Raw genomic sequence first — 55,000 nt, 5'->3', positions numbered from 1 at the left:
GAGAGAGAGAGAGAGAGAGAGAGAGAGAGAGAGAGAGAGAGAGAGAGAGGAGTGGCTGCATTAACTGTTGAGCAAGTCGTGAGTGAGTGATTGAATGACACATGCGCACCTCTTTGAATAACACTCGCTTGTATCATTGTGCCTGCGGCGGCTGAAGATCAAGGAACTGCAGTTAAAGCCCTATGTGTGTGTGTGTGTATGTGTGTGTGTGTGTGTGTGTGTGTATGTATGAACTGTAACTGAGAGGCAACGCGTGCTGCGGCGCCCAGCGTTTTGTTTACGAAGGGTTCTGCTTGACGTACCATCTCGCAATAGGTACGGTTCGGTCAGCCAGGCTCCTGCTGCTCCCCTATCTGCTTGCTGCCTCGCCTTACACCACAGCACGCTCCGAAGCGCTATTTTGTGGCTTCAGTAAACGCAATTCTCTACTCTTCTTGTTGGAATAGCTTAATCTGATTATGTACGTATATCGTGGCGTAGTACGGTAAAAAACAAATTAGGCCAGTCAGGTACCAAGCAGAGGTTTGATCCATACTGTAATACATTATCTATCTTGCCATCTCCCAACACAGTAAAGACGATCAAATCTAATTTAATTTTCGCTATTGTTTAAAATGAGATGTGCATACGAATGAAAGCAGAAAGAGGAAGACAGACAGACAGACTGACAGACAAACATGGAAGAAGGGAGGGAGGCAGATCATTATTCAGTTATCATCATGAAGTTATATATGTACTGAAAATACAAAATGTTGATGGAAGTTTACATTACTGTATGTGTGCGTGTGTGTGTGTGTGTGTGTGTGTGTGTGTGTGTTCAAAACACCCTCGCGGTGTCCTCAGGCCTTAACTCAGCAACTTCGCGGCCTGGACCTCGTGCGTACGGGGCGCGGCCGGTGCACTACGCAGAATGTGTTAGCGCCGGTATTCCTCGGCCAGAAGCAGACCCACATTGTACTAAAATGGAGATGCATGCTAGGAATGCCACGTACAGCACCGCCGCTGCCATCCTGGGTACCGGGGTGTGGGAGGAGGAGGAGGAGGAGGGGACGCTACTGGGGCTTCGGTCTCCCAGGCGCGGCACCTCCCTATACCTACCCCACTACACGCCTTCCTTTTCTCTCTCTCTCTCTCTCTCTCTCTCTCTCTCTCTCTCTCTCTCTCTCTCTCTCTCTCTCTCTCCTTCGGGCGGCAGTTAACGTTATCTCCTTTACTGTGTTGATATAAAAGCACAGCATTTTCTCCGCGGTGGGACACGGCGAGGGAGACAGGCGGAGGTATCTGGCATCTGAAAAAGACTCCACAAGCCAAGAATTCAGCCAACACACCAGTCCCTCTCAACACCACATACACACACACACACATACACACATACATACACACACACACACACACACACACACACACACACACATGTAAAACAATGCACATCATTTTTTTTTTTATTTGTTCGCTTGTTTGGTTGTTCCACTTAACACATTTTCATTTTTTTTCGTCCTCATTAATGAAGCTATTAGTTCGTGGCACGGTGTAAGGTTGGGCCAAGGAGGGTGGAGAGGGGCTGTGGGGAGGGGAGGGAGGGGAGAGGGAGGCTGGCATAGTTTGGGGTTCATTACGAGGCACACACAACTTACTGAGGCCATGGTGAAAATGACTGATCACCGAATGTACCTTTTCCATACGTCTCTCTCTCTCTCTCTCTCTCTCTCTCTCTCTCTCTCTCTCTCTCTCTCTCTCTCTCTCTCTCTCTATCTATCTATCTATATGTCTATCTATCTCACGGGCACCATATGACCGCGTTGTTGCAGCGCCAAAATTTTTCAATCAATCAATCAATCATTCAGCTATCTCTCTCTCTCTCTCTCTCTCTCTCTCTCTCTCTCTCTCTCTCTCTCTGACGCCACGCACGCACACAATCACACACACGCACACTCACACACACACACACACACACACACACACACACACACACACACACACACACACACACACCTATAACGCATACGTGTAAAGAAAGCCTTACAGTCCACACCAGTAATGCACGTAGGTCGGCAGGTCACTCCACATGTCCTGCTAATCCCGTACTGTCCTGCGCCACGTCCTCTTAAAAGACCCAAGCGGGATTCGAACACGTGGTAATGCTATCTGTTATCTGACTTTCCCAATGAACCACTAATACGTACACTTATACTACAATGTCTCACAGGAATATCATACCATAAACCCACAAAGAATTTAATATAGGAGGAATTTTAAGGTCACAATTTTAAGATCACGTCCTTGTCGGAATATTTCGAGATTATCACATGTTCTCCTCCTCCCCTACCCACCTGCCTGCCTGCCTCTCTCTCCTGCCCCCTCGTCTCTGTCTATCTCTCGTCCCTCTCGCCCCTTCCCCCCCTTGAGTGCAGCGAGTATGGCGTGGCCCAGTACGAAATATCCCGCTTAGCCTTCCTTCCACTTGACCAAGTATACCCCCTGACGTCATTGTTTGGGTGGTGACGTCAGGCCAGACAACCAACCCAGGCAGCCACCACCACCACCACCACCACCATCATCGCGCCCCGTGTTCACCTCACCCACCGAAGCGAGGAGCAAATCCAGTGAGTGCGTCTCTCATCACTATACTAAAGATGGATCACCTCCGCTCAGCCAAGTGTTGCATGGGTGTGTTAATAATCTAACAGCGGTGCGAGGTGAGTTATGTTTGAGATGGTCTAAAAGTATGAAGCTATGTCGGCGGGTCTGTATTTACCCGAGGAGTGTGGGCGGTGGTGCCAAGTCTTCCTCTCCACCCCCGTATCACAACCTAGACAATCTTTGCTCCCTTGATAAATAAATACAGGCAGCCAGGAAGATACATGCAATGCGTACGCTAAATAGAATTGCGCGTAAGGGACACTCAAGTTGCCTGGAAGTAACATGGAGGCGGGGCACAGCGGGGAGGGTGGTGGTGGTGGTGGTGGTGGTGGTGGTAGGGGCGTGGCATAGCGGCGCCACAAACTGGGTCACGACACACAAGGTTTTATCCTGTAGGTGTCAGACGGCCGGGCCAGACACAGCCCTGCCCTTATTATGACTTTTGCTTCCCAGTCTCACCTCGAGGGCTTAGTGCCTTTGCCTTGGTATGCCACCCTCCCCCACGCTGCTCCTCGCCTCGTCCTCTGATAACAATACCCACTACCGGTCCTCTGCTCGTGCAGGGATTCTCAGCCAGTGGTAAATTTACGCAGTGAGGATAAAAATATTACATGAAATGGATTAAATATGCCGTACTTGAAAACTAAGCAATAATTTTATGACACGCTGTATGTGATTATAGTAACGGAAAAAAAAATCTCTCCGACCCAGGAAACTCACACATCGCTTCTTTCTTTTATTTATGTATTTATTTATTCATTGTGTCTTTATACCGGCTATGTATTTTTTGCACAAGAGCCAGCAGCAAGGCAATCTGAGCGGGTACATGACAGAAGAAGGGTCAAGACTCACTGGCCTGGTACAACGTGTCTTCCTCGCCGAGATAAGACAGTAATCATAGTCCACGGATGAAATCCCATGGTGAAATGTCACGCGTAAAATCTGGCAATCTTCATTATTTTTTTCCCACTGAACAACTGCTGCATACATTGGACGCATGAATCTCACCGGTGAATTCAAGCTTAAACTTAACACTTAGATTTAAGAAAAAGATAGGAAGAAACTGGCTCTCAAACAGGAAGGTGGATGACTTCAATAAACATTGTGTTAGTGCTGAGTCAATATGGAGATCCGTGGGCAGATTAAAACATTTATAGACAAGGAAGTGATGGACACTAGTACGAGTGTGTGTGTGTGTGTGTGTGTGTAATACAGGTACTGCCATGTGTAGGCTTACTGGCGTCTTACAGCTTCCTTTATGTATTTTCCTATGTTCTTATGTGACCCGCATTCAGTGCCCATCACACATAAAGCGCAATGACTGTCGTATTTAAATGTGCCGCATAACAAACAACCAGTTGAAAGTGGTGACGCAGGCCTCCCCGCTCCCTCACAGCTCATTGCCTCCACTAATGCGATAACAACCATGATAAGCTGGTTTACACAGTGTGCGTCACCCCACCTGGTGTTCGCGCCCCGCTTTTACCTCACAGCCGTAACTGTCAATCCTGTTTGCTGTCCAGGCCGCGAAGGGTCGGCGAGAGGTAGATGAGAGCACGGTAACCTTGGTATTAACTAGGATCAGTTTATACAGATTATAGATGACGTATAAAATGTTCCAGAAAAGGTTTGTTGACGTGCTGTCTGTTGTTGGATGCCACCTGGCACTCACCTCCCCTCCCTTCAGATGTGATTGTGCCATTGTATGTGAAATTTGATTTCGAATTCTTAAACGCTTTGTTCTCTTTTCAGGACAACTTTCAAAAGTCACCGGGATGTTAGTTGTTTTTTTTTTAATGGATGCCTTTCTCAAAATGGTGCACTACCCTTGTTCAACCAGCACTAAACTCCTGAAAACACCTTTGAGAACCTGCAATGGCTTTCATTGCAGCCTGAGAAGGAGTCAAACTGAGGGGTTGAAGCGTTTCAGAATGCAAGGATTATATTCGCTGGCTTGACTGGCGGAAACTCCAAGGCCAAGCCGAGCATTGAGGGATTATCCTATACAACAAAGGGAACAAGGGAGAAAGAACAGGAGAGTGGGAGATGGGCGAGGCGAGGCGTGTACAGGACAAACAGCGAACCACGCCCAACACTTACTGCCTCCGATGGTCAAGTAACTGCCTTACCTCCTCGCCACACTCTGAGCACGTTATGTTTTATCTGTTTGAACCAAAATGTGCCTCCCTTGAGCGCAACAACGCAACGCTCGATTAGTTCTGATTAGCTGTGATGAAACGAAAACCATTGCTTACAAAGAAAACAGAAATAGTAGAGTTCCCCCACCCCCTCCAGTCAGGGTTACCAAGGTTATTGGAACGGGCGTGTGAGTCATGCCTTCGTGCTATTACCAGGGGATTGGCAACACTATGATAGCCCAGGGATGAGGGATACTAGTGATAACATAGTGTGTAAGCCGCGCCCTATCGGATTAACCTCGGCCTTCACCAGGCGAGGAAAACGCCTGGTAGAGGATAATGCTCGGGCGAGAGGAGGGTGCAACTACGCGTGGATTATCTACGCCTTGTGGTCATCTTGTATGGCTTCACACTGACAGGCAGAGTGAGGGGAGAAGACAGTAACATGAGAACGTGATTCATGAAGTGACAGGCATCTACTAAAGGAAGTCCAATAGCCACACGAACACTCCTAGACAGACACAGCGGGACAGGTGACAGGTAAACAGACACACCGTGAATAGATTACGGGTAATAGTAAAACCAAGATAGAAGCACGAGAAAGCCAGAGAGAAACTTGAGTAAAAACAAAGGAATCATTAATAACGATTACCTCACACCCCCCCTCCCAGACGGTGGTGGCAGGAGTGAGGGCACGAGGTGATGATGTGGGGGAGGTGGAGGGGCACCAGGCACCACACGAGGCACCACACGAGGCACCACACGAGGATGAGGTGAAGATGTTGAGGGGAAAGTGAGAAAAACTTTGATCAACTCACCAGCAGTAGCGGCAGCAGTCACCAGTGACCGGAATGTGTGTAAGCAGGCGGCGAGGAAGTGCGGCGAGGGGCGGCAGGCGGTGACGACGCTGAAACACCGAGAACAAAATCCACGCGATATACAATGCACTCAAACTCACACACCTGGCTCTTAATAAACACCAGCACAGGTATATCCTCAGGGAAGGGCACTAGAGGCACTAGAGCTAACGGTGTGGCACTGTGGGGGGCGCACTAGTCTCCACGTACTGACAACACGGCCGCCCACACCACACCACCACAAGCCAAGACTGGCCACCGCCTCCCGCCCCTCCACCACCACCACACCGCCTCCTCCCCGCAGGCTAAAGATAGACACGGCCGACGCACACACCCTCAGCACCCACTCGCAGGAAATTGGGAGACCACAGGCGCAAGGTAAACGGAAAACTGGTAGACCACACCTTCGAAGAAAACGAAGAAAGGGGAAGGACGGGTGATATATGTATACCATACCTACATACGAAGAAAAACGGGAATGTTCTGTGCTATGCTTAGGAAATAACAAGACTAGAGGGCCTGTATTTTTAAACACTTTGTTCTCTCACAAGGACTATTTTAAAAGACCACACGAATAATAAGTTAGGTTCCCATGGATGTTTTTCTGCGGTGATAATACAGAATCTTGTTTAAACTATCACTAGAATCATGAAAACATCCTTGAAGACCACCAACAATGAATCATCCCATTAAAATTAGTCGAGATAAGACTCCAGAACGTTTGAGAACACGGTACCAGATCACCGTGTACCGGCATCAGACAACTTCAGCCCAAGCTCAGATCATTGGTGTGCTGTGAATGCCCTGCCCGGAGTGGCTGGTGGCCCGTGGTGTCACCCCGGCGAGGTGCACTGCAGTCTGTCACGGGCATCTCCTTAACCTTACTAGCTGAAAGACGCTGAAGAGCAAGAGATCGTGTGTATGTGTGTGTGTGTGTGTGTGTGTGTGTGTGTGTTTTCAAGATAAACTAAATTAATAAAAAGACAGGAATATTACCATGCCAGTAGTAGTAGTAGTAGTAGTATTTACTTGTTTATTTATTTATTTATATATTTATCAGCATCATCATTCTTTATCAGGTTGCAGTAGTAGTAGTAGTAGTAGTAGTAGTAATAGTAGGATGCCACAGTCATTAGCGGGAGCTGGGGCTAATGACCTCCAAGTAATGGAGCCCCTAATTGACACATCAATAAACATGGGGTGGAGGTAGTAGAAGTAGTAGTAATAGTAGTAGTAGTAGTAGTAGTAGTAGTAGTAGTAGTAGTAGTAGTAGTAGTAGTAGTAGTTGTTGTTGTTGTTGTTGTTGTTGTTGTTGTTGTTGTTGTTGCTGTTGTTGTAGCCTACTCCACACACAAGGCACAAGAACCCAGTACGCGTAATTAACACAGCAGCAAACAACAGAGAGAATGAGAGAAAGAGAGAGAGGGGCGAGGACTCGAGAATGTTTACCACCAGTAGCCCGGCTGATTCACCCCAGGCAATGCCATCACTAAGCCAATCAACAACGAGCGATGTCAGCAGGTATTCCATCAACCACTGCACCAACCCAAGGTTATAGGCACTTGTACCAAGCGCAGGGAGATACACAAAGTCGACATATCTCCATTGCAACAGTTTTCTCACACATGATAGACTGTGAATGTAAATAGAGAAGTTATCCAAATGTTTCCAGAATCTCTACAAGCATGAGTGGGAAAATACATGACAGAGAATATATGACCGAGAATACATGAATGAGAGAATGTATGATTGAAAGAATGTATGGCTCAGAGAATACGTGACGGAGAGAATACATGGCATACATTACAAAAAAATACATGTCTAAGAGAATAAAGTGGTAAGTGGATACATGACTGAAAGAATACGTGGTTGAGGTTGCTTGCAGTAGACTAATTCTCATCGTCAAGCGCCACTCACCCAACATACGACAGTGTCATAGTGCGAGGACTAAACACTTCACCCACGGCTGTCTGTCTCCTGTTTGTAAATGAAATGGTAAACAGAAATGATGAAGGTCCCCAGGTGCTAAGTCACGCCTACTTAGTTTTGTTTAGAATTAGAGGATATACTCGTTCTAACTTGAATACTTACGTTATACCAAATTACTGGACAGCACCTGACAGACAAGCTTGCATGAACGATTGAGTATATTTATCTATCTATTTGTTTATTTATTTATTTACCTATTCATTTATTCATTTTCTATATTTATTTATTTACATTTTTTTTTCTTTACTCATTTCTCAATATGCATATTCATTCATTTATTTACTTGAGTTGACATGATAACAGGTAACAGGATGCCGTGGAGGTGACATGAGAGACTATTTCAAAAGGTCATCCACAGTTCTTTTTGTTCAACCTCATTTATCAGCCATCTGCTTTCGTATCATTACCGTAAGGGTGCAATAGCATGCATTGCAGCAGAATTGCAACTATGACTATGTTTAACAGACTCTAATGGAAATTAATGAAGTTTTCAAGAATATTTTCATTTTAGTGATGGTTTGACAATATTGTATTATCACTGGGAAAACAGCTATGAGCATCCGACTCATAATCTCTGAGGTCTTTGATAACAGTCCTTATGAGATTCCTAAGTCTTTCACAATAAAAGGCTCTCATAATTTTGTTTTTTCTATATCACTGAGATACCTATGGTAAGCCAGCCAAGGAGCCCTTTCAAGCAGCCCTACTAGTGGGTAGATATAAGTCTATGGTCATCCAATCCAAAAAGCGCGCCATCATGTAAGCAATTCAAATGAGGCATTAGAAAAGATCGCTACAGAATATAGCCAGTTAACATAAAAACATGAAAAAATAATTAAAGCTGCAAGAAACCATCAGGTTTACACGTGGCCGTCCCTGTATGAAACATACCTACCTGTTTCCACCTATCATCCTCAACCATAAATTTGTCTAATCTTTAAACTTCACAGTGACTCGCCACTTAAAACCAGGTTACTGAGTCAAGGTGAACGGAATACAATGCATATTTCATGCCAGGATTGGGAGATGAAATACTCGTAAGGACGTCTCAGCTCAAGCGTAACATTAATATTTAAAAGATTTCTTGAACACAAATAACTCTGGCAAACAAAGCTAAAAAAAAACATATTTGAACTTCTACCACGTAAAACGATGTGCCTAACCCCTTTCGGCCACTCAGTCAAGATATTTGCGTACAGACTCATAATTAAGTGGCTGTCCATTACATGCAAAGAGATATTAGGCGAATGAGGATTTCGCCTAGTCCTCATGGCTCGATCATTAATAGTAGAACTGTATAATGGTGAAGATGCCATGCATTAACAATGGTAATACTAATGATGAGAGTGCCACATATCAACAATGGGACTACCTAATGACGTGCTTGCCATTCATCATAAATGACAATACCTAATGATGAAGGTGCAGCCCAAGCCCCTCAAGTAAGCAATGATTTAAGTCATTTCCCAACTGGAATATGTACACCCTCAGTGATCATCAGTGTTTTTTTCCAGGTTATACTGTTTTGCTTACTCATCACAACAATAAATGCATTGTAGTAGTCTTAATTACAAGGAAATTACCCATCAGACCCCCTCAGGATCATGAGGAAACTCATGAGTGAAGAATGAAACAACACCTATATTTCCAGACTAATATTATAAATCAACTACTAATTATGTTGCATTCGAATTTTTACATTATTAATAGGTAGTAATTTATATCTGACCTTTTTGCGTGTCATTCAGATCCCTTTGGAGGCTGATAATACTGCCTTGTTCCTTTCTAAACTGTCTGTGTGTGTGTTGAAACATCAGAAATCGATCCTAATGAAAAAGAAAAGAAAAGAATGAGTCTTTTGGTGACAATAATGGAAGACCGACAAAGGTTCTCCAAATAATCCCTTACTAATCACTCCGGTGTGGTTGATGACTCGTGTGCCTTTGATGGTGTCACAAGTTTGATCTTCCCTTCCCCCTCCACCTTGACTTCCAAACCTTTTTCTAAATATAAGCAGCAGCCACATTCTAAAGACTGTTCCAGTACCTCGTTCATTACTTAGTTGTCTCAGTTTCCCACCTTATTTCAGGAACAGAGAGTTCATATACCCACATTTTCATTAACGTATGTATCATGCTTCCATAATTTATCAAACACTTACATTGAACAACATCAAATTACACAAGCATTCTTCTGAGTCCCTGGTGTGGCTGTTATGTGTGGCACGGAAAGTTGCGAAGTCTCTCTCTCTCTCTCTCTCTCTCTCTCTCTCTCTCTCTCTCTCTCTCTCTCTCTCTCTCTCTCTCTCTCTCTTTTCTTTTCTTTTTCGCTACGCATATGTATATCTGCAAAGCAGCCATTACACGCGTTTTTCTTGAGAACAGAGAACAGAGCATCATTACCTCTTTGTGCAAACTAACGTTCAAGACTACAGTCGCATTTACCTCCCTGGATCACCTGAAGATCCGCCACCCCAGCCGCATCGGGGTGGCAGATCTTCAGGTGAGACAATCTGGGGTGGCGGATCTTCAGGTGATCCCATACTTTTAATGAAGTAAACTTTTTTCTGCATTTTTTATATCCACTCAGTTTTTTAATGCGTTCATGTTGTTAGGTTAGGTTAGGTTAGCCTAACCTAACCTAACCTAACCTAACCTAACCTAACCAAGTGAGAGAGTCTGGGGTGGCGGATCTTCAGGTGAGACAATCTGGGATGGCGGATCTTCAGGTGAGACAATCTGGGGTGGCGGATCTTCAGGTGATCCCTGTGGGGTGGCGGATCTTCAGGTGATCCACCTCCCTTTCAACACCATGTATATAAACGTTAAGCAACAAAGAGGACACCACAAATTTCTGAGGCGGCCCTGTTCACTCCCGCTACTTGCCACTCAAATACATATTCTACTACTCACATAAAAGCTGCTCGCACCTTTTAATAATTTTCCACTTTGCCCACACACTCTCCAAACGGTCCACAGCCATTTCTTATCAATAATGTCATATGTTTTCTCTGAATCCATGAATGTTCAAAATAACTGGCCACATACTCTCCATAGATCTGTGTCACGGTAGAATAAGTACCTGATCCACGCATTTTTCTTCCTCTTCTAGAAATGCACTGCTGTCTACATATCATAAATTACACTTTTTATACCTGCTGATCCTCTTAATCAACACCTGACTATACGTTTCACCCACAATTCAAAAGACATTCCTAAAACTAGATAAGAATGAGGAGTACACATAAACGTTTGTCATCTTCATCCCTATCTTTATACAGCCACATGGTTATGTATTCATCCGTTCAATGGACACCACGCTGCTCATGAAACATATATTCCGTAATCATACCGCACATCCATCCAAGCTTGCAGTTTCGCCTACATTCATCTCCATCACTTCCTTGTACACTTTCTTCCTCCTTTGTAATCAAGGACTTATTTAACACTCGTAACATATTAATGTCTTGCACCGTTCCAACTGCAATAATCTAAAGCAACTTATCCTCTTCTACAATCAGCAATCTCTCAAAATGCTCTGGCCATCTCCTAAATGTATATCGCACATCATTTATTATTGTTTGCAAGACTAAAATAATGTTAGACTTTCCTATTTGACTCAAACAGATATTTGCAATGATAAATATCCTACACATATGACCGACATAAGATACTCTACAACACACACACACACACACACGCACACACACACACTCTCTTGCCTTGTCACCAGCGGCGCCAAATTTATAAATGTCACCCTTCAAAATATTACAGAGAACGTCAAGAACTATTTGTATGTGACTTTAAGAACAACAAAACTTTGGAATGTGTGAAAATATGTGTAAGGTAAAACAAATTTTGTGAGTGTGCAATGAAGCCCCTGTCAGCCTGCAGAGAGCCAGGGAGGGCCAGGCGAGGGGGGCCACACGCAGGATATATTTGCCGGGCGCGAGTCGCAAGGCATTGTGGGTGTTGTGAGGAAGCGTTTGTTTGGGACCTTGTTTATCATGCACTAATTACTTGCTTCTGACATTTGTACTACCTGAAGCTTGAAGCCCCCTGAGCTGCCTCCATCTCAGTAAGTCCACGGTTCACGAAGGGGTTGCAGAGGGCGTGCGGGGGTGGTGTGGGGGCGCGGCGGGCGTGGGGCGCGGGCTGCAAGGGTTAGCTTCCTGCAGAGCTTGTACACCAACAACTGGATGTTTATATTTTTCAAGGGACATCTCTGTTTTGACTTGCCGTCGCTACTATCAACATGTTCCAAACTTGCCAGGGGAATGCCCTAAGCACCCCTGGCTAGTGGTGGTGCTAGGAGGCACTTCCTGTGGGTGTGCTGTGAAGGCCAAGCCGTGCCAGGCCCACCCGACGCCTGTCACATACACACCTTAGCAGCAGCAGGTGGTGGGCATAATATTCAAGCAACATTAACGTCTTCATCAGAGGGCGAAGTTAGGTTAGTTCAGGTAACGCTTAGATTTATTCAGTTCATTAATTTCACCGCTGATTCCTTCATTGTGTGGATCACGATTTGAAAATGCATCAGATTTGCCCAGAAATACATAGTCATTGTCTGGAAATTACTAGATTAAGATTACTTCCATAATACCTGGTGGAAGCCACCACTTTTAAAAATACAAAGAGAAATATACCATCATCAACCAGTGTACCATAGGGTGTTTGATATGAGAGAAAAAACATTTCAGCAGAATCCACCTCCATATCAAGTAGAAGGTAGAAACAGACATACTTCATGCAGGTATGAGGAAGTTTGGATTAGAGGAATGTCATCTTGTTTTCATTGTTAACAAAGGCAAGATGGTGTAGCGTAGCTGCAACAAAATATACTGGTCAGAATGAGAGCATAGCACCTCTCTCATTTGAGTGAAGAAAAACTGAAGCAAGATTATCATTGACATAAAAATATCATAGCACATCATCTATGTCTCCAGCAGAGATCCTCTTGAAAGGAAGGAAACCCAAACAGGACAAAAAGTGTTGTTTGATTGCAGGAATAAAATATAAAAAACGGTGTTCCTAGTCCTGTCATTACCATTTAGTCCCTTTTACAATATACTGGAAATACAGAGGCAGTATTCTGCCAGCTTAGTCATAGGGTGTTTGGCAGTAAGTGAATGGTGTTGCTGTCTGCGCATTCAGTTTTAGAAAGACAGGTCGTACAGTTGTCACATTGGTCACTGTAAGCCTAAGGATAACATGGAGGTAACTTACTCTTGTGTATCGTACAGCTGCCCTTCATTATGGGATAGTGAATCACAATCTTTGCACAGGTTCAGAGACTAGCACTAGCAAATGTATTACTTCTGCTCATACTGTATATTTATTATTTCCTGTGAGGGTTAAATTTATTTAGAATCAAGTTGATAATTGTTTGATGCTTGATGGAGATGAGAGAAACACATCTTTCATTGACAGAGTATGAGTCACCTTGAGAGTGGATCAGTGGTTTGGGTGCGGCTGGGTCAGGCCTGGTGGCCAGGTACCATCACTACCATTGCCAAATGCCCACCAGAGTTTGTGCAAGCCATTCGCAAGACTCCCATTGCCATTGTCAAGTTCTTTCATGAAAATGAATAGTAAGTATTAATAAGAAGGTATTTGTTATTTTTTTCCAGAGGAAAGTGTTAAGTGAATTATTATAAAAATAGAGTGCTATCCTGTTAGATTTTAGATGTAAAACTTTTAGCAGTGAACCATATATATATATATATATATATATATATATATATATATATATATATATATATATATATATATATATATATATATATATATATGACCATACCACTTGTCACTTCCAGTCAGGATGTGCACAAAGCAGAACACATCTTTCCCTATAACTGCGACCGCAAGGAGGAATTCATCAGAAAGGGACAGGGTAGGTACACCTACTTTTTTCTCAGAACATTTATTTTAGATAAGTTTCTCCAGAAATTAAATACATGTGTTGTACAGGTGTTTGATTGTCACTTACTGAACCTGTTTACTACAGTGAAGAACCCTATCTTTTGAGTTATTCTGTCAAATTAAACCTCAATCTGTTTCAGCGGTAAACAAAAATCAAAGTCATGGGGATGTGGACCTGCTGGCCAAGTTTGAGGCAGATGTGGTGACTGCAGAGAAGTTGACTGGTGGGGACATGGACATCCTACGCACACTCGTGGAGGGGGCTGGTAAGCGCAGGATAGACTATAGCGACCTAGGTTTTGGTCCACCGAAACCCAAGAAGAAGCGTGAGGATGGAGCTAACCGACAGGGCTCTGACATTGGGCAGGCAGTGGTGTATAAACGGCTGGGTGGGCGTGGAGGGGGACGGGGGGGACACAGGGTGGTGGTGGAGCACCGAGTACGAATAATGGAGCAGCCTCGCCGAGAAAACATGGAAGAAGAGATGAGGGCTGCAGCCAGCTGGTTCAAGTGCCAACAGTGTGGCTTCACCTGCACACGCCTCAATGTGATTGTGTGGCACAACAAGGCTCACCTGAGCAAAGTTTGTAACTATGACTCGGGCATTAAATTGCCAGGTCGGCGGCGGCGGCGGCCAGGTGCATCACGAGGTGGTCGGGATGGCAGGAAAAAGGGCAAAGAGCGCAAGGGAAAGGAGAACTTGGATCATGCCCATACCAATGGAGATGTACCAGGTGGAGTTGGTGGAGGCAAGAAGGACTTACAAGACACACAGCAAATTCTAATGGACTGGGATGATGAAGATGATGCTGCAGCTGTTGGTGGTGAGCCAGGCACTCCTCAAAGCCCTGAGAACAAAGAGGATGAGTCTGATGGCGGATACAGTGATGCAGATGATGACTATCCACCCCCTCAACCCAGATATGAGCGACGTCCCATGCCCAAGGCTGCTGATCTCAACTCAGCCTTTGATGCTTTACTAGCTGCCACTAACACACACTCCAACCTCAATACTTCCACTTCCTCTGGACCGGCGAATAACTATATTAACAATGACTCTGATAGTGACTATAGTGACTGGGAAAAGTACTATGCACGAGACTCTGGCTCCGGTTCAGAGGAGGAAGAGGAGGTTGAACAGGAAAGTGATATCAAGAGCTTGTGTGAGGGCAGTAGTGGAGAGGGAGGTGCTGGGGCCCCAGGGGAAGATGAAAGGGGTGAGGAGGAAGTGGCAGGAAGCATGGACCAAAGCCATGGCAAGGAGCCACAGCAAGAACAAGAACAGAAAGAGCAAGAGCTTGAGAAGATGGAAGCTGCCTCTTCTCCTCCCAGGCCAGTCAGTGCAGAAAGAGTTTCACCTCCACGAAAAGTACCAGCCTACCCATGCCCCAATGAACCAGAGCCAGAACAGCAGAAGGAGGAAAGTGCACAGCCTAATGTGGGGGATCCAGAAGATTTGGGTGAGTCTCCAGAGGAAGCCTTAGAAGTGGAAGAAGCTGTGGAGGAAGTGGCAGAAAACATGGAGATGGAGGAAGGGCTTTCTAACCCTCCGGAATATTGTGAAGAAGAGGTAGCCACAGAAACTCCACAAGCTGAAGAAGAAGTGGCCATGACTGCTGAGGAAGTTGAGTACTATGAAGAACCAGAGAAGAGTTCCAGTGAGGCAGTGCTTGATCACCCAAATGTGATTGAGCAAGAAGATTTGACACTTGCTAGAGATTGTACTGATCCCTGTCAGGAGGATGTGCAAGAACATGCTAGTTCTCCTCCAGTGACAAGAACTGAGAGAGATGAAAGAAAACACCCCACACCCACCCAAGCCTCCTCTAGAAACCCAGATGGAGAGCAGCCAGGGAATATGAACCGTCTGAGTCGCTATATTGATGAGTTTTCAGAGACTATGGTAGCAAAAGAAGAGGAAGTCAGTGCGAGCTCTGTGGAGTATTCTCGAGGACGTCGCCAATCTGTAGAAGTTTCATCTTCACCAAAACCTGTCCCAAGTGGACAAGATGGGACTGTTTCTGCTTCACCAGCCAGATCAGGAGATTTAGCCTCCACCTCCAACTCTGGGACCACTTATATGCTTGTTGCAGTGGATGCCCATGGCAACACAGTGCCCACAGTGCCCACACCAGCCTTGAGTGAGGGTGGCAATGACCTGGTGGCAGTGGAAGCCACCATGGAGGACGGTACCACCCGTACCTTGTACATTGATCCTGCCCAGTTGGGACCTAATGTGGATCTCAGCAACCTCATGCTACACATTGACACTTCTGGGCAAGAACATGTCATCATCCCTTCATCATCATCCTCAGATTCTGAAGGCCCCCCTTCCCGCCCAGCACCAGCTATACATTATTCACCAGGCCATGTTTATGTCCATGGAGATTATGAATCAGCATCAAGCCCACCAGAGCCCAGCCACACTCATGCCCAGCACCATGGTGACAGTGACTCTTGAGCATATGGGATGGGATGGGCAAGACTAGGACAGCAGTTCGGGTGTCATGCCCACCCACTGCATTAGAGGGCATCATCCAGTGCTGTGAGGCCATTTGCTCTCATAGGATTGTATTTTTATCAGCAGAGTTTACATTACCTGGTGAAAGAGATCTGGCCTTGGTGTCGAAAAGTTAAATGTGTTAGAGTGTGTGCTGTGTACAAGTGCTTACATTTCATATGTAAGGTATTGACTGTTGCTGTTGAGTAGTGCTTTAGGTGCAAGTGTTGAACAGGTGTGTTGTGGATGCAGGTATTGATTAGAGTTGTGGATACAAATGTTGAGGTGTGTTGTAGGTACAAGCATTCGTGAAAAAGCTGCAGATGGAAGAGTTGAGTAGTGTTGTGGATGCAAATACTGAATAGCAGTGTTGCTGCTGTTGTATGTGCAAGTGTTGAGCAGAATGTGGGTGCAGGTTGTCCACTTTCAGGGGTACAGTATTTTGGTTTGTGAAGTATGCACAAGTAGAAGAGCATTATAAGTGAATTCTCCCTTTCATATCATCCATTACCACTAATTAGGCTATTCTCCAACACATGTCAAATACCAGGCTGGATCTGTGCCTGTCATTTTGTTTTCGGTATGTCTTCCTGAGTGTGTACATGAGATGTTCATCAGACTATTTCATTGTCAGAAGACAGCAGAAGGCTGACATTTTTATATTTGAATTAAAAGAAACTATTGTAAAATAGAACATAATTTACTTTATTTTACTCGGATCATGTGGTTCTAATTGTGTATCGCTCCTGGCTTTACCGTACACATCCAGAAACATATGTATGGCATGACTTCTAGGCTTCTTTTAAAAATGTTTTTTGATTTATTATTATTATTATTTTTATTATTATTATTATTATTATTATTATTATTATTATTATTATTATTATTATTATTATTATTATCTATTCCATCTATCTGTACCTCCAATGCCTCATTCTCATCTGGGAGCTTTCCTCATGGGGATGGCCTGACAAAAGAGGATTAAAAGTCTCCAATTTTTCTTGTTCCAACATTGCCTCATTTCATGGTCTAGACCTTGCCTCTCATTTCTTCCATTAATACATATTTAATTCATTTATTCATTTTGCTGGTGGCCTCACTCTCATCTTTTACACTTTAGTGTCACTCACATACACAGTTTTTACAATCTCATTCCCATTCATCCTTGCCATGAGTTCAGACCACCTCAAAACACCATGTTTTTACCCATTCATCCACTTCACATTGTATTCCATTTGCTGTTTCACTCACTCCAGAATTCTTGTATGCATCAGCATTGCTCTCTCAATACCCACCGGGATAACCCACATGCTCCTTTTACATAACTCTTCATTACACACACACACACACACACACACACACACACACACACATATATATATATATATATATATATATATATATATATATATATATATATATATATATATATATATATATATATATATATATATATATATATATAACTGTGTAAGAGGACACCAGCCAAGGGCAGCAAAACTAACGAAAAAAAATGGCCCACTGAGGTGCCAGTCCATGAACAGAGTTGAAAGCGGTAGTCAAAAATTACAGGATAAGTGTCTTGTAACCTCCCTCTTGAAAGAGTTCAAGTCGTAGGAAGGTGGAAATACAGAAGCAGGCAGGGAGTTCCAGAGTTTCATATATATATATATATATATATATATATATATATATATATATATATATATATATATATATATATATATATATATATATATATATATATATATATAATGTGTGTGTGTGTGTGTGTGTGTGTGTGTGTGTGTGTGTGTGTGTGTGTGTGTGTGTGTGTGTGTGATTTAAAAAAAATGAGCCTATACAAATCCTCTGTATGACAGAATTATCCATTATTAGATTTAAAAGCAACTAACCAATTCCTGAAAAAAAAAAAAAAAAAAATTACTTAATTGAAGCCCTTTAAACAGTTGACCCGATGAGGGACCTAGTTCAGTCCCCTAATTTAAGAAGTGTTCAGATTATATATATATATATATATATATATATATATATATATATATATATATATATATATATATATATATATATATATATATATATATATATATATATATATATATATATATTTTTTTTTTTTTTTTTTTTTTTTTTTTTTTTTTTTTTTTTTTTTTTTTTTTTGAGGCCACTGGCCAAGGGGAAAAATTATAAGCTAAAAAAAAATAATGGTAGAAAGATGTCAAGAGTATAACACTGTAGTGGAGTATGAGAAACTGCAAATTGTCAGTTGAAAGAGAGTTGATGAGGTTAAAAGAAACCTTGATTCCACTGTGACAAACCCCTTATATAGAAGCCATACTCCTTGCAGGGTCTGTATGAAGTTAATATCTGAGAGGAAACTGTAAAAAATGGCAGAAAACCTAACCATGAAAGTTTTTTGTAAAAGGTGATATTTGAAATTTTCAATTGAAATTTTTGTTTTGTGGAAAACATCGTAAGTATATTTATATAGGGGCAGGTGATAGTTGATTGTCATTCAAGGAGAGGGGATGGTGGTGTCTAAGGCTGTATTGAGTAGATAGTGAAGAATTGAAGTTTTTAAGGTACTGATCAACACAAGGTTTGCCCTATCCCATTCATTATTGTAGAAAGATCAGAGGTTAGGCATTTTATGGCTTCTCTGTTTCTTAGCATGGACTGTTTTCTTGCTACATTCATTGTAAACAAATCAGTGAGAATTTTAGAATAGATTCATCAGCAATAGAGTGGATAGAGCAAATGTATTGGCCTGGGTAATTTGTGAATCATATAAAAGAAAAGATTGTAAGAAATAAGCCATGTGGAATTTCACAAAGAATGATCTTGGGAGAACAGTGGCTGCAGCATTATTTGTGACTGCATACCCAGTCATACCAAGCCAATAGCCCCTGCTGACAAAATAGTTTATTATTTTACAAATTGTTTGTAGTCACCAGCCACTGAATATGTTTACTTTCAATATCATGCCAGTTGTACACATTGTGTATATTTCATAGGCCAAACCAAACAAGTGTGCTTTTACTTTGTGGAAGTAGCAGCATACAGTTGTCTATTTTTACAAGGAAATAATGTTGGTTATGTCAACTCTTCCACATCTTTAATCTTTCTTTCATTCAATTATTTATTTATTTATATCTCAATATACTTTTGTGTAGGACCTATGTCTTAATATCCATTGTCTCTTAAGGGACTCACCTCTTATTTCATAGCACACTAGTACCCTTCATGAAGGTCTACTCCTGTTCCACTAAATGAATGCTCTATGGGATGAAAAATGGGTAGATGGAGAGGTTATACTTTCTTTAATGGGCCCACAAAGTAGTAGAGGTCAGGCTCAATCATTCACCTCTGCACTGCATTCAAGCAAACAGTTCAGAGAGGAGAGAAGGGAGATACAGATTACATGACAAGGCTTTAGAATCCTATTGTAGCCTTTTAAACAAATTGGCAATTTTGAAATTGGCATTGAGTATATGTAGAATGTGATTCTGTAAACACTGCCATGTGTGTGTGTGTGTGTGTGTGTGTGTGTGTGTGTGTGTGTGTGTGTGTGTGTGTGTGTGTGTGTGTGTGTGTGTGCGTGCGTGCGTGCGTGCGTGTGTGCGTGTGTGCGCGCGCACATTTGTACATGCTTTTGAAAAATGAGAATTTACTCGTATTATGCAGATTTCATAATTTTAAATTATAACTAAGACATTGAAGTTCTTTGTTTGTTTTTTTTGTCATGAATATGTCTGTTGTTTTATAGCTACTACATATAAATTGATCATGGAATCCATGGTATTTGTCTTATCATATAATTGGTTCATAATTATGTTTCCTGTTTATTCATAATTGTATGATGACAATATTTTTGTACTAATTTTTAGATTCTTGTTATGTATGTGTGTACAGGAAAGATGTTTGTTTGACAATTATCACAAAATATGTTAATACTTCAGTACAATGATCAGTAGATATTCACTGAGCTTAAAAGGCTTGGTGAGAGTGGAAGAGTTAAGCAAGTTACACAGCGTTTCAAACTATATTAGATACAGCTTATGATCTTGACCAACGTTTTATGGGACTGACATTTAGTGATGGTTTGCAAAATACAGCAATGTAAATAACAAATTTTGGAGGCTTGATGTGCAAAAAGTTAATATGATGTACAGTACAGAAGTGTATGTAATTAGAGTTAGAAAAGTATGTAGTGTTAATGCACTCCTCCCATCACATAGGAGGAATATTTATATCATTGAAAGTGGCAGAGCTGTGAGGGGGGAGGGGGTGATGAACACACAAGCTAAGGGGAAAAAGGTAGAGCCTTTCTGCATGGTTATGGATGGAAAGCCTAACCTCCAGCATGACATTACTAGATGGACAGCCAAATGTTCATTGAGACTGGTACATATTATAATCCCCCTACTCTCTGGTGAGGCATAATGTCACTGCCCTCCCTTGCCTTAACAGCCTGGATCTTCCTTATCAGAGCTTTATCACTGCCTATCCACGTGTTTGCACATGGAGGTACCTATTCACTTTCTTATTCAATATACTTTAATTCTTGTCTAGTAGTTATCTTTTAACACAAATCTTGTTCAAAAGTTATTTTCTTATGTGAACTGGCATCATTGACATTTATAGTGCAAAGTTTTGTCTATTAGCTTTACCTATTCTCCCTTCATTGCAACCAATTAGATTTTGCTTATTGACAAGAGACATACATTATATATATATTTAGCTACACTTCCAGGTTTCTCATTATTTCCTCACGATTAGTTTTTGTACTTTTTCCTCACTCAGCTACAATATCCTCAAAATTTTAGACAGTTTCTAATGATTTATGTACTGATAAAGTTTGTTCTAGTAATCTGGATGCAAACACTCCTACAAAAATCAGATGTTATATGTGTTAGACAATGCATGTCTTGGTAATTCATGCCATGACAATGCAATTTTACTTCACATGTGTGTATTGATATGTTTTCTCACTCAATGAATTTCTAGTAATCCCATGTATAAGCTAATATAAAAGGGATATATTTTATATATCAACATAGGAAACATCTTCATCCTTTATATAATCTCTCCAAAGTGTAATCACTTGTGTTTTCAAATGTTGACAAACTGGTCTGGAGCTGGCCATGAGAGGGAGCAGGCAGGGACTGGAGTTCTGGCCAGACACTTAAGATGTACATTACCAGGCGAACCAGTTTAATTGCTAAGGCCCAGGTGGATTTTGGTTGGCTTTGATTTGATTGTTATGCCACTGCAAAGGTTTAAGGGCATATTGTGCATATCATCATCACCATGAGCCTATAGGAGTCCACTGTAGGACAAAATCAATGCTTTTGAGAAAAGACTTGTCAGGCAGATAGTAAAGAGGCTTTGAGATTCTTGACATAAAAGGGGACAAGTCCATCTGATTTAGTGAAACAAGATCTCACATGTAGATTCAAAAGATCTCACTGTTCAAAGACTGAATATAACATTGGTAGGACAAATACATCATTGACATTGATTTTATATCAAAACTTCAGTGTACAACAAAGGAAATCATCTAACCTTGACACTGGGGACTACTTTGTATTTTTAGCTGTTTGCATATTGGTTAAGTTTACATCATGCTTGTGTGTCATTGTGTTACTGCAATATTACCACTTGTAATACCAGCTTTCCAGTGTGTTGGAGAAAATGCTCTCTCTCTCTCTCTCTCTCTCTCTCTCTCTCTCTCTCTCTCTCTCTCTCTCTCTCTCTCTCTCTCTCTCTCTCTCTCTCTCTCTCTCTCTCTCTCTCTCTCTCTATCAAAAATCAGATCGTAATAATGTTTGCCTTACTGAAAAAAATTAATACGCTGGAAACATCTTAATGTGAAGTATTTAAGTGGGGTGAATAAGCATATTTAAACCTCTTCAGGAATGTATGAATATTTACTTCTTAGCGGTTTGTATACTGCACTTAATTTTATATTATATGTTCATTCCTACTTTTTAGATTTTTCTGTTTCCCTTTTTCTTCTCAGTTTTACTTAATTTGTAGAAAATTCTTCCCCAGCACACAACATGTTAAAAATTGTTTGGGTTAGGGTGGGGAGGGCTGGCCTTATCTCTAATCACCAGAGTGCATTGTTTTGGAAGCTCAAGAAATGAGAGCATACTGTAAAACAAACATAATTCTAACAAAACAGATAAGCTGTCAAAATAGACTAACATGGTTTGTTGATACTTTGTAAGTTAAAGCATATGAAATGTTGAGACATTTGGAAATACTTATATAAAAATTATATTTGCTATATAATTAGTGTATTCATCTTTCTATTGATTGTCAACTCCCAAAGGTTGTTCAAAAAGGTATGACCTATACTGGCAGTATGAGGATTCTTATATTTGTAATAATTCGAAAATAGTGTGTAATGTAGTTGGCATTTACACAAGTGAAAAGTCAAGGAATGAATATGTGCAGTTTTTGTGTATGGGTATGTAATGTACATGCACACCATTTTGTGTGTGTGTGTGTGTGTGTGTCGGTGTGGGTGGGTGGGTGGGTGCATGTATGTGTATACATGCACGTATGCACATATAACAGGTGTTGGCAGTCATTCCACCAAAAGAGTGTATGGAGTGGCCTGTACCAACAAACACTGGCTGTCACACAGCATTGCTTTCTGGGATCACTAGTAAATCAGACCAGCAAGGGAACTTACATTTCAGGATCTCATTTCTCTATTCAGTTTGTATCTTTTACTGGATTGTTACAATTCCCTCCTTGCTGGTTACTTGTGAGTGAAAATTTACAAGGTTAACAAATGTATGATTAGAAAAACTCATACTTAGAATGTGTGCATTGTCAGTCCCTGGTTTATGTGTGTGCATTTATATTATTTTTCTCACAACCTGAGGATCAGTATCCCCAGTGTGCTATAAAAATTACATGAAATGTGCTCTGACCATCTTGAAAATTTTCAGACACATATAAGGCCTTCCACACTACTCACTGCCCCCCCACCAGTCCCCGTCTTGACTCCAATAATATGGTAATATCTGGCCAGCCTCTGCAGCCCTCTCTGGCCTCCCCCTGTCCTGCTGGTGTTGAGTTTGAGTCAAGGTAATAACATAAGTGGAGTCGTGTTTGGTATTTTTTTGTAAATCTTATTTCAGTATATATATATATATATATATATATATATATATATATATATATATATATATATATATATATATATATATATATATATATATATATATATCATATAGCTACTTGTGTTCTTTTTTCACACCCTTTCTTTGGCTTTATCTTTCCTTTCATATTCCCTCATCCCTTCTTTAATTCCTGATGTTAATTGTACTTTATATTTAGAGGATTAAATTCCATCACACAATAGTACAGAATTTTAGTTAGTAGACATTTTTATTACTTATGTGTATGTAAGTTGGGTCAGTCCACTTGGAGTCAGGCTTTTGGTAAACAGCGACACTGGCTGTTGGAATGTGGCTTTGTCAAGGAAGTTGCCAGTAACTTGTGTAATATTTTTCTCCTTGGGGTTGTAGAGCACTAGAGCAAATAAACACAACTATGATTGATATACCAATTATCTTTTATTTTGCCTAGGAAAGTTTGGAGACTTTGGAGGAAAGTGGTAAGCAGACTACTATTCTGAAAGGACTAAATAATAAAAGGTCCAAATGAAAGGAGGAGGGGAGGATTTTAATCACACAATCAGGCATTTGGTGGTCAACACAGGCTAGGTCTGGCATATCAATAAATGAAATTAGTACCAGTGGGGTTTCTCATATTTTGTCTTCTCTTGGTTTCAGACCCCAGGAGAATTTGTGGCCAGAGAGTGTAGAGGCTCACACACGCTTAGGCTGTAACACTAGCAAGGTGAGAAACCCCCAGAATTGCCAGGCGGCCAGTAGTGACCACCAAATTGCTGTGCTGTCCAGAAATTCACTCCCCCCTCTGGCAGGCAATGCTGGCAGAGACACAGACCAGATTCATCCTCACTTAGGGGGATCTGTACTTACTAAACACTCCAATGATACCAAAAGGGAAGAGGAGAGGTCTACCACACACCTGGAGGAGGTAGGCTCAACACAGAGTGTTCCTGTATCTCTCAAAGAGCAGGTAACCCACAATGACATCAGCCTTGCCACCAGGGTCATCCCATCAGAAGCTAGGAGTGGGAAGTCACTAGAAGAAGATGAAGATGAGGAGGAAGAAGAGGAAGAGGAGGAGGAAGATTCGTTGAATAATGAGTTGAATTCTGAGTGCGAGAAGTTTGTTGAATCAGTGGACGAGGATTCTCTCAACCTAGATTTAGAGATGGAAGGTGAGGAGGATGAGCCTGACCCCAGGCAACTGATCTCAGAAGGGGAAGGGGAGGTTCTGGAGAGTGATAGTGACAGTGATTCTCTTTATGAGGCTGAAGATGATGATGATGCCCTACTGGTACCAGAGCAAGACAATTTGGCTGGGTCAGCTGATGACAATGAAGATTCTCTCATGCCAGACTTAGAGTTCTTAAGTGAAGATGAAGATGAGGAAGTGAGTGAAAAGGTTGACCAACACCACCCATCTCAATCTTGGGAGACTGATGAAGATGATTCAGAGGAGGAATTGTACCGCAACCTTCCCTCAACCTCTGCCACTGATGAAGAGGAGATTGGGTGGATGCAAAGCAGTATAAGAAAGCAGAATAAAGATCATAATGAAATGCAGGCTACTGATTCCACTTATCAGAAAAGTGTTGCTGGTTCTGAAAGAAGCCAGAACAGACATGAGGCAAAGAAAGAGGAGGCTTCATTGGACAAGGTATCTTTGTGCCAAGAAGAGAAAGAAGAATCTTGCCCTGGTGAGAAAATACAAGATTTGGAACCAATAATGCAACATAATCATACTTCCAGTCCAGTGAGAGACCAGAATTCAGAGGAGGAAAAGAATCCCAAGGAAGAGGAGGATGAGTATCTGTATGATCACCAGGATCACCCTAATCTTCATACCTGCAACAGGACCAGCCATTCTCAGGAAATTAAATCCTCAGAGGAAAACCTGCCTTGCCAAAATTTCAAGGAATCTGCCACCCTTGATTTCTCAGATTTAGAGAGACCCTCCACTTCTAAATCTCCTGACAACTCTTTGACTTTTGAAGGATTTGATTGGGAAAAGACAAAGCAAGCTAGTGCTCGGCTCTTGATGCTTTTGAAAGCAAGACAGTTCCAGCCACAACGTAAGACCCAAGGTGTGAAGGCTAAGACTGTAACCAAGAAAAGAGGAAGGCCATCCCTCAAAGGACGCATTGGTGATCTTCAGGGAAAGAGATCTAGTAAAGCATCCCTTACTAGGAAGAGAAATCAGTGGCACATCTCTTCCACCACACCTTCAACTTCAGACTCAGATGAAGAGAAAGAAGAGGAAGCAGAAAGTGGACATCAAAAATCCATGAAAGGAAAGGGTGGCAGAGGAGGCACTGGGTTGATGAAACAAAGATATAGTAGAGGCAGACCAAGCAACAAGAAACTGAGACACTCATCACTGAGGAGAAAAACACTCCACAAACAGCACAACAGCATGGAAAGATCTATAGAGAAGCGAAAAACCAGAAGCAGTGATAAGGAGAAGGAGAAAGAGATCAAGACAATAAGAAACACTAGAGATTCATATGAGAGGTATGCCCACAGTCCAGATATAAGCAGCTACTCAGAAGCACAGCCCAGACAACCTAGAAGTTGGGATGGGACGAAGGAGACAGAGAATAGAGCAGAACATAATACCACTCCTGGAAATCCACCAGCAAAGCGTCCTAGGAAAAGAAAACCGTCTGAAGTTGACAACTTGCTAAAATGGGCAGTGGAGACTGGTCACACAGGATCCAGAAATAGGGGTTTGAGGGAGCGTTACAGTTCTCCCAGCAATCCAGGTATCACTAGCACCAGTACAACCAGCAACAATAACAATAATAACAACAACAACAACAATAACAACAACAACAACAACAACAACAACAATGCCACCAGAAGGTCCAGACAAGAAACAAAGACTGCAAATAGAACACAGAAAAAGAGAGGAAGAAAAAAGAAAGTTAGGAGAGATAGTGATGAGGAAAATGATGAAGAATTAGAGAGACAGGCCCATACGCACAGCTCCTCGGAGGACGCACTAGTCAACTCAGAGGAAGAATTACCTGACATGGGCAAGACAACAGTGAGCAAAAGTAAGTTCTGAGACCATGTTTTCATACTATTTATCATACTATGTATTTGACCTTTTTTCTTATGGAAACTTCCTTTCTGTAGTCTTAATAAACATACAGAAAATTTCTGGTCAATCTGGATATACAGCAAAGTAGTAATGCATCAGTTTTAGTTCTTAAATTCCCTATTCACATGGAAGTTAAATATAGGTATGAAATAAAGGCAAAGTTCAGATGTCCAAACCTTGATCCATGCTAATGAAATGAGTTACTTAAGAAATGTCTGAAATGTGCCAGTAATGGTTAGTGAGTAATGAAAGTGCATGTAACAGATTTGACATGTCAAGTAATGGTGATGGAATGAAGTGTGGAGCAGTTAAGGGGATCAAATGCAGCACCAGTTAGTGGATTGTTCATGAAAAAAAGAATGGCAGAAAGTGAAATGACTGAGGGAGAGGATGAGATGAGATGCAGTGACAGAGACAAGATGACCTCATGAAATGGGAGGATATAGTGCTAGAGTATAGAGAGGTGAAAGGAGAACAAGAAAATAAAAGCATTCAACAACAGGAATAACTGGTCAGGGTCTTCAGAATAGGTATCTGATGTAGGTAGAAATATAGACTCATATTTACCTAACATTTTATTTACTTTTATATTTACACACACACACACACACACACACACAGGTAAAAGTGCATCCATCTAGTACAGTACAGTAATCAATTGCTCAGGAAGTCATGAAGAATAATTCCTCTTTCTATGCCTAGGTCGGCCTGGGTATCCTTACAAGAGTGGGGACCTGGTATGGGTGCAGCTGGAGAGCCACTGGTGGCCTGCCTATGTGGACCAGGTGTACCCTCAGACCAGGAGAGTGTCAGTGTACAGGGTGGGCCTCAAGCAAGAAGCCAGCATCAAGGTTGAGTTGGCCAGAGTCAAGTCCTTCCAGTATGGGGATGTGCCAGCATTTGTGGTGAGTCTTTGGGTGGATAAAGACACATACAGCTTGCAACGCGACTTTTCCCTTGAAGTTATTTGCATAGTGTTTCTTCCTTATTTTTTAGTAATGAACAGTTGGTAATATAGGGACTGAAAAATTGTCATATTATTATTGTTCTGATAATATTCTTGCTTAATTTAAACAATTGGTGTGCATAATAAAGCTAAGGAAAGGGAAGCCATAATTAATCATATACATCTGCCGGAAGTAATGATGTCAGATTCCACAAAATGCTTCATACAAAATAGCAGCATCAGACATTACCTCTGCCTGTCACATCCCACATTCTTCTTGGTTTATGCAAAATTCATAATATAAGGTACTTCACAAGTTCATGTGTTAATTTTATTCAGCATATTCCTTTCTCCTGAAAGCATCCTTTTACTTTCACTTGATTTATAAAGGTTTAGATTTCTCCATAATTTCTTTTCCTCCTTTCACCTGATTTATAAATGTTTAGATTTCTGTATAATTTCTTTTTCTCCTCACATCCATTCCACAAGTGGAAACAACTTTACTGCCAGTTATCTGCCATACAGTTTCAAAGGCTTTTTCTACTATGTACACACTATACATTGTAGATAGGATGTAATGCTTACCCTGCATCCTTCCCTTCTTTTCACACAGGACCGGAGTGAGAGTGGTTTCACAGAGGCCCTGCAGATCATTGAGTCTTTCTGTCTCTTGAGGAATCATGGCAACAAGATCTCCTCACACAAATTCTTCACCATGCCTCCAGAAGGTTAGTAAAATGGTCATCATGTGTCTTTTATTTTTGGTATATATGTAGAAAGATATATTCACTATTTATTTTCTAGAGTATATGCTAACACATATTTTGAATCATTACTTCATATCTTATACTTTAGCCACACATTTTGATACGCATTCTCTCTCTCTCTCTCTCTCTCTCTCTCTCTCTCTCTCTCTCTCTCTCTCTCTCTCTCTCTCTCTCTCTCTCTCTCTCTCTCTCTCTCTCTCTCTCTCTCTCTCTCTCTCTCTCTCTCTCTCTCTCTCAGTAATCTGTGAAATCATCATCATCAGTTTGAAATGTATAGTCTGTGTTTACATACATGAACCTTTTGCTACCCAGTGACAGCTTACCACTGCAGGGCAAAGGCTTTCCTAGTCTTCACTTATCTTTCTCAGCTGCCCATCTACTTTAGACCATGCCAACTAAACTTCTTATCCCATCTCTCCATTTTATTAATGTCTATTCTGCTTTCTTTTGCTATTATTGGGTTTCTAGACTAGGTACATATATTCCCAGGAGCACCCAAAAGCATTTTCAGAGATGGATAATTCTAAGTCAGGGAATAATGCCAACATCAGTATTTCATTCTGAAAACTGCTGTCATGTTGGTGTGCTGGACATCACAGCCTCATCAGTATGTCTGAGCTACTTTATTAGTTGAACATTGTAACATTATTCACTTACAATATATTGGACCCTTTTGCCAACACACCATCATGACACAACATAATGGAAAAGAAGTAAAACAATTTTTTTATATGAACTACATCAGATGATAATGTCATAAGAAATATGTACGTAGTATTCAGCCATAAAATGGCTATGCTTAGCATTGTTAATAAAGAAAGCTGCTGACTGAAAGCAGTGCAGCTGTGAAAATAATTTGATAGCTTACTGATAAAGCAATATTACCCCTCTGATAAAATCTGTTATATGTACATAGATGGGAGGTACATCTTTTTTGAGATTTGATTCTGCAACTGTGAATTTCATGGCTTCTTATGTGAGATCAGGGAAGGAAGCACCACAATATGAGGCCATTACACCACAACAGCTACAGTGATGGGCAGGAAAACACTTGTAACACAAAGGGGCTTAAGGTGTATACTACAGTTTAAAGGGGTAAATATTTTCTAGGTATTCATAAGGCACTGTTTTGCATCATTAATAGGATATTGACATAAACCTGCACACAAACTAAGTTGTGACCTATTCTAGATGATACTTGATTCATCCATATTTTCCTTCAGAACAAGATGCCCTCATCATAGTGAGCTTCACCCCAAAGGATGACCCTGCATTGACCTCGCCTCCTGGAAAGAGGACAAGGGGCCAAACTAGGCAGGAGCAGCAGCCCTTGTCCCACAAGGGATGGTATTATGAATCTCTTAATTCAGACAGCGATGATGCAATCGGGGAACAGGGAGAGGACAAGGTAAGTCAAAAGATAAGGTGCAGTAATGACGGGAATCAGATTCATCTAACGCTTCTATCATCCATCCATTCAGTTTTATTTCACATCTCATCATGTATTTTGCCTTCATTCAATATGGAATTTTAAATTCAATAATGGGATGTTTCTCAAAGCTCACCATCAAGTACAATCACCCATATAATTAATAATATTAAAGGAGATGCTATTTCATGTCACTATTGTAAAAATAAACAATATGAGATCAAGGACTCTGTCTTGTGGAACTGCAGCTCAAGTGAACAGAAATCACAACAAAGCAAAATCTTCCCTTATTTTTAAGTTAGTGTAACAAGATTTACAAGAGGGTGCTGAAAAGCTCCTGGCTGTGAGGGCTTAACAAAGGGTGGTGTTATGAAATTTATAACATAGGTAGAACAACTCTTTTGTAGTAAAATATGCGAAAATTATGATGATATACAACATATTTCATTTCTTTGTAGGTATGGCAGAAATTGTCAAAATTGAGGTGCTATGTGTAAATTTCATAGCCCAACTTTTTGCAAAGTCCTCAAGTCAGGAACTTTTCAGCATCCCCTCGTAGTAGCTGTTAAATCCATAACAGTAACAAACATGACTCTTCTCCTTCCACCAGTACATGTCTGCCCGGGATCGTAGAAGGATGCAAAAGGCCCTGAGATCTCGACGGAGAGAAAATGAAAAACTGATTAAATACATGAAGTCAGCAGCATGCATGGAACACCTGTGGCAGATCTTCAGTGGACAAAAGCAGTGTGAACGCCACAAATTGTATCAGAGTGAGGCCACTCGTCGCTCTTTATTGTGGTCTGGGATTGGGCCATTCCAGCTAGACCAAGATGATGATCAGGTAAGAGGTGTTCCCTCCACAGATATATATCTCTCTCTCTCTCTCTCTCTCTCTCTCTCTCTCTCTCTCTCTCTCTCTCTCTCTCTCTCTCTCTCTCTCTCTCTCTCTCTCTCTCTCTCTCTCTCTCTCTCTTTTTTTTTTTAACAAATATTTACAGAAAGGCTTAAAATTCCATGTTGAGTATGGAATTATTTAAAAAGCCTATGATAGTATTATTTACAGGAATAACACCATACATACTTAACATAAAGATAATAATGCTAATACAATAATATAATAAAATGATAAAAATTTAAAGTGCCAGTGCTCTCTCTCTCTCTCTCTCTCTCTCTCTCTCTCTCTCTCTCTCTCTCTCTCTCTCTCTCTCTCTCTCTCTCTCTCTCTCTCTCTCTCTCTCTCTCTCTCTCTCTCTCTCTCTCTCTCTCAGAAAACACTTAAGACACCCCACTATCACTGTCACTTCTCACCACCACCATCACCCCACCTCCCAAATCTGGGGCTCACTGGACTTTGAATAAAAAGGAAATACATTGATTAAGTAACTATCATCTTTCACCCTCAGATTCTCTCAGTTGTGGACTTCCTGCACACTGAAATAAACAAGAAGCAGCCAGACTTCAACTTGGCGCAAGACTACGTATTCAAGGTGTGGATGCCTGAGGTATGTCATTACAACTCAACTTATCTCCTCCACACATGCATCTAATTGGCTTGTTGTGGTCAGAGACATGCTAACCATTCACCTCCTCAAGATAATCAGTACTACACTTTTAATTAAATATAGATACAATTGGGGACAAATGAGATGAAAAAAACATCATGCAATTGTAGGATCAAAGATTGTGATGTTATGAGATTTTCAGATGTGACAAAGAACTGGGGTTCTTTTCCTTCAGTTCCATTGCTGTTAGTTGGGGATTTCATTCATTTTCTCTTCTCATAATGTTCAAGGTTCACTAAGCAACTTTCTCTCCTAATCCAGCCGACGCTTTATACTCTAGGTTAGACGTTTCGCCACCATCTTTGAATCACTTTACCCACTGTTACACAATTCTCTCTCAAACTTCAATAATATTAAATGTTTTTTAAGTCTTCCTTCCTCAGCAAAAGCCAACCATAGATGCTATTTCATCACCAATGATGCACTGTTTTACAGCCATTGGTGGGTGATAAGAAAAGATATGCATCAGTAACTTGCAGAAGTCAACTTTGGAATGCATACATGAAAAACATCTCTATCATTCAACTGTCAAGTATATACAAAAATATTAATGATTGAGTGTACCCAAGTCCATTTTCTGTCTTGAGATGCCAGATCAGATATTATCAGTACTTTGCCTTCCCATGCAACTGGATGAAACAAATTGAGTGCCACATGGACGTTGACACTGACAGAGAATTTTGTCATCTCTTTTGGTGCCAACTATATATGTTAACTTGATAAATGTTAGTCTTGTTTCGTTTTACTCCTTGACAACTTTAAGTATGATATGAAAGGAGGATTTTTTTCCATCCTTTCAGGCTATTAAGGAGGCTCTGAGGATGGTGTTCAAGGTGCCAGAAGACATGCTGGAGCTGGCCCTGGATGAAGGATACCGGGAGAGCCTCACTGACAGGAAGACTCGACGTCTTGACTTTGTATAGTGGTTGTAATGAGGACAGCCTGCAGTACTCAGCAAGCTTGCCTTCCACCAAACCAACTCACACAGGACAGCTGATATTTCTGGATTGTACATAATGACTCATAGATTTTTTTTTTTTTATTGGTGTGTGGGCAGTTTAGATCAATCACACCCATCCCTTACTTTTTTTTATCTGTAACCCATGATTTCCTTTATCTTTACTATTTCTATGACTACCACCACCACTGCCACTGCTGCCACCTCTACACCTGCTACTATTGTTACAATCAATGTCCATGCATAGCAGAAATATTAAGGATCATTAAAGTTTTATATAGTTCAGCCAGTTTGGCAATGTTGAAAGTAGAAAATAATATTGTATTAGATTTCATAATAATTTCTATTGAAAGTAAGAGTTACAGAAAATGCAGTGGCAAAACATGTATATACATAAAATGTAGATTATGCAAATATTGAAGGAAGGATCACATTGCCCAGGATTGTAAAAATTCAAATTATTAGTAGTATTATCTGTAAATTGATCTTATTTCTATTTTCCTTATCCTGTACAAAACATTTCCTTCAGCGACTAAAAATGGAAATATTGTGGACATTGCCCTGTTCCATTGAGTCACCTTGAGTTAAAAAGAAAGTATAATGTATCTCTAATAACCTAACACTGGAAACATCTTATTTCTGAAAAAAAATTTGTGTAATTTCATTTGTGAACATTTTTTTTCTGAAAAATTGTGTTGTGTAATTTCATTAGCGAACATGGGTGATCCATCATGACACAGTGGCTGCACCTTGGATTATATTATATAAGTAAAGAAACAGTATGCTTCACTGGCAATGCAAAACTTAGTAGGGTTCATTGATCCTTAAGTAAAGATACTTCATAACTCAGTATTATCAGATTTAATACATACTTTTTACAGCTGGCATTCCTGATCTATCTAAGTTAGGTGACAAGTAACAAGGATGTTCTAAACTTACCATTAAAGGCTAAATTAGAATTAGTCAGAATTCAAGAAAAATTCTTAAAATAACATCATATAAAAGAGACAATTGTGAAACAATTTTGACCATCTTCACAAAGCACACCTTACTCAAGTTTGCTTAAAACATCCTGAAGATGTTAGCCAAAAATAATATAATTGTCACTTAATGTATTTCAAGACCAAAGACATAATTTTCAATAATTATGGCTCAGCACTTTAAAGAAAATATTATAAATATGCTTTCTTAATGATTGCAACTACTTAGGTGAATATTTCTGAGCTGAGGAATGCCACCTCCAGACAGCTTACTCGTATGAGGCCTGAAAGTGTTGCTGTACTTAACTATGTGTCAGTGAGCTACATTGCTTCTTTAGTGACTATTTCATAATCCATGGCATATTCACTAATGCATTGTGGATCACTTACTTATCAGTGTCTATAAGCATACAGCACTATCTTTATATTAATCAATCTTCAGTTTGCAGGTAAATAAGAGAGTGAGTGGAAAAGGAATGCACTTGTGAAATGGGAGTCAGGGTGCCAGAGTACATAAAAAAAAAAGGAAAGCAAAGAGAGCAAAATGAAAGAAATAAAACATGCATTACTTTTATAGTGGTTGTGCTCTAAGGAAAAACCTTAGGAGTTAGGAACAGGTGTCAGGTATAGGTAGATAGATACACTCAATTTGCAATATACTTCTTGTTACACAACATACATGATAGTCATCAGTTGCCAGTTATGTACATTAGAGTTCATCTCATGAATTTGGGCAGAAGTGGTGTCAAAGCTTACTGATATACTTCAATAACTGAACAACATCTTTGAGGATTATTTGATTCTTAACATTGTTTTGGTGGGATAAAGGTTAGTTTCTGCAGTTGATAAGAAAACAGTAAAAAAGTACCTCATAATGTTTTTTCATCAGTTATTTAAATAATAAATCTTTTCTATTTCCATAATCATGTGGTGCACATCTTGGTAATTGATCCCAGTCATCAGGTTGTTTTCCCTTAAGACAACCTTATGTAGGAGAATCCTACAAATACTTGCAAAACTCAGGGTCAGTCAGTCAGTCATGCTGAAATTGTAGAGAATGGAAGGATTGCCAAGTCTGGGAGTGGAATTAGTAGAGAGGCAAAGCAATATACCTTATGGTGTTATGTTCTGGTAATGTACTAAACTTGTTTTGGTTTTAAATTATTTAGAAGTGGTCAGTACTCTGCTGAGTTATTTTCTTTATACATGCCGAGCTATGCACTGTAACATGGGTATTTCCTAAACCTTTCTTTGAATATTGTTAGGTTAATGGACTTTTGATTGCACTCCCCATAGTCATTTGAGTGAGTGATTTGGGTAATGAATTTTTTTGTGAAATTATGTTATGGCATTTAATGTTATCTTTTAATGCTACTTTTCTACCACTACTGTTGCAGTTGCTGCTGCTGCTACTACTACTACTACTACTACTACTACTACTACTACTACTACTACTACTACTACTACTACTACTACTACTACTACTACTACACTCTCTTTGAGAACTTTATAAAGATATGCCCCTCCTACAAGGTTTTAACATGTCAGGGCTTGGGTTCATCTGTATTGGGTGGTGGCTTCCCAGGCCACGGGGAAAGGTTTGCCCTGTATTTCGTGACTTCCAGAGGCTGTCTTCCACACACTAATAATAATCCCCTACTTGAGTCCCCACCTATGGGAAACACACACACACACACACACACACACACACACACACACACACACACACACACACACACACACACACACACACACACACACACACACACACACACACACACACACACACACACACACACACACACACACACACTTTCTCTCTCTCTCTCTCTCTCTCTCTCTCTCTCTCTCTCTCTCTCTCTCTCTCTCTCTCTCTCTCTCTCTCTCTCTCTCTCTCTCTCTCTCTCTCTCTCTCTCTCTCTCTCTCTCTCTCTCTCTCTCTCTCTCTCTCTCTCTCTCTCTCTCTCACACACACACACACACTCGTCAACGACAACAATAAAAAATTACACTTTGACCTCAGACATCCTTGGCCTGCCCAGCATTGCCATTTCTTGCTATACCATTCCCTGCTTGAATTCATTGTGTATAAGTTGATGTTGCATAATATGGGATGCCATTCAATCCCCTCAGGTCAAAATTTGCATGTTTGACCTCAAATTGATGAGAGGTGCTGTGGAGTGACTCATTTCATTCTCACATTCACATGGAAATTTACAAGCCTTTTAACTCAGTACCATTGTATCTTCTTAAAAAAAAAATGTACTTGACTTATTTTTGTGCTCAAATCATAAGACATTTACTCTAGCTGATGAATTGATCACTTTCATACTGCTGAAGGAAATGGATGATGTGTTATTAAAGGAACAATGAATCACTGTAGAGTGCATGCTTTTGCTGAATTCCCTCATCCAACGAGAGGCAAGAACAGAGATGCCCCACTGTGTAGGAGGAGCTTATGTTTCTAAAGTTCTCGAATAGAATATACTGCTATTACTACAACTATTACTAAAATTTTGTTGTGTTACTTCCATTTCTAATACAACTTACTACCAGTTTTTTTTTTTTTTTTTTTTTTTTTTCACAGGAAAAAAAAGTCAAACTGTAAGGGAAAAATTGGATATACAAAGTCTTGTTACAGTTGTTAGGAGGTTTCATCCAGTAATGAAATGAGGCAACTATCTGCTACCAAGTTATTTAATGTATGTGTATGTATATGTATTCTTTAAAGTATTTTATCATGATATTATATAACATATTACAATATACTTTAATGAAATTTTAATCATACAAATTAACTGTAGAAATGTGATTATGAATATCTAACCACAATCTATTCCATGTTTCAACAAAGTCTAGGAAATATGCTTCTACTAAATCATCATTATGCATGTGATGAATTCTTATCTAATAAATCAAAAAAAGTATATCTGTGATAATAATGAAAGCAACAGCCATATTTTAACAAAAAAACATGTCATGATGAAAGGTTGCCATAACAATGCTGAATGAAACTTACCAAACAGTGTGATGACACTTCATATCATCATCTGTAATGTGCACTGAAAGGAGGCAGAGATGCCAGGAATATCCCATAGCAACTGTTCACCAATGGCCCCACATGTCTGTGGTATTACGAGATCATCAGCAGCTTTTCCCAGTGCCCAGGGTTAGGATAGCATTAATTTCTCATATTAATGTTAGAGCATTAGAAATATTACTTACAAAGTACACATATTAGCTTTAATTATACACTTTTAGTGGCTGAAGAACTCTTTCTTCATTTAGTATATTTGGAACACAATATTTGTATGAAAGAAAATTTATTATTTTAAGAGAGTTGAATATATTTTTTTAATTTATTCTGTAAAACATATTAAGTCACAACAAATTATGTGATAGTGACATTAACAGGTAAATTCTCAACTCTGTAAAGTACAGTTAAATTGTATACTTAAGGCATTAAATTTGATTTCATCCAGTGGCCCTATATCTCTATTAATTTGTTATAAGGGCAACTGTACAAGAGTAGCACTAGCCTCAGCAGCTCCAACACAATGCCACTCACTGTAGACTAATAATTTCTTGAGTAAAAGAACACATAATATGATTTATTCATTCACTGAGTCCTAAACCTATTTTTCCAAGTGATCCTGAGCTTCAATGTGTGTGTGTGTGGGGTAGGATGGAATGTCCTTGCTACAAGAGTTCAGAAATGGCCTATGCTACACCACAGCATAGTAAACAAAGACAAACAATTACCTTGTTAACCAAAATTTGGGTTTTTACTTTATTATGCATCGGTTCCTATCAAAGACTAATGACTTCCTCCACTTTCCCACTATGGCACAAAAATAAATTTGTATGTTTATTTCCACTTGTGTTATCATTAATGTATGTAGTATATTATGTGCTCTTCATTTTCCTCGGTGTTGAGTGCATAATGCTTTGTTTGCCTCATGCCCTATATTTCCATCTGCAAATATCAACACTTTTGCATGATTTTTAACACAAGGAACAAGGTTAATTTTTATTCGTGAATGTATTTATATATATATATATATATATATATATATATATATATATATATATATATATATATATATATATATATATATATATATATATATATATATATATATATATTTTTTTTTTTTTTTTTTTTTTTTTTTTTTTTTTTTTTTTCTCTCCCTCCAAGTATGAATCAAGGTATCTGACCATACATTTTCAAGGGTACATATTTCTTTCAAACTACTGGTACTCCTACTACAGTCCAAACATAATTTCTGCATTGTACTCCACATAATTCATTCCATTACCAGTTTTCAATATGACATTCCATTGATCATTTGTCCCCATAGTCAAGTAACAATTATAGGCAATTTAATTCACTAATTAATTCAATTAATTTAATTCACCAATAAGATTCTGAAAAAAAAAAAAGCATCAAGCCTTGTTATGTCAAGAAATGATTTCCCACAGATACTTCTTCCTATCTATGTAGCCCCAGGGGGAATATATGCAAAGAATACCAGGCCTGCCACAAGTACACAATATGCTTAAAACAATACAGACCACAGTTGTCAATGAAATTAAGCATTTTGTGAATTGATACTTGTGTAGCTCCATACTTTTTCATTTACGTAAAAATACATGGGAACCTAAGTGGCAGGCAAAAGCAAAATTATAAATTAAAATGTTATATCTATTACTAAATTACAAAATAAATCACTGTTAATAATACTAGTTTGCTTTTATAATCTGAGATCATTAATATCATCTCACATAAATATCATGAGGTAATATCCCAATCGGTTCAAATTTTACAGCAGTAAGTCTCTCTCCACATCTTAAAACCATTCTTAAGCTTGAATCCCATAACGACAAGTTGAATGAACCAGGACCAGGTTAGCGTGGTGGCGGGAACAGCTTGTCTGAGGTTCGGTTCTCGGCGGTCCTGGTTCTTTCATTCTTAAGCTTCTCTAACATCCCCCCTTATACTGTTTACACATCAATAAATTTTGTCATTCTGATAGAAAAAGAGCTTCTTTAAGAGAGAGAGAGAGGGGGGAGGAAGGGAAATGTACACATAGTTACAATATATAAGGTCATCTGTGTACAATCAGTCATGAGATAAATTTACCAGCATTTTTTTAGTAACATACAAAATGAAAATACTTTATCTAGTCATACCCACTGCCACCAGAAGTCGAACCCGGGTCTCTTGAGTGAGAGCCAGGCAGCAAGACCCCTACACCACAGTGGTGTAGTGGTCTTGCTGTCTGGCTCTCACTCAAGAGACCCGGGTTAGACTCCTGGTGGCAGTGGGATGACTAGATTTTTCACTGCGCTATTGCAGTTCATCTTGGTATGAAAATACTTTACTTTACCAAGGTCATGCATGAGACAAAGATTGGTTTGTTTTAACATTCTTGCAGATCTTAACTGATTGTAAGTACCATTTTACATCAGCTAATTTTCATTTTTCAATTTTGGAGCATTACGCAATTTTGCTGCAACTATCATTTGTATTTCTGTCACATTTGAATCTGAGAACTTTTTAAGCACGCTCTCCTGAATCACATTGTATAACTTTGTTTTTCTAAAAGACAACTTGCCTCTCTGCCCAAGCATGTTATACTGACACATGAGGTTTTTGGTCATAAACCTGCACATCAAATTAGAGACCATATCTCTCTTATTATAGCCACCTATGCGGACGCACTGGTTGCACACTTCCATGAAATAACTGGGATTAACCAATTCATCCTCTAGATTCTGCACTTCTTCCAGGGAATTATTCCGTTTGATTGTAAGAGTACAAGCTGTGTCAGCTGGTTTACCACCACATGTGCTCGTATCCGAAACAGTTTTCCTGATGTCCAGCAGAAGTTGTAACACTCGCTTCTGAAATTCTATAAGAAAAAATAATACATAACTGAGGATGCTAAATAACTTCCCAATTACAAGAAAAATAAAATACACACACACACACATCAAGAGAAGAGTGGTATAACAAAGTGTGCAGAAGCCATGCAAGTTAAGGAGTGGGCATAGCATAAATGGACAAGGAACAGTAGTGGAGATTTATGGAATGAGTACAAAAGGAAGAGAGATTAATATGTCAAAATAAGAAGGCAGGAAAAAAAGAAGTTTGAGAAAAATATTGTAGATAAGTGATTATGAGTTTTTAAATAAGAAACTGAAAAATAGAGATGAGATTCTGAAAGTTAAAGTGAATGGTGAAATGTTTGGTAATATTAATGAGGTAGTAGAAGTATTAAATAAATGTTTCTAAAGTGTGTTCACAAGGGAGAGGGAGTTTGCTGAGATAGATACAGTGTCAGTGGCTGGAAGGGCACTGGAAAGGGTACAAACATTAACAGAGGAAATTATAAAACTATTGGAGGAACTGGATGCAAGAAAGTGAGGAGGGCCAAATGGGGTATCAAATTGGGTGCTAAAAGAGTGCATACAACAATTAGCGGGTAAATTGAGTAACTTGATATGTCTCACTGGCACAGGGCCGGGAAAATACCAGTGGATTGAAAGAGGGCAACCATCAAACCAATTTTAAAGGTGGCAGTAAAGAGGATCCGTTAAACTATAGGCCAGTGTCATTAACAAGCGTGGTGGCCAAGATGTGAAGAAAAAAAAAAAAAAAAAAAAAAAAAAAAAAAAAAAAAAAAAAAAAAACATATATATAAAGGACAGTTGGGTTAAATATTTAGAAAATTGAGAAACTGAAAATGGTTGTGGGAAACTACCTACTATGCCATGCAATATAAGGCTCCATCCACTCTAGCGGGCAGAAGCGAGTTGTTTGCCCGCCGACATTTTCTCCACTTTTGCAAAAGACGAGTAAACTGCCTGTGACAGAAGATGAGGAATTTCATCGGGCATAGCCCGTTGCACCTGGCAGTACACCACTGCCAGACATACAAGGTACATTGGGAGCTTTGGATCCATGGCTGTCAGTTTGCCAGGGAAGTACATACGGCTACACCAGATGGTCATGTCTACCCCTCCATCCGGCTAGAATCAGTGGTCTCATGTTGTCGTACCGCAGTCTTCATCAGATTAAAGAGATCCTCTGCCTGACTGCACGGGTGCTCGTCTCTTGACTGGGGCTCAAGGGGCCTAGGCAGGCAGGCATTGCCACGTGGACGTAAGCTTCTGTGTGCCCGGAGGGATTTACCCGCTAGTGTGGACGGAGCCTAATACGTAATGAATATAACAGTGCAATAATGTTCCAGGGTATATCAACTAGGTCTATGTACTTAATATTGTTATGTTCAACTTTGTCATTTTGGGTACTAATCACTACATACAATTCCTCATAGTGATAAGGATTAGAACTTACTAGTTAGAGGGAAGCTGGATTCAGCATCTTCCTGGCTACCTTTGTGATTCTTTTGATTGTCATTACAAGGGTCACACCTGCTCTTGTTGTCTCTCTGGTTGTGTCTATCACGTCTATTGTCCCAGTCATAGTGGTCATGACTTCTATTTTGATAGTGTTTTTCATATCTCCTCTCCTGCTGGCCAGGGCTATCACTTCGGTCAGGTGTGTCAAGCTGTCTCCTGTCACCTTGGTCATGGCTTCTTCTTCGGTAAAGTGTGTCATGGTGCCTCTTGTCATGCTGGTCGGGACTGTCACTATAGTAAGATAGGTGGTCGGGACTGTCACCTTGGTCATGGCTTCTTCTTCGGTAAGATGTGTCATGGTGCCTCTTGTCATGCTGGTTGGGACTGTCACTATAGTAAGATAGGTGGTTGGGACTGTCACCTTGGTCATGGCTTCTTCTTCGGTAAGGTGTGTCATGATGTCTCCTGTCACCTTGGTCATGACTTCTTCTTCGGTGAGGTGTGTCATGGTGTCTCCTCAACAGCTCCAATAATTCATTTGCTGCCTGGCGATTTTTTTATGCCCATAAAGCTAATCCTTCTTCAAGTGCCAAATCAGATATACGAGGTGTGTCATTAAAGTTCCAGGACTGGTGCCACACAAGTTTTATTTCACATCCAGGCTACAAACTATAGGTTATCTCCTTCGAAGTAATCCCCCTGGCACCGCATGCACTTGTCCATCCTTCTCTGCCAGGCTTGCATGCACTGCTGGAAGGATTCTTGCGGGATGCTCCTCAGCTCCGTCGTCACGGCCTTTTTGATGTCGTCCGCATCATCAAAACGGGTCCCCTTCATGACCTCCTTGAGCTTGGGGAAGAGGAAGAAGTCGCACGGAGCGAGGTCAGGTGAGTAGGGCGGTTGCTCCAGCACGGCGATGTTCTTCTTGGCCAAGAACTCTCTGATGCTCAGGGCATTGTGAGCAGGCACATTGTCGTGGTGAAGCAGCCACGAGTTGCCCTGCCACAACTCCCGCCTCTTCTTGCGCACTGCACGAAGCAGACGCCGCAGTACTTCTTTGTACACATGTTGGTTGACTGTCTGGCCCTGTGGCAAGAACTCGCAGTGGACGATGCCCCTCACATCGAAGAAAGCGATCAACATGACCTTGAAGCTGGACCTGGACTGCCTTGCTTTCTTCGGCCGTGGCGACGCCGGACTCTTCCATTGAAGGCTCTGGCGTTTGGTCTCCGGGTCGTACTCAAATACCCAGGACTCATCGCCGGTGATGACTCTCCTGAGCAAGTCTGGTTCAGTTTCCAGACGCTCGAGGATGTCCTGACACACCTGCATGCGTCGTCCCTTCTGGTCATCGTTCAGGAGTCTCGGCACCATCTTCGCACAGACTTTCCGCATGCCCAGATCTTCAGTGATAATCTTCCACACGCTGTTGTGGTTCATGCCAAGCTCATCTGCGATCTTTCGAACAGTCAACTGACGATCGTCACGCACCATCTGCTTGACACGCTCAACATTGGCCTCATTCCTGCTCGTTGAGGGTCTTCCACTCCTGGGGTCATCTTCCACGTCCTCCCGGCCCTCTTTGAACCTCTTGCACCACTCAAAAACACGTGAGCGTGACATTGTCTCATCCCCGTACACTTTTTGCAGCATACCCAGTGCTTCTGACGGCGTTTTCCCCAACTGCACCAAAAACTTCAAGTTTGTTCGCTGTTCAGCGCTCATTGTTAAACGACCTGCAACAGAGGACATGATTTTAAAAGCACGTAAGAAAAAGATTAGTGACTGTAGAGGGTTGGGAGCGCAGTTGTATACTCCAGAAGGATTACTTTGAAGGGGAAATATGGTGGTTTGTGGCTTGGGTTTGAAATTCATCTTTTAGGACACCAGTCCTGGAACTTTAATGACACACTCGTATGGTGGTGACTCATCATCTGTGCTTAATTCTTTTGGTGCAGTTACTATCAAGGGGGATAAGGATGTACTTTCACAACTGTCCTGGTCAGAAAAGCTTAAAGATGGGTCAGAGTTATTATGGTAAAGTTTGGGAATTTTGGTGTTTTGATGAACCCAGTCAGCTTCCTCTTCACTACTACTAACCAACAGTTCCTTGAGCTCACGTTGTATCTGCCTGTATCTTTTATGGTAAGACATAATTAATTGAGAAGAGACTGTGATCAAAAGTCAGGGAAAAATAGGAGAGTTAGAGTAGTGGTTTAGTACTCTGAAAGATAACAAATGAAATATATTAGTTTAGAGTACACAAAAACAAATTAAAGTAGTTCTGCAGTTTACACAAAACACAGAGTAGCTTAAAGATTACATACTACAACACAAACGAGCTCAATGATTACACACAACACAAAGTAGCAAAAAATTGCCTTCTGAAGAGAGTTTCAGTATGACAGTGATATAGGTGATCAGTCAGACTTTAAAGGTCCGTAAAGTAAATTTGAAGCAGTACATCATGCATAGATAGAACATTCAATAAGACATTATACTCGTATATACATACTCACTTTAAGTTGTCTCAACAGAGGGAAAGAATTAATGGATGGAGTAGCTACCACCAGTTACAAGTTGAGGTTGATCCAGCCCATACAGTAGCAGGATACGCTCTTCCTGAAATTAATTGTTACTAATGGTCTGTCTGTGCAAATTTCACATCACATCCTAGTAAAATTAATTTCCTATGTTTGAAAACATTCTATCTGACCTCTTCAAAACTACTTACTATTCAGTAACTGATAATTTACAGACAAAAGTGGTTTTACCACTACACACATGAAAACTACTGCAGCTATATTAACAGGCTTAGTATGCATATGGGAAAGTAGAAATAATACCAGTGATGTTTCTGGCAGAAATGCCATAAAGAAATTGCAAACACTGCATTTTTAGCATAATGCATCCCAGTTAAAGAAAAATACATAGCTATATACATTTTCGTTGTCACTAAATTCATAACAGTATATCATGTTAGTAGTACTATAAGGTGTATTTCTGTATTTTATTATTAATAACGCATCATAGATCACTAATAACCACACAAGTGAGAAGTGAAGGGATCAAAACCCTCATGGTAATTGTGCCGAGTTCTCTCCCGACGTATTTACTGGTTTGTTTTTCTAACCGATCGGGCACAAGCCTTCACACACCCGTAAAACAGAAACAGAAAGTGGGGAGAAGTGCCACCTAGGTACCCTCTAACATAAAGTGAAATACCTTTCGCCTTATTGTGCCGCTTCTGCGTCTGCCATGCTTCATTGATTCTGTTTTTGCCAGCACCAGCAAACTTGGGGACCTGGCAGGAAAGTGAGGTTTTAGGGTGTGGGAAGCCAAAAAGGGCAAATTTGGCAAGACTCAAAAAGTCTATGGTAAATAAAAAAAAAAAAAATTTTTAAAGGCTCCCCAAAAGGAAAACCATCATCTATGGAAGTTTCCCAATAATGTAGTGCCTCTGTGGTGCAGTGGTCAGCATGCCTGGCTACAAATCTGCGGGCCCAGTTTTCGGGTTCGATCCCGGCCTGGGCAGTCGGCGTACAGCCCACCCAGCTGTTCATCCATCCCTTTCGGGTTGGTCGATAAACGGGTACCTGGGGAAACCTGGGGAAGGTAAACTGTGGAAACCCGGATGTCATTCCCTGCAGCCATGTGTCCCGAGATAACGGGTTCTTACCCACCACAGGCTCCAAGGGCTAATGGGATGGAGATGAGTGCCGCAGCCACGCGCAGCCACTGCGAATGCACCCACTTTACCTTTTTTTTTACTTAACGTTGCCTATTCTAACATCTTGGAGTACTCTATTTCATAATTACGGTTACATTCTACTTTAGCTATATCACAACATTACCATGCATTACATGTACTTGGTGATGGTAGGTTAAGGCAAGGTATCAGTTAATGTTACGTTAAGTTTAACTTGAGAGTCCCTAGGTTACGCACCAAAATGACTCAGTTAGGTCAAGTTAAACCCAAGTCCTTAAGTTGCATGGCCAAACGACTATCGGTTAGGTTAGGTAGAGGGGGGACGAGGGGGCGTGAAGCCACCAAATGGTAGGGGGTCGAGGGGGCGCAGTACCCCAGATAGGCAAGGGGGTTCGGGGGGAAGGGGGCGTAGCTCCGGATATGTTCTGAATTCCATGTTTACTTTACAAAACAAAAGTAGGGTGGGTCGATGGGAGCGCAGCCCCCCAATAGGTAGGGTGGATCGAGGGGGGCACAGCCCCTCCGTTAGGTAGGGTGGGTCGCTGGGAGCGCAGTCCCCTCATGGGGTACTCTAGGCTCATAGCGTTGCCACCATTGTATGATCGAGGATTTTCCCTAGATAGGGATTTTCCTTGTTTGGGGAATTTCTCTAAAAATGTTATAGTTTTCACAGTAGACTTTTTGGGTCTTGCCAAATTTGCCCTATGTGGCTTCCTCCACCCTAAAACTCCGCCTTCCCGCCACGTCTTAAAGTTTGTTGGTGCTGGGAAAACGAGGAAAAAAACAAACCAGTAATAACGCCGAGAAAGGACTCTACACTTTTACCCATAATGACTACTTGAACAAGGAAGGGGGTGGCAAACCCTTCCTTCCATTTTGGCAGGTAATTTCTGGAAAGGTTAGGTTAGGTTAGCTTAGGAAATCTTGGGTTTGGTTAGTGAACAATAATTAAGGCAATCATCTAAACTTTGTATATACTTGGCCTAAAATATTTTGCAGAATTATTATAGCAGAGGTCAGATTAGGATTTTCGGGTTGAAACTACTTTCTTTTTATAGATTTCGATGTGCTATTTATAAATTGGCAATTTTTTGGTTCGTAAAAAAAATACTTGCCCCTCACCACCACCCCAATACTTCGAATCAGGTTAGGTTAGTGGGTTAGGTTAGGTTTGGTTTGGTTTGGTTAGGTTATTTTAGGTTAGGTTAGGTGGGGAAATGAAAAAAAAATTGCCTTCGCCCTGTAATTTAGGTTAAGTTAGGTAGGATAGGTTATTTTAGATTGTTTTAGATTAGGATTCATTAGTTTTAGTGGTAATATTTTACTTTAGCTACACCAAAAGATTACCTTACCTACGGCCTTGTTTGCCTTACTGGAGTCTTACATTATGGTTAAGGTTTCTATAAGTGTCCCCGCCGGGTCTCTATCCCCATTACAAGGTAAGATATTGCATTAATTGAATTAATATTTATCTTACTTTACGGGGTTCTCGAGTGTAGAGGTGTTAGACCTGTTTAATAAATGGGTGTCTTAATGACAAAAGATCTTCGGCCATGTATTCAAATATAAATAAGCGTTGTTCATTACCCCAAAACCGTGGCAAGACGGCCAGGTAGGCGAGTGATATGTGGCGTTAGGTTATGTGCACCCGACTATCCCTTGATGTTTGTACATACTTTGGGTGTATAGCACACTTTCCAGCCATTTCTTCAGTTTATAGTCCTCTGTTCTTTTAAAAAATTTCCGGGCTGGCGTGCTAGCCATTGTGGGGTTCCCTCGGGAGCCCAACCAGGTAAGAACCACTCCACTCAGGCCCCACCCCACTCCACTCCACCCCGGTAGGGTCATCTCTGGATAAGAGGTGACGAGCACACCTATCACTACCGTAGGGCAGACAGGCGTCTTCTCGCACAGCCGCTGCAACTCACATAGAGCAGATGAAGAAACACTCTAGGACTAGATTCACTGCCGCCTAAAAATTCTTGTCCAACACTCTCTCCAATCACGCTCTCCCTTTCCTTGTACACTCCACTGACATCCTACACTTTGCCCACAGGTAATCCTCACACTTGAATACATCACTACATACCTGCTATTTGCTAGCACAGCCACGAAAGGCTCCAAAACAGCCTGAGACTTCCTGAACTGTCCCTGTCTTTCCCACAGTTTTCGCGCCAACGGCCTGGCAAGTACAAGGCAGACCATCCGAGCAGCGCGTTGCGCAAACTCCCTCGCCCTATTATTTTAGCTTACTATGGTGATAATTCCTTAATATATTCCAACAATGCTACCCTGAAATCTATTTCATAATACATAATATGATTACTTTGTGGTTTGCCAGCATTTACGGACAATAGAGAAAAATTCAAATTCAAATTAAAATAATTTATTGATGTAAAGAAAATAAATACATCAGAGAGAGAGAGAGAGAGAGAGAGAGATGAATACTCAATTTAATCTCCGTGTTTCAGTGACTGCATGGTGCATTGCCTGGCGGCCGGGTAGACTATTTGATTTAGCGGGCAGCTCAAAATTTTGTAGCCTATATATATGTATGAAGGTTGCGAATATATGGATTATCATTAGTAGGCTACAGATGAAATATAACAACTAAAATTAATCAAGGTGGATGTATAATGTTCTGGACTGACCTTATTTTTACTATTTTATTTTAAATTTAATGTTAACAAAAGCATATAATTAACGCCCAGAATGCCATTTTTAGTAATGTATTATCACGTGAATTCAAGTACCAGATTTATGCGTGTATAAAATTACTAAAGAAATCACATGATTTCTTTTTCCAGTTATTCACGTGAATCTGGTAACCAGTTATCCATGTGGAAAAGACGTGGAAATTTAGTGAATACTTGCGTACTCAAGATTTCACCAGAAATCCATAAAATAATCCACATCGAATTCACGTGCCGTGCCCATTGGGACCTTCCACCTTGACCAAGCCAACCATAGTTTTATATATATATATATATATATATATATATATATATATATATATATATATATATATATATATATATATATATATATATATATATATATATATATATATAGCTTTAATTATAATGTTTAAGTGTACTATTGTTGACTGATTTGCTTAATCATGTCATTTTCATTGATTGTTCCTCTACAGAATGAGGTCACGCACTTGATGTAGTGGCTATGTCAAAGATCATTGCATATAGGACATAATTACTGACTCCATCCAAGACGCAGAAAGGGAAAATAAATAACTGCATGCCATTTTCCTCACACTTCATACATAGTGGTGTCATACTTACTGACTTCACAACTTTTATCGAATCTAAACTAGAGGCTATGTGGTCCCTCTTAAAACCTCATATCTAATCCATATTGGTCTGATTTTTATTTAACTCAATTGAGAAATCAAAATGTATATTATCAACACTGATATAGGCAGGGAAGACAACTGTGTATATTGATGTTCGGTACATCATGCAGTCGTGGTACTATCCGCCAGAATTTTTACAGATGCCATGTGCGATCAAAGGGTTTGCGAAAAGTGGCATGCTAGTACCAATACCGATCCTCCGTGTTCATAATAATAATAATAATAATAATAATAATAATAATAATAATAATAATAATAAAGACGAAGAAGAAGAAAGGGGTTTTAACAAGTTAAGGGTAGTGATGATGATAATGATGATGGGCACCAGTTTCAAGGTGGAGGAAGTTGGAGGGAGGGTTTTAAGATTAAAACTAACTTGGGTGTTGATGACACAAAGTATCTGTGGTCATGCAGAGACTACAATACTCTCTCTCTCTCTCTCTCTCTCTCTCTCTCTCTCTCTCTCTCTCTCTCTCTCTCTCTCTCTCTCTCTCTCTCTCTCTCTCTCTCTCTCTCAACTGGCTGAGTGAATGCCAGATAGAGTGCCGTTATAAAAGCTACACTCCAACACAACGCAACGCAACGCCACCATCGCCACCATCAGCTGACATCATAAACAAGCAACATGGCAGCGACTGCAGCTCGGCCTGTACCAGATGGTTATGAAAGGTGAGCCTACCAGCTCCCTAACAGTTTTTAGTTTATAGTGTTCTTAGCGATGGCGTATAGCTTTCATAGTGCCTAGTACATGCAAGATGGCTACATGCCCACACGGTATCCTCGCTCGTCATCTTACCCAGTCATTCGGTTAGGACAAGAACACAACAGATAACAAACACCAGCTGACTGCTACATGTGTATCACATAAGTTGAACGTCCGAGTTGGTTGAGATGATGGTCCGAGTTGGTAGTGCAGAATGGTCTAAGTTGATTAAGATGACGGTCTGAGTTGGTATTTCAGAATGGTCTGAGTTGGACCTAACCTTTACATGAGGCTCAGTCATCCCACCTGTTTTTGGGTTGGCCAGGATAGGTTGAGGTAGGAATTATAACTAGTTTCAAACAATATTTTGTTTTCTTTTCCCACTCCTACTCCTATGTGCAGCAAGCTTGGGATACTGTTTATCAAAATAATACTGCCAAACTGGTCATTACATATTAAGTCATTACTGGTGGTATAATTATAAATGATTTTGCACAAAATACATTCAAGGCTGATGTCAATGAGGCAGTAACAGAAAACATTGTGCACATATTAGTCTTATTAAATCTACACTTTTTCTGCATTTTTAGTGGTTTTACCACATTACATAGGCCTGACCAAGGTGATGTCATTCACAGATGGGCATGCCTCTACCCAGCCTATATCAATAAAGATAAGTCAAGAGCAGAGGGCAGGAGGATTCCAAAGAATAAGGTAAGTCACTGAAAGAATAAACTATAAGAATGACTATGCCAACATCACTATTTTTGTTAATACCAATACTAAACACTGAGCCAGTTTGCAAAATCTTGTTTTCATGAGGGATTACAAATGAGAGAACTATTCATTGTAACTATTGAGACTCAATCCCAGATAGACATGAGCCCCTGCTTGCTGAATACTGATACTCTCAATATCTGTGATGCAATTGCAAAGATTGTGTCATAAATCACATCATCACTTAATAATTACAGTTGTAGTTTTCTTTTCCAGTTATTCTAGTTAACACTTCAGTGGTGTTAAGGATTTTTTTTTCTTCAACTTTTAGTCAATCTAAATTATGAATGAAAAGGAATAGGCTTCAAAACTCATCCTCTGTACTTCAGTTTATTATGAATTGGTGTTTATTGCTTTCAATTAATTTTTTTTTATTTATTACTTAATTTCTCTAATTTTAGTACATACTTTAAATGACATTAATATTCACAGGCTGTGTCATCACCCACATGCAAGGAGATGCTGGATGTGCTCTCCACCACTGGCCTTCAAGTAAGGAAACACTCCTGACATGCTCTAGAAAAAATAATTTCATCCTGCTATAGGGATATGATGACCCCACTGCCTACCACACTGTTACCTATACTACCTTGTGGTACAATAATCATAGTTGTTTAACCATATATCCTGACTCAAGACATGGTGCATAGAGTGTGCGTCTATATTCTGTGCATGCAAGTATCATAGGATGCAACTGAAAAGGATATAATGAAATTGGTAGTCCTCTTCCTCAATATTTTTTTTTTTTTTTATGTAGGAAGGATACTGGCCAAGGGCAACAAAAATCTAATAAAAAAAATGCCCACTGAAATGCCAGTCCCTTAAAAGAGTCAAAGCAGTGGTCAAAAATTGGTGGATAAGTGTCTTGAAACCCTCTTGAAGGAATTCAAGTCATAGGAAGGTGGAAATACAGAAGCAGGCAAAGAGTTCCAGAGTTTACCAGAGAAAGGGATGAATGATTGAGAATACTGGTTAACTCTTGCATTAGAGAGGTGGACAGAATAGGGGTGAGAGAAAGAAGAAAGTCTTGTGCAGCGAGGCCACGGAAGGAGGGGAGGCATGCAGTTAGCAAGATCAGAAGAGCAGTTGGCATTAAAATAGCGGTAAAAGACAGCTAGATATGCAACATTGCGGCGGTGAGAGAGGGGCTGAAGACAGTCAGTTAGAGGAGAGGTGTTGATGAGACGAAAAGCTTTTGATTCCACCCTGTCTAGAAGAGCAGTATGAGTGGAACCCCCCCCCCAGACATGTGAAGCATACTCCATACATGGACGGATAAGGCCCTTGTACAGAGTTAGCAGCTGGGGGGGTGAGAGAAACTGGCGGAGACGTCTCAGAACACCTAACTTCATAGAAGCTGTTTTAGCTATAGATGAGATGTGAAGTTTCCAGTTCAGATTATAAGTAAAGGACAGACCGAGGATGTTCAGTGTAGAAGAGGGGGACAGTTGAGTGTCATTGAAGAAGAGGGGATAGTTGTCTGGAAGATTGTGTCGAGTTGATAGATGGAGGAATTGAGTTTTTGAGGCATTGAACAATACCAAGTTTGCTCTGCCCCAATCAGAAATTTTAGAAAGATCAGAATTCAGGCGTTCTGTGGCTTCCCTACGTGATATGTTTACATTCCTTACAATTAGTGAGTGGTTGTACCTTATTGGAGTGAACAGAAAGCAGCTGTGATGCAAAGCCTGGTGATGTGGCCTTGAGGACCTCTATGGAAGTCCAGTTGGCTGATCTAGTAAAATGCAAGTAGGGAAGGATGTGTCAGTTACATTGTTGTAAAGCCATGGAGTTGTATTCTTCATAAATTTATGACATATGTCATAGCTATGGCAGATGTGTATCATAAGTTATGATATGAGCAAAACCATCTATCATAACTGTCTGCTATATGTAGTACTTGCTTGATTTCAAACACTAAAAGACAAAAACAAAAACTGGCATTTACTACTAATTTATAGCTTCTATAATTTTTTTTTTTTTTATGTATTAGATAAGAGACACAGTGGGTAAGATAGAAATTCAATCTTTGAAGTACAGTAAATGTGATCCCATAGGAACGCCTCAATTCAAACAAACAAAGTGTTCAAATGGTTTGATGGCAAGAAAGTCTCTCTTGGTGATCCCCAAGGCCATCACTGTTGCACACCTGTATTTTCTCAGCAGCTTTTCCCAGCAGCAAGTTATCTAAGTGATGTGATCACCTTAATTTTGGGGGTAAGTGAGTCTCCTTTCTGTGTCACTCTGTTAGGCTTTCCTCACTAGTTCAGTAACAAAGAGAATACCTGCATGATCTAAACAATATCTTCTGGTGAGTTTCACATCACTAAGTTCATTCAATACATCCTATCTGAGTAAATAATTCCTGAGCTGGAGATGTTGTGGGGCAGCCATCTTGGCTGTGGGGAACGTCTGTCATAAGCCACTAGGACAGGGTGGAATGCGCCATTTTGTCCCAGCTATGAAATATTTCATAGCTAAGACTCACTAGGACTGCTTCATGAATATAGCCCATGGTGTTTAGGGACTTAGGTATAGCTGACTATTGGCCATTATATGTATTTAAAAAAATCTTTCCTCTCTCCAGAGGCTTTAAGACTAAGATGATAGTAAGTGAATGTTTGCAGGAGTGAGTGAGAGTAATGCCTTTAGGCCATCCTCCTTTGTGGGAGATGTTGGTCTTGTATGTGAATGTATGCAAAACCTATCAGACAGAGTAGTGGAGCCTCTCATTTTGCTTTATGCTTTCATTACACACTATTGCTTCTTCATTGTGCCTTACACATTCATATTATTATTATTCATTTATTTATTTAAATCATCAGCATTGGGAAAATTAGTATCCCCCAGAAAAAAAAGCTTGCATTAACCAGTTTTCTTGTTTGTTGTTATATACTGCATACATATATTCCTTCCATTTCTCACTTTTCTCATCCTTTCCAGGTGAGGGGAGAGAGGAAGATTTACTGCCGAGAGAAGAGCAAGGAGCCACCATTCTGGGGTCGTGTGAGAGTCCAGCTGAAGACACCAGCAGGGGAAGCAGTCAGTCCCAAGTTCAGGTAAGGCTTTGGCCAGGCAGACATGGTGATTGTGATCCTATAATATTTTGTCATGAACATGTGGGAAGCAGAAATGGTAATTCTTTGTCAGTCACTACTAGTAAAATCAAATACAAGTACACCACTAGTAATGAAGCATCACTGGAACTTGTAAGGTAATAGATAAGTGATTTTGCTGGATTACAGATTGGCAAAGTTAGATTCACTTAATCCATCAGCAAATCAGTTAATTCTTACCTTAAAATACTTCCACACTTCAGTATAAGTTGGTTAATAAAGAAAAGAAACATCAAATGTCAGATGCTGTGAAGGCTTTTCAGGTGATGTAATGCTGCAATAGGTGAATTTTTTAAAGCCCCTTCACCATCTCACAGAACCAGGGAAGATGTGATGCTGTATGCTGCTGAAAAAATCCCACAGTTAAAGACAAGGACCAATCCCAAGCATGGCCAGGATGGTGGGCAGCAGCAGGGCAAGCAGGGCAAGGGCAAGAAGAAGAAGTGATACAAGAAACTGAACTAGACATGTGTAGAAAACATTAAAAAATAATAAAAATAAATCAGATAAAAAGGGGTAGCAGTGGTCAGTTTCTCAGCCTTTTCCCTAACACTTGAATGATCTAATAACTGCCTCTGAGTGATGGGTTGCTTTCCCTCTTCATGCCTATTGTTAAAAATAAATGTTTTGTAAGCTAGTGTCTGTGTTTGTTATTCCTGATAGGCATGAGGAGATGGATAAAATACAACAGCACTACATACTGTTGGCGTTCAGGCTATTGTATGCCATAGTGAGGTGTGCTACACCATGGCTGAGGCACTGGCACGTGGGACGAGTGTGTGCAACAAAACGTATAGGTGGCTCACGTCATCCCAAAAAAATAAACATTCAAACAAAATTGGACTAAACACATAACTAGGATTTCAGTTTTCATGTCATTAATCTTGCTTATTACATAGTTTTACAATAACTTTTTCACAATACTTTTTATTTCTTTATCAAATTAATTCACCTATATGGTGTAGGATGTCATTATCCCTTATTGGAGAGGATATATATATATATATATATATATATATATATATATATATATATATATATATATATATATATATATATATATATATATATATATATATATAACATTACGCACAGACACATGCATGCCCACAACAGCCACAACAGAACGTGTTCCACATCATTGCTGTGACACGTGAAATTGGCACCTTACCGACCGTGACCGCGCAACCTCAAGGAAATCAGACACTGCCGCTCGCTCTTCCAAGGGACCCGCAGAGGTGCAAGGCATGGCGTGGGCTGCACCTGGCCCTTGTGCAGTAGAATGAGACCACCGACCCTAGTCCGGTGCTCACCACGCTTCTGCTGGACCGCTCTGCATACTCCATATTACTCCGTATTATGTGTCTAATGTAATCTGAAGTGCTTTCGGCACTCATCAGGACTTTCAAACACTAGATATCATTATTACTGATGCTACCGAATCCTTGTTAAACTATCACTAGAATCAGGCAATTTCTATTGTAGCCTGTTTAAAGCATTCAGGTAAGACGGTGAAAAGTTTGAGAATACTGTCCTTTATATATATATATATATATATATATATATATATATATATATATATATATATATATATATATATATATATATATATATATATATACACACACACACACACACACATAAGAGGGACACTGGCCTAGGAAAAAAAACAAAAAGCCCACTGAGGTGCCAGTCCCTAAAGAGGAAACCAAAAGCTAGGATGTGTGGTGGTGAGTAATATTTCATGAAAGTGCTGAGTAAGGTATCTTGTGTCACTCGCCAGCATAAGAGATAGAGTCTTGTATTATCAAAGGAGAAAATGACACGAAGAAAGGAGAGAGAAAGGCGCTTAAAGAGCATGGCGAGAGAAAAACTTGACGCAGGATGAATTAAGCGTGCCTCGGGAAAGAAGAAGAAGAGGAGGAGGAGGAGAGTGCCGGAAACTTAGGGGCTCAACCAGGCGTGGGGAGAAAGCTGCGGCCACTGTGCGGGAGTGAGGCAGCCTGGATAGAAGTGAACAGTCTGAGCACAGCGGCGGCACAGCTGAGCGAAATCCAGGCGTGGCGCGGACACCAAGCAGGCACCCCGACCCACAGCCACCCAGCACACGCCGCGCTTACTTCAAAGACTCGAGTTGCGCCTCCTTCCACCATTCGGCTCTCAGGATCATGCGAAGAGTGACCCTCGTTAAGTTTATCTAAGCTTTCGTTAATAACTATAATACTACCGTGAGTTATTAGTGTTTGTTTTTAACTTTGTGCAAGGAAAAGAAGGAAATTTGTTTGATTATACCTCGAACTGAAAAGGAAAGAACGCAGAGTTAATAAAGGAAACAATATACAGTGAACTCTGCTACCAGTGCCAATTAACCAGCAAATTCGTGGATGAGGTTTCACCGACCAAATCTCGCTGACGGGAGGTGAGTGAGCTAAAGGCTAACATTGTAACGCAGGGATGACTGGAAGGACTGGAGCTACTGATATTATGCTAGATCTCTCGCGTCCGCTTCACTACGACACACACACACACACACAGCGGTAATGGTTTAAGAGTGACCGTCAGCAAACGCGGAACGAAGCTCAACAAATCATTCAGTGATGTTATTTACACACATGCATCGTGTCTCCAGCAATACTTGTGTAACGTTCCGCACGTGTGTAGCGCTTCGCATGTGTGAAGTGAACAGTACTGTACCAAAACCATAACAAATATTAAACAGCAATACACACAACAAACAATATAGAATGATGATACCAAGACAGAGATGTGCCAGCGTAAATTTACCTTCTGCAAAATGCAAGTTCATCACGCATGTCTAGAAAAAGTTAGTAAATTGGTTCATGATTTGTTAGCAACAGGGCGGGGCAGCACACGAATGGTAGGACCAAAGCAAGGCTGGGCAGAATCGTTGATAGAAATGCCACGTATTGCAAGTGATTTCAAACATCAGACAGCTTACATCTCTGCTACGCAGTTTGATTTCATTACAGTGTAATTCATTTACTAT

The 55,000-nt window shown here is 40.5% G+C and overlaps 4 protein-coding genes across 10 annotated transcripts in view; 3 read left to right on the top strand and 1 right to left on the bottom strand.

The window, feature by feature from the left end:
- The first annotated feature begins 11,561 nt into the window (after nt 1–11,561).
- Nucleotides 11,562–32,457, top strand: LOC135109953 (transcription initiation factor TFIID subunit 1-like). Of its 4 annotated transcripts, none has more exons than XM_064021888.1 (12): nt 11,562–11,701; nt 13,057–13,217; nt 13,443–13,519; nt 13,689–13,814; nt 23,014–23,152; nt 23,863–26,258; nt 27,008–27,210; nt 27,865–27,979; nt 29,242–29,426; nt 30,058–30,291; nt 30,854–30,952; nt 31,813–32,457. In XM_064021888.1, the coding sequence occupies exons 2-12, from the start codon at nt 13,060–13,062 to the stop codon at nt 31,933–31,935; spliced, it is 3,855 nt and encodes a 1,284-aa protein (XP_063877958.1). In that variant the 5' UTR covers nt 11,562–11,701; nt 13,057–13,059; the 3' UTR covers nt 31,936–32,457. The 4 variants fall into 4 exon arrangements, 3 of the variants coding, with proteins under 3 accessions (XP_063877958.1, XP_063877977.1, XP_063877969.1); XM_064021899.1 differs by lacking the exon at nt 11,562–11,701 and adding an exon at nt 11,753–12,076; XR_010272981.1 differs by lacking the exons at nt 30,058–30,291; nt 30,854–30,952; nt 31,813–32,457 and adding an exon at nt 29,005–29,113 and having other exon boundaries at nt 29,242–29,377.
- Nucleotides 32,458–40,947: 8,490 nt separating this feature from the next.
- LOC135109942 (protein GVQW3-like) lies at nt 40,948–46,828 on the bottom strand. 4 transcript variants are annotated; one of them, XM_064021854.1, is made up of 4 exons: nt 46,117–46,227; nt 43,544–43,622; nt 42,838–42,940; nt 40,948–42,054 (listed from the first exon to the last, which is right to left on the bottom strand). In XM_064021854.1, the coding sequence occupies exon 4, from the start codon at nt 42,041–42,043 to the stop codon at nt 40,988–40,990; it is 1,056 nt and encodes a 351-aa protein (XP_063877924.1). In that variant the 5' UTR covers nt 42,044–42,054; nt 42,838–42,940; nt 43,544–43,622; nt 46,117–46,227; the 3' UTR covers nt 40,948–40,987. The 4 variants fall into 4 exon arrangements, 2 of the variants coding, with proteins under 2 accessions (XP_063877924.1, XP_063877934.1); XR_010272970.1 differs by lacking the exon at nt 40,948–42,054 and adding an exon at nt 42,092–42,542; XM_064021864.1 differs by lacking the exon at nt 43,544–43,622 and having other exon boundaries at nt 46,117–46,828.
- Nucleotides 46,829–47,927: 1,099 nt separating this feature from the next.
- LOC135109933 (signal recognition particle 19 kDa protein-like) lies at nt 47,928–52,631 on the top strand. The gene is made up of 5 exons (XM_064021848.1): nt 47,928–48,066; nt 48,739–48,814; nt 49,310–49,369; nt 51,821–51,936; nt 52,311–52,631. The coding sequence occupies exons 1-5, from the start codon at nt 48,023–48,025 to the stop codon at nt 52,438–52,440; spliced, it is 426 nt and encodes a 141-aa protein (XP_063877918.1). The 5' UTR covers nt 47,928–48,022; the 3' UTR covers nt 52,441–52,631.
- Nucleotides 52,632–53,845: 1,214 nt separating this feature from the next.
- LOC135109923 (mucin-2-like) overlaps nt 53,846–55,000 on the top strand; it is a 29,404-nt gene continuing 28,249 nt past the window's right edge. Inside the window, exon 1 of the mRNA XM_064021825.1 lies at nt 53,846–54,412. The gene's annotated coding sequence lies outside the window, so the exon portion shown is untranslated. The remainder of the gene's footprint in view (nt 54,413–55,000) is intronic.

Source organism: Scylla paramamosain, chromosome 2 (assembly GCF_035594125.1).
Source record: "Scylla paramamosain isolate STU-SP2022 chromosome 2, ASM3559412v1, whole genome shotgun sequence".
NCBI lineage: Eukaryota > Metazoa > Arthropoda > Malacostraca > Decapoda > Portunidae > Scylla > Scylla paramamosain.
The sequence above is the reverse complement of the archived record's forward strand: the minus strand, read 5'-3'. Positions and strand labels throughout refer to the sequence as shown.

Excerpts from the sequence above, each read along its gene's own strand:
- LOC135109953 (XM_064021888.1), top strand. The coding sequence starts at position 13,060 with ATGAGTCACCTTGAGAGTGGATCAGTGGTTTGGGTGCGGCTGGGTCAG. Across the intron at positions 13,218-13,442 it reads TTCTTTCATGAAAATGAATA|TCAGGATGTGCACAAAGCAG; the intron begins GTAAGTATTAAT and ends TGTCACTTCCAG. Across the intron at positions 26,259-27,007 it reads CAAGACAACAGTGAGCAAAA|GTCGGCCTGGGTATCCTTAC; the intron begins GTAAGTTCTGAG and ends TTCTATGCCTAG.
- LOC135109942 (XM_064021864.1), bottom strand. The coding sequence starts at position 42,043 with ATGAGCGCTGAACAGCGAACAAACTTGAAGTTTTTGGTGCAGTTGGGG.
- LOC135109933 (XM_064021848.1), top strand. The coding sequence starts at position 48,023 with ATGGCAGCGACTGCAGCTCGGCCTGTACCAGATGGTTATGAAAG. Across the intron at positions 48,067-48,738 it reads GTACCAGATGGTTATGAAAG|ATGGGCATGCCTCTACCCAG; the intron begins GTGAGCCTACCA and ends TGTCATTCACAG. Across the intron at positions 49,370-51,820 it reads TCTCCACCACTGGCCTTCAA|GTGAGGGGAGAGAGGAAGAT; the intron begins GTAAGGAAACAC and ends CATCCTTTCCAG.